Source organism: Equus przewalskii, chromosome 28, assembly GCF_037783145.1.
Source record: "Equus przewalskii isolate Varuska chromosome 28, EquPr2, whole genome shotgun sequence".
Lineage (NCBI taxonomy): Eukaryota > Metazoa > Chordata > Mammalia > Perissodactyla > Equidae > Equus > Equus przewalskii.
The window spans coordinates 6,896,858-6,967,354 of NC_091858.1; the positions used below are offsets into that span (position 1 = coordinate 6,896,858).

Below are 70,497 nucleotides of genomic sequence, written 5' to 3' on the forward strand. Positions count from 1 at the left end.
TGATTATAACAGGGTGAGAATTACCAAAGCTAATAGCCTTAGCGTGTATCCAGCACTTAGCTGGGGTGCAGCAAATGCTGCCTGTTCCCATCGTCATGACCCCTGGTCTCCGCTTTGAGCTGAGCTGTGTGACTGGGGTCTCAGTTTGCCCTAATTGGAAAATGGCCGTCTGAGGTGAGCTGGAGGCCTGTGAGAAGATGGGCGTGTAATCTGTGGGGTGAGTAACAGAACTGCCTGGTGGGAGACAAAGGGTGCCCTCCAAACTCTGGCGATGCTGCATTGCTGGTCCTCCCTTCTCTGTTGCGGGCTGGAAGCATTTGGTGCTGGGCCCTTTGGGGCAGGCTCCGAGAATCCTGGGACACAGGGTGCACGTGAGGTCAACATACTGCCAGTCTTCCCATCTGGCTGTGGCATCTGTGGGGAGGCCTGTGGTTTATTCCTGACATCTTTTTACAATAATAACACCACCCACCATGTATCACATGAACAGACCCCTAAAAAATCAATGTCTGGATTTTTTTCCCTGGGACACCTGTTCTGTTTTCTCGAAATGGAGCAGCTATCTTTGTATAAATTCCCCCCAACATTTAGGTCAAGGCCTGGCCCATCCAGGGCATGCTGTCATCAGAAACACTGTCACATCTCCCCTCTGTGGTGTCCTTGCATTCTCAGTTCTTTCTGTGGGAAATGTGCTGTCCCCACTGCCTCACAGCCAAATCTTCTCATCCTTCAAGATTCAAATGGCACCCCCTCCGAGAAGCCCTCCCTCGTTCTCCCTGTGGGTTATGGTCTCTCCTTTCCTTGTGCTCCCACGACTCTTTACCTGCACCGCTATTTTGGCATCTTTCACTTTTTCCTTTGTAGCAGAGATCCTTAAATGCATGCCTTATCTGCCCAACTATATTTTAGTTCCTTTTTGGGGGGACTTTGTCTTTTGGCTTCTGGTACCTAGCTCAGTGTCTGGCACAAAACAGACCCTTCATGCATTTTTCTGGGGAGTTAAATGACTAGAAGGAAAGTGATCGTGCTGTGCTGCTCCTAAGGAACCTCTGGAACCTGGCATTGACGAACATTCCGTGCTGCCCAGCGCCTCCTCGCACTGAGAAGTGTTAGACCTGCCTTTTGGTGGTGATTTCTGCTTTGGGGAGCCTTTGGTTCAAGTCTCTCCTGTTCTCCCGAGGTAAAGAGCTATCTCAAAGTCCCACAGTGGAGACAGGTGGGCTCTCTGTGGGCGGCATGGGGAGGATGCTGCAACGAGGATTAAAAGTCCTGGAAGCTGAACAGGCAGAGTCCGACGGGAGAGGGTTTGCCCGAGTTAAGGGCCAGGGGCAAGCTGTTCCTGGGAACTGAACAAAGAGGATGGCGGATTTGACCTCAAACAGTGGTTCAGGTCTTAGTTCACCGTTAATGGAAGAAGAACGTTTCCAGGAGCTGCGGGATTGGCACCCACACCCCCTCCCACTTCCTGCAAGCACAGAGAGAGCCCACCTTCCCAGCAGCAAGGCAGCAGGGCCCACGTAAGACAAATGTGTCTTCCTCTTTCCCCTCTTCCTCCTGCTCCAGGGTGAGGCGGAGAAAATCCCCCGAGTTACTTCAATTCCATGGATGACTGGGGAGAGCTTTAGCACAAGTAACACAGCCACCTGCCTGGACTGAGGCGTGGCCAGCCTCCCCCTCCTGCCCTCCCCTCAGGCTGCTTAAACGGGCACCATTGACCTTTGAAAGGCATGTCACTAATGCAGGTGTTAACCTTAATGCCACTCACTTGGGCCTGTCATTAGCACTCAGGCCTGTGACAGGTGTTTGTTGTGGCCCTGGCAGGAAGGTCAGCACCTTGGAGCTGCCGAGTTCCCCAACCTCAAGTCGACACTTGAGGGCTGGCAAACGGCCAGGCTCAAGTTGGCTGCAGCGTGGCCCCAGGGGTGGGCCGGGTGGGGTGGGGTCAGACGGGGCTTTGGCAGTGCCCTAGAGCTGGGAAGAGGGCTTCATGCCCCACTCTTCTCCTGGTGCCTGAGACACTCTTTCCTCTCCCGCCTCCTCCAACTAGCCCCTCCCCTGGGGGGTCACAGTGCTGACCTGGGCCTCCTGGCTGGGGGACAGCACTGGGACAGCCTGGGACACTCCGCTGCCTGCCGCAGCCCGGGAACTGCAGTGGGCCGCTGGTCTCCTGCCGGGCACTTCTGCTCTTTGGAGATGGGCCTTGGGCAGGCAGGGAGGTCCCCGGGGGCAGGCGGCTGCGCTTCCAGCCCTGACAGGGACCACGCCTCGTGGGTGCCATCCTGGCTGTGTGCCTTGTCTGTCCGGGATCCTTGACTGGACAAGCCAGGGGAAAAGCCCAGAGAGTGAGCACCTTCGGGGCAACAACCAGCAGAGGACAAGCTGTTTGTTTATCTTCTTTCCGTACCTTGGGGAGGGGCGTCCAGGAAAGTCGTGTAGCTCAACCCACCAGCACTGAGTAAGAGAGATAAAAGAGATACTGGGGTTCATTTATTTCACTGTTTCTCAAATTTTTACCAACTATTCTGTCATAAGCAATTATCCTAAGTCATTTCTGTCATAGCAGTTATGGCTTGAATTCTCTGTACCATCTTCATCCTTCATTCTTGGGATTAACAGTAACAATAATCATCGAAATAATACAACCTCCACTGCCAATGGCATTTATCGCGTATTCATCACATGCTGCGGATTTTGTATACATTCTGCTATTTCATTGTGATAACAGTGCCGTGACGTCGGTGTTGTCACCCTCGCTTTATTGATGAGGAAACGAATGCTCAGAAAGGATGTACGACTTGCTCAAGGTGGAGCCAGGGTTCGAACCCACGTCCAATAACTCCCAATGCACTTAGCCCCTCCCCTTTGCCGCTGCTGCTGAGTGTGGTTTTCAATCGACTCTGCCCTCGGGGTCAGGAGAGCCGCACAAGGTCATGGAACAGAGGCCCGGAAAAGTGGACCATCCCTGGAGTCCCATGGCTAGCTTGTGGCTGCGCTAGGACCCATCTTTACCCCGCCGACAAATGACTTGGTGTGCCCAGCACAGTGCTAGATCCTTTAGGGGGTTCCAAAAAGAATATGTCCCACACTCCAGGAGCTACCATTTGCTGGAGAAATCAAACTATCTTCATAGAGAATGTTTACTGAGATTTTACTCTGTGTCAGGCCCGTGTTTCACATTTAGCTCTCATAATTATAAGGTATGCACTGTCATTATCCCCTTTTATAGCAAGCAGAGCGAGGCCCAGAGATGTTAAGCAACTTATACAGGGCCATACAGCTGGGAAGGGGGAGATAGGACTCAAACCCACATCTGGCTGACTGCAGAGCCCTCACACTCATACTTCAAACACAGAGAAAATGACTGGAGAGCCATGTGGGCTAAGCTTTGAGGACCCGACTCTGTTACAGGACCTCAGGGAAAGAAGAAAGATGTGTGGGCAGGGGGATTTGGGGAGGGGAGCTCCTCAGAGAAGGTGGGACTTGAGAAGAGCTCTGATTGTGATTGGAGAGAGTCTGGGGACGGTGGCCTGGGTGGAAAGAACACCCTAAGTAAAGGCTGGGAATTAAGGAGGGTAAATCCAGTGGCTGTGTGTGCCTGCTTGATGGTGGAGGAGACCTTCTCTCTTTGACTCTCAGCTCTGTCATCCTTGGCTACTCTCACTGATGGGTGGATTCCAAACCTTCTTTGGGGAGTTGAGAAACTTCGGTTTCCCCATTAGGAGATGAGCATCAGTCATGGCAGCACGTGTGGCCAAGCAGAAAAGCATGTGGTTTGGAACTGGATGGAAGTCTGACCCTGTCATTTCCAAGCGTATGTCTTTGGGCGACTCTTAGCCACGCTGAGCTCAGTCTTCTCATCTGTAAAAACTGGATAAGAACAATGAGCTTATTTACCTCTGGATGTGAATTTTGACAATCTAATGAGATAAGGTTCCGGTAAAAAGCAATTTGTAAATTGCATATCTTCCTCAGTTATGGTTATTAATTAAATGTGAACGTTTGCTAGTAATCAGGTTGTGCACGCGTTTGAGTGGTTCCTGCATGTCTAAGTGGTTATGATTAGGTTTACGTCTTTAACTACAGATGTGAGTATTGAACACCAATGCATATGATGTGTGTGTGTGTGCGTGTTTGTATGTGCATGTATATTTGTCCTTCGGTCTGAGGAACAGCCCCTGGGAGGCACTACCCAGTGATAACCCCAGGAGAGACAGCCTTTTACTTTGTGACTCCACCTGCCAGGCACAGTGGCTCCCACGTGCTGTCTCGTGGCCTCGCAGTAACCCTGGGGGTCCATTGCCATGATCATTGTTTTTAACCTGTAACAGAGCCTGGATCTGAACTGAAGTGAGCTTCAGTTCACTCCCACAGCTGCTGCTGCTCTTTCCAGAAATCAGAAGGAGCCCTTGCCGGACAGATGGACACCTTCTTCCTAGGGTCACCCCGAACCTGTCTCGTTAGCACCTTCCCGCCGGCCGGCTTTGCAGGCAGCTCACTTTTCTTCCCTGGCGATCCTGTGGGTGTCTCTGGCTCACACCCTCGGCTGAGCCCACCCAGGCTCTGACGGCTCAGGGGGCTCCTGACCTTTTAGCTCCTATTGTAGACTCTTCTGTACCCCGAATCTCTTCTCAAGGGGATGGAGGTAGAGGAATGGCTTGCTCCTGTCTTCCCAGCCATTTTCTCTGGGACAACCCCCCTGGCCTGCACCCAGATTACAGGGAAGCCATCTGTAATGTGGGTGGCCCTGCCTGGCTTGGCGTTCCACTGGAGAGGAAACCCAGCAGGGGTTGGGCAGGACACTTCGAGGCCCAGTGGGAGACCCTGCTGCCATCCCCTGGGGTGGGGGGCACAGGATTCCTTCCTCACTCAGCCTCTGTGCGGTTGGTTCCATGTCCGGCTGGACTTGTGCTGTGCGCTCCCCTGCAGGACGCCAGCATCTCTTAGAGAGCTCTGGGCCTCCTGCTGAGACTCGGCTTCATATGTCTACCCTTGGGCTCAGAGGGGAGCTGCGCTGGCCTCAGGCTCTTGGTGGCCTTCGAGGAGCGTGGGGTGAGCCACCAGGCTTGTAGAAGGTTGATTGCCATTTCCTACCTGAGATTGACACCGTGATGGTCACATACCTCACACACCTCACACAGATAAATGTGCCCACAGACAGTGCCTGATAGTAGCCTGTGCACGTATATGGACGCCCTAAGAGAGCGCTGGATGTATACTGATGCATAATTTGAAGGTATAACTGATTTTACTTTGATTATGGAAATAATGTACACCTACTGAGAGAAATTTTAAAAATATACATATGTATAAAGAAGAAATAAAAATAACCCATCAGCCTACCACTGAAAGAGAGCCTGTGTTACCATTTTTTTGTAATTTTTTCCATTCTCTCTCTCACTGCCTAATATGCACATATGGCATATATGCCTGTGTGTGTGTATAACATGTATGTATATGTATTTAATGCTCTTCTGGTTATGCCGAACCAGAGGCCTAGGAGTTACTCTTCACCCTTCCCCCAACAGCCCTGCACCCTCCCACCCCTTATCACCCTCATCTCTCACCCAGTCCCTCTAATTAGGCCTCTCTCATTGTCTCCCAGTCCACTTGTCTCTAAGCTTCCATCCTCTCCCACCTGAATTACTGCAATGGCTCCAAAAAGGTCTGCCCATGTCGCACTATCCCCTCCCTTCAATATTAGCGCAGTGACTAAGCTGTTTGGCACAGACTGCCTGGCCCTGCCCCTTCCCAGCTGTGCAACCTCAGGTAAGTGACTTCTCTTCCATGAGTCTCAGCTTCCCTATCTCACAGAGCGGTGAGGATTAAAGAAGCGAATGCCGGCATGGCACTTAGACTGGCGCCTGCACGTGGCATGCGTTTGCCACCGCGCAGCCAGAGGCTCTCCTGGAAGCACGGGTCTGATCACACCACTGCTCCATGTGAATGTGGCAAAGGCTTCCTCCCCCTGCCCTCGGGGTGAGCGAGTGGGAGCAGAACCCTCACTGCAGCCTGCAAGATCCACCGGGGCGGCCTCCTCTCTCCTCTGGGTCCCATTCACCCCTCTCTCTCTCTCTGAGTGGGGCCACGCTGGCCTTCTTTCAGTCCTGGGAGCCGCTGAGCTCCCTCTTGCCGTGACGTCTCTGCATGTCCTCTTTCCGCCTGAAGACTTTCCCTCTCCATTCTCTCACCTACAGCCTGCTCCTTATCCGTGTGCTTTGTTACACATTTTTCTGTTATAAATAACTTAAATATGTCTCTGCACGTCAGTCTTCATGGGTGCCTCTGATTATGTCCTCAAAACAGACCCTGAGAAGTGGACTTTCTGGGCCAAAGATTATGAACATTTTTAAGGCTTTTCATGATTTTTACCGGATCACCTCATGGAGGAAACACATACTTCTCAATCTTCTTGCCACCTGTCCATTTCCTGGGCTTCTGCGGCATTGGGTTCGAATCTTTAATCAAGCCGTGATCACTTGTCCTTTCTGTCAGAGTTGTCTGTTTACTCCCAGTCTCCTGACCTAGACTATGAACTGTTCCAGGATGGGGCTGGGTCTAATTCGGCTTCCTAGCTCCCCAGGGACCGAGTCCGTGGCAGGGGCCTAGTGAACACATGCTGAGCTGGACTGCCTTGAACATATGAGCTGTTGTCTGTCCCTTTCCACAGCGGGATGGAAATCAGGAATCCAGATGTTTGGTAATAAATCAGTGGGTCCCAAAAATGTCTAAAAAGAGGGAAAATCCAACACTTGCTGTATACTGGCGTGTTCTCTCTCTTTTTCTCTCTTCCCCAGCCTAATGGCCGAGTGAGAGAAGAATCCAGTTTAAAAGTTGCATCTCCTCTTTCTGAGCGGAGGAATGGGCATGTCTGCAGGAGCCGCAGCTCAGGCTGGCCCTGGGCAGGGTGCGCCCCAGGCTCTGCACAGCCCGGCCTGCTCCTTCCTCTGGGGGAGGTGTTCCTAGGACCTTGCTTACTTTCCCCCAAGGGAAATGTCCTCCCTTGCCCCTGTTGTGTCCTGTCTCTCTGTGACTGGCGAGAGAAGGCAGATCAGACGGCTCTCCCTTCTGGTTTCGCTGGAGGTGTCCTGTTCTCATGACCCCCAGGGCCATCAGTGGTCCCACTGCAAGAGCCCCTTGGGGCACACGGTGCTTGGCCCTGCCGGCCCCTGCTCCTCTGCAGGAGTGGGCCACTGGACACTGCCTTGTTGTGGGCTGGACAATGAACACTTAAAACCTTCAGCTCAACCTTTGTGAAAAAGCCTCTTGGCCCCTAAGTGTTTGCCGCCTGCTAAGGAGGCGTCTCTACCCAGCAGAGAAGCACTTAAAGCTGCAGCCTAGGATGTTTGGTTTGGAAAAGCTATGAGGCTTCTGGAACAGCCCTCCTATTTTGAGATGGGGACTCAGTGATGTGGATGCCCCCAGCCCGGCCTCTCGCGGTCTCTCTGCTGTGCTCGTATGTGTGTGACACACGCTGATTCACTGTTCAAATAGCAACTTGTTTCATCAACCCCCAAACCCTACAAGGTAGGTGCTGTTATCCTTGTTTTACAGGCGGGGAATCTGAAGCTCAGAGAGGTCACGAGCTCCAGGGAGGCTGAGCCAGGAACGGAGCCAGGCAGGCAGGTTCCAGAGGCCCGGCTCCCAGCCACTGTGCTGGGCCGCTCTCCAAGAAGGGCTGAAGGCCGGCGCGGGGTCCCTGGGTCCTGGGGAGGCTCTGTGAGCCCACGGGTGTGCCTGCAGGTGTGTATGTGTGTGTGTACGCATGTGTGTGAGGGAGAAGCTTTGTCCACTTGCTGCGGAGGCCCTCAGCGCTCGGGGAGCACGAGGAGGCAGTGAGGTCTGGTCACGCGGGTGAAAGTGGACAGGCTGTAGCACTAAGCCAGAGCTGAGTTTGAGTTCTGGCTCTGCCACTTCTTAGCTGTGTGACTGTAGGCACGCCGCCGGACTTTGAGTCCTGGTTTCCTTATTGGTCAATGGAGAGGGAATCTGCCTCGTGGTGGTATTAGAGGATTACTATATTCATCCAGGTCGATGGTGATGGGCAACGCTTAGCACACAGCAGGCCCTGAAATAAATATTCTTTGTCTTCGCCTTTTCAGTGATTCCGGGCAAGCTGAGAGGTGGAGGGAGCTTCCTCCATTTTCCAGAATCTTTTCTCTCCCCAGGCACCCTGTTCTGTCACTTACCCTCCAAAAATGTCAGTGTTATTTGCACCAAAGTATTACAGGCTTCACGTATTATCTCTCCTATCAATTTTTACATTGAATAAAGGAATCGAGGAAGAGGGCAGTGCTAATCACAAAGCACGGGACCTTAAAGAGGGGGAGAGACTTCCTGGCTCCCCGAGGCCCCATGGCCCCATGTTAAGGCCGATTCTGGAAAAGCTTCTCCCTTCCCCGTCTTTGGACGTGGACTTACATGCTCTACTCAGAGCCCACACTCTCTACTTTGTCCCCAGGCGCCATCCACTTGGCTCGGGACCACGCCCTGCCTGGCTGAGCTGCCCAGGGAGCTGTCAACACGGGCGTGCGTGCTGGTATGCCGGCCTGGGGGCTTCGGGCAGGAAAGGTGCGGGAAGCAGGCAAGAATGAGCCAGGCTGGTTTGCATCCCCTGCCAGCATGGAAACCGCCCGTAAATCATGGTGTGCAGCTGAGGGTGCCCAGAACAGGGGTGAGAAGGGAATGTGGGGCCGGGCTGTCACATGGAAGGGAGCAGGCTCCGTCTCAGGTCTCAGGCCAGTGGGTGGGAGCTCCAGGCAGGCTGCTTTTAGCTCAGGGCAAAACCAAAACAAACCAAAACAAAAAAACAAGTTGAAGTTGTTTAACACTGGGAGAGTCTGCTGTAAGGTAGTGAACTCCCCGTCCTGACAGGTATTCCAGAGGCTGATGCTCACCCTCGGGTGCCGTGGGTGTAAGGACTCTTGTATGGGGAGGGAGGTGCCTCCTTCCAACCTTGAGATTCTCCAAGCCTGGGACTGGATTCCTGGTCTGTGATTTTAAAATTTGAAGGTATAAGCATTGACTTTTGTTTAATAACATGTATGTTGCACTAACCATGTGCCAACCTCTGTTCTCATTGCTTACAAACATTAACTTCTTTAATTCTCACAATACCCCTATGAGGTAGGGACTCATATTTCCGTTTTTAGCTGGGGAAACTGAGGCATAGATGGGGGACTTGCCCAAGAGCTCCCAGCTAGTCAGTCTGACTCCCAAGTCTGCTCTCCCAGCTGCTCTGCTGCTGTGGTCCTCTCTGGGGGGTCTTCAGGAGGCTGGGCTGCAGTATCTTAGTTAGGGCCTGAGTGAGGAGCATCTGGCACCGTTCGAGAGCAGGCACGCAAAGTACCCGGGATGAGCAGACCCTGAGAAGAGGCCCTTTCTGCAGGCATAGCTTATAACCTGAAGGATGTCGTGACAGGCAGGGTGGTCACCCACAAAGCAGAGCGAGGGGCCGGCCTCTCCTGAAAGGCAGGAGGCTCCCAGTGATGGAGAATCTGGAAGCTTGAAAGTCTAGGTAGGCAGGTGACCGCAGGGATTTCTGTTATTCATCACGGAACTCCAGGACCTGAGGAATAGGGAGGGGACTCTGCCAACTCCAGGGGACGCGGAATTCCACTAAGAAGGGGACTCAGGCCTGGGGACAAGGTGAAGACTGTGGCATCAGAAGCGGCAAGTGATGTCAGAAGCATTCAGGAAGAAGCTGGGAGCAGCTGCCCAGGAGAGGAGGACAAGCTTCAGAAGTCAGAGGCTGAGGTGTGATCCCCAGATTTGCTGCTTTTGCTCTTGTGTGACCAGGACAGCTTGGTTAACCTCTCTGACCTTTGGTTTCCTTATCTTAAAAGGTGGGTAATGATAATGATCTGGCATGCTGGTTAGAGAGGGGATCGAATAAAAATAAATTGCTTACCTATTGCAAATAAGAGCTGCTCACCAAATGTCCTTGCATGTCTTTTAGTCCCTCTTGCCTGGGTAGAGACTGATTCTACAGACAGGGGTGGGACTGAGCCGAAAGGTGAGTGTGTTGGGGAGGGGCTGGAGCAGGTGAGAGGCAGGAGGGCAGGAGGGGAGGGCTGGGAAGGCCAAACCTTTGAACAAACCTCCTGCCCCCACATTGGACTCATCAGGTTCATCAGTGGCTCTCCAGGACCCCTGGGTGCTAACCCTGCATCAGATCATGGGGGCGGGCTACAGAGGGGAGACACTTCCTAGGGTTTTAAGTTAATGCACTGAAAATCATCACTGGGCCAGGGAGCAGGCTGGCTCCCCATGGCGCTGGAAGGTCCACGAAGCTTACCCTCGGAGTTCCCTTCCCTGCCCAATCCCTTCTAGCATGTTCTCTCCTGTCTTCTCTGGAGTGCCCACAGGCACCCTCCATCTCCTCATCTGCAAAATGGCAGACGTAGATAAGAGGATGACTAAGGCTAATTATATACCTTTCCTGGTCTTAAAGATCAGAGGTTTTATTTTTCTGTTAATCTGGAAACTTAAAAGAACCACTTCCCAGTTAGAGGTCTGTGTTTAAGGCAGCGAGACGGACAGGATGGATCACAAATTGAGAGTCACGATAGAGCAGAAACTTGAGATCTATAGTGCTCTAGAACTGAAGACGGTGCCCCACGAACGGGGGTAATAGTTATAACGTCCCCATTTTGTAAATGAGGCTACTGAGGGCCAGAGGAGTTAGGGCACTAGTTTGAGGTCACACAGCTGGTTGATGGTAAAGTCAGGCTCCTAACCAGGCTTTTCCAGTCCCAGCTCCGATTCAAAGTAACTGTGTAAAGGCACTGCCCAGGTCTGGGCCTCCGTCTCTCCATCTGTAAGAAAGGTCGATCGTTCCTCTGGCAGTAAAGTGTTATGATCTTGTTATTTCTCTGTCCCTGGGAGTGCTGGCTGGTAAATAACTGTCTTGGGCTCCAGAGAGTTTGGAAACCACCCCACTGCCCCCTCTCATTGTTAACCACTGCTGGCAAAGGCTTGAAAATAGGCCCCAGAGGGCGGCCTCGCCAATGGTTCTGGGCTCTCCTTTCACTGTGCAGAGTGTGGGGACGTTTTCAGAATCACAGCACTTGACTGTAGAGGTCATCCTGTGTCCAGAAAGGCCTTGCTTGGTGGGTGTTTAGCCCAAGCCCTCGCCTTCAGGAGGATGGGCCAGACGACCTGATAAAGGTCCTAATCAAACTGCCTTGGCACGTCAACCTCCTTCTTATTCAGCCTCGTGGAAACAGGAGCGTCTCCAGCAGTCCCTGGGTAACAGCCTACGGTGTTTCACAGCCCTCCCAGCCAGGAAGCTGTTCTTAATGTTTAACCTTAATCCCTCCCGCTGTAATTTAAGGCCCTTTCCTCTTGTTGAGTGCAAATGGAGAGCAGCTGCTCACGCTCATCGTCTGACATCAGCTATTTCTCAAGATGACCCTGTGAGACAGGCCAGGGTCATTAGACCCAATTTGGTGCTCAGCAAATATGCATTTACTCCTGCGTGCACGGCCTGCAGGCTGGCTTGTGGGGCAGGAGGAAGAGCTGCAAGTTTCTCAGGGTGTCTCCTGACGTCTGTGTGACGCTGTGGAGCCCAGAGCGCAGAGACCTTGCCTGTGTGCCTTGCACTGTGACAGCCGAGGCCACTGTCCCAAGGGGAGTAGGTTACGGAGGCAGCTGTGACTTTGCACTTGAGGCGACCTATCTGGGGAGGTGTTCAGATGAAACTGTTTGGCTCCCCCTTTGCTCCGATGAGGCTCTGTTCAATTGCACGGCTGGAGATGTTCTCCCAGGACCTATGGATTCCCTGTGCTCCCGAGGGGTCAAGCTGAGGGCAAGAGGAAGAGCCACGAGTGTTCTGTGACCCTGTGGAGGTTGTCCTGGCCTTACGTCCTTTCTGAAAGGAGGCGGGGATGAAACATAATCCAGCAATTTACCAGCCCCGTCATTGCTAAGAACAACAGTATCAACAACAAGCACTGGGACAAGAAAACCCACAGGGCCTGCTGGGTGAAACGTGCCCTTCTCAGCTCAAATCTTATCAGGTTCTTTCCCTCTGGTCTAGCTCTGTTTAGAGAAACATGGGTAATGTGTTTGGGAGAACAGGTGAGCAAGTGTGAGAGAATTTCAGAGGCCCAGGCCAACGTCTCCACCCCTTCCAGGATTAACCTCAGCAGGCCCTCTGCATCGGTGAGCTGTGCTGCCTGTGGTTTTGGGCCCCGAATCCTGTACCCTCTCCCCGAAGGGCTAGGACTGACCCCACCCAGGGATCCAGCTTGATGAGAGGACTTTGAAGGCCGACCTGTCCCTGGGCACGCCCTCTCTGGCTCTCTTTTTCCAGGAGGCTGCATTCCCATCCTTAAACCTCCTTCTCCGGGGCTTAGGGGCGAGCTGTTCCTGATGTTTATCAGAGGCCTGGATCAAAGCTGTCCAGGTCGTAAATCTCTGTGGCTGTCAGGCCCCAGGGCAGCTGAAGAGGGTTGACAGCCCTTTGGGCCTCAAAGGAAAAAATTCGCTCTTCTCCACCCACTCCTGTCTCTGCCAAGAAGCTGTCCTCTCGGGAGCCACTGCCGCCGTTCCATTCCTCCGAGCTGCTTCTGGAGGCCGAGACACGCTTGTTTGTGTTGGGGAGAGAAAGCAGAGCCTGTGAGAGGGGAGGCGAGTGTGAGGGGTGCAGGAGCGGCCCCTCTGTGTGTGTGTGTGTGTGTGTGTTGCGTGTGTGTGTGTGTTGTGTGTGTGTGTGCTGTGTGCCTTTACTTGCGTGGTTGTAAAATGCTTCATGGACGCCTTCATAGGTGGATGGATGGGGGTGGGTGAGACAGAAACTCAGTTATGAGCACCCTCAAGAACCCTTGAACCCACCCGCCTCATTTTACAGAAGAAGAAACTGAGGCTCCAAGGATGAAGGGCTTGCTCACAGTCCCGCAACTCGGGCTCCTTAAGAAGGCCAGACCACGAAGCCATTCTCCCAACGCCCAACCAAGAGCAGAGTTTCAGGGCCTCTGGAACCATCCTCAGGATTCGAAACATCCAGAAAGGGCCCCTCAGCTTGAGGCAGCCCCTCCTCACCCTTTTCTAGCATTTGTGGAGCCAAAGCCTGCAGGTTTTTGGGTTTTCGTAGACACCCCCGGGAATGTGTGACTGACACGCATAGGAAATTCAAGGCTGGTGGGGAAAATGAAAGGAAGCCGGAGGACTCAGAAGCAGCTGGACGGAGGAGCTGGTGTGCTGGGGAGGGCGTCCCTCCCTGGACAGACTTCCTTCCCCTGGGGACGCTGGGCTGCAGGAATTCTCATACTGAGGCGTAGGAGGCCGTGACGTTCCTCTCTTTGCCTCTAGACACACAGAGGCTTTGGGGCTGACTTTTCAGTTCTCGGGAAGGGGTCAAAGCACTCTCTGGGCAAAGTCTCACCCCTGTCTTGGCTTTTCAGGGCTTCCCTGAGAGGTGGAAGTGCTGGCGAAATAACTTCACTTAACCCTTTCATCTCCTCATAAGGAACTGAGGCCCAGGGAAGGGAAGGGACTGATGGCAGAAGGGAGAGTCGTGGGCGGAGAGACCTGGGGTCTAGTGTGGGTTCCCCGGAACTCAGCCTGGGCGGGTTCACAGCACAAACGCACACAGCATTGCTGTTGATAAACTGCAGATGTGCTTATATAAACCACGTAAACATATATGGCCACGATTTTGGAAAAATGCCCACAGATAAAAGTAGCTTTAAACCTTTAACGTTTTGTAGGGGATTTAAGGCTGCTTTTATCTGTGGGATATTTTTCCAAAATTGTGGCCTCTTATGTTTAAGTCTAGTCCTTAACTCCTAGCAGCTCAGCAGGCTCTCAGATGGCTGGGGCTGACGGCTCAGCATCTGCATGTGTGAAGAGGAGGCGGAGAAGAAAAGGGGATGAAGATGTGGGATTTGGAGTCACAGCCTTGGGCTCCAGGCCAGGCTGGGCTTTGCTAGCTGTTGACCTTGGCAAATAACCTCCCAGTTTTGTCATTTGTACTTACCTCATAGGTGGTTGTACGGACAAGACAGCATCAGTCCTCAGAGCTGGGGACATACATGTACTCAATAAACGTCACTTTTGGAGACACCTTGGGATCTTGGTCTCAGTCACATTGAAAAGGACCTCATCCTTGGAGGAACCAGGAAGACCGTCCTCCCTTGGATAGGATGTGGGCATGCTGGGTCTGCTGAAAACTAGGGACACATCACCCGTGAGGTGACACGGGGCATGAGAGGGCTTGGCTCAATTAATTCAGGAGATTTATCCTGGATATTGCCAGTGTTTTGGATGGCTTTAGGGCCTTTGGTCCATCTGGGGTGGGGGCTCATCCTTGTGTTGAGCTTTAGGGCTCTGTTATGGGCTGGATTGTGTCTCCTCAAAATTCACATGCTGAAGTCCTAACCCCCAGCACCTCAGAATGTGACTGTATTTGGAGATAGGGTCTTTAAAGAAGCAATTAATTTTAAATGAGATAATTAGGGTGGGCCCTAATCTGATGCGACTAGTGTTCTTGTAAGAAGAGGAAATTTGGACACAGACGCACACAGGGAAGACCATGTGATGACAGAGGGAGAGGACGGCCCATCTACAAGCCAAGGAGTGGGGCCTCAGAAGAACCAACTGCTGATCCCTTCACCCTGGACTTCTGCCTCCAGAAGTGTGCGAAACACGTTCCAGTCGTTCAAGCCACTCTGTCTGCGGTCCCTGGTCATGGCGGCCAGGGCTGGCTAACACAGGTTCCTCTCAGTCTTCCTCCTGAGACCGGGAGGAGCAGCCATGGCTGTGCTTCTGCAGCTCCCAGGTTCCTGGTCTGGCCGACGGGAAGGAGCCACAGACCAGCGCTTCTCAGACTTCTGTGTTTGGAAATCTCTTCTAGCGGGGCCTGTGAAAGATGCAGAGTCCATGACCATACCCCCCACAAAGAGTCTCACCTAGTTATGTCTGGGGAGGCTCTCTGGGCGCTTCCTAGGTGACCCTGAAGACAAGGTCCACTCCTTGAGGGGTACTGCCTTGACGTTCGTGGGGGGTGAGTGCTGAGGGAAGCTGGCAGGTGCCACTCCTGTCATGGAGGAGGAGGCTAGCTTCTCGGTGGGGCTGGAAGCTCCTGGATCTGCCTGGACGCGTGGCCTCTCCCTGCACTCCCCTGCGCCTGCATCTTGGGGCTCCTGGCAGCCCAGCGGCCTTTCAAATTTGTGGCAGAGGGAGTAGAGACAGGCCTGGCCGCCCGGCCATGCCGGGTGAGCAAGCTTCATGGGCTTGTCGTTGGGATGGGCGTGCAGAAGTATGAGCCCCCCAGGGGCTTGCTCCTGTCGGCCTCCAGCATGACAGACGCATAAAGGTACCTTTTAAATGTGGGAAATTATAGGTGCTGCTACTTCAAAGGCCTTAGCAGCCAGAGCTCCTCTTTGATAGATGACAGTATTATTAATGGTGATTTATTGCTGGGGCCATTTTGACAACAGAAATAACCAGTTTCCCCACCTTTCTGGCCCCTTCCCCCAGACCTGGATGGGTTTCGTTTTTTTTGGCCGTGGGGCTTATCTCCTTGGACAAGGAGGCTGGGGATTCTGTTTGAGGCACACAGTGAGGTATCCGGCTTATTAACTTGTCATCACGTGTCATAAAGTTTCGTGAAATGCTGGCAGATTGTAATCCTAAACAGGGCAATTATCCTATTATTAAAGCGGCTTTCTTTCTTTTTCTCTCTTTCTTTTTCTCTCTCTCTCCCCCGCCCCCTCTCCTGGTTGGGTTTGTTCTTACCTCTGTCCTGCTTGCTCTGTTAGTCATAAGCAGGAGTTCCCTGCTTTGCAATTTTCTCAGAGTGAACCTGGCCGTGGCGAAGCAGAGCTCACTGGAAAGTCGGCTGTGGGAAGGCCAACCACCTTGCTGCTGGCTGCGGCCACCTCACCACTAGCGGGTCACCGAGTTACCCAGACAAGGAGCTGTCCCAGCCCAGGCCGCTGCAGGCAGGCAGCAGCAAAAACCAGGAGCTGGCTCCCAGGTCACTGTGGCAGTGAGGTTGGAAAGAGCAGACAGAGCTGCTGGGGGTCCTCGGGCAGTGCCTTTGCGACTTGCTTGGGTTTCTCTCCCTCTGAATTTTACCAGCTCCCTTTTGGACCTGGAACCAGAGGTGGAAAATGAAAACAGGAGGCAGGAGCGAGGTCATGGGGGCACAGAGGCGAGGGATCAGTTGATTGAAGATTGAGTCCTGGCTGCTGCTTATTTGCTGCTGTTCCTCAGCGGAGACCCGGTTTCTAAACCTACAAAATGGGGCGATGATTCCTGCCCTGTCTGCCTCACACAGGTGTAGAGAGGATCAAATTAGATAACGGGTATGAAAGAGGATGGTTAGCGGTAAATCGCTCTACAAATCTGAGGGATTATTGTAATTTCCTGTGTGCCGGTGCAGTTTTGTTTCGTGCCTAATGAGCCCCAGCTCCTGTTAGGGATATGGGGACTCAGTCTTCCGTTCTCTTTATGTTCCTCAAGGTTGTGATCGCCTTGGTTTCTAAATCTACTTGGGAGGCATTATTTGACTCCTGGTCTGAACAATGGGCATTTTCAGGCACATTCATGACAAATGGTTGTTACAAGTACAATGCGAGCTTAAGAAGACAGAACTGAATAGGCTGGAGGCCAAACCGAAATAATTGAGTTTGCCAGATCTTGAAAGCAACTTAGAGGTTATCTAATTTAATTATCCCATTTTATAGATTTGTAAACTGAGGCTCAAAGAGGTGGAACAACATTCCTAAAGTCACCAGGTAAACCACAGGCAGAGCTGGGGCTAGGATTCTTCCTCACTCCCAGTCCAGTGGTCTCCACTGGGAGAAGCACCTTAATAGCTTCTACTCTGTCATTCCCTCTCTTCCTCTGCCTTCACCCCTCTCTTCAGGTATCGTCATCAATTAGCTCTCAGGAAAGGATCTGCTAGCAGTCATTTACACCCTAGTCTAAATTTAAGTCAATATTTAGTTCTTTCAGATGTATTTGATTTGTAGCCTCATCCCTGGTTGCACAGAGCTGGGCTTTGTTCCCTGTCAGCAGACTCTCTAGCACTGATGAGAAGACAGGCAATGCATTTTTGTGCAGGGAGTCATGATTCTCACCCTCTGAAATCATGCTGGGTGCCTACTCTGCAGGGCAGCAAGGGCTGGGCCCTGCTTCCCGAATTCCTCTGCTCTGGACCAAGAACCACATGCCCACAGTCCAGAGTGTGTTTGTCAGACCTGTCAGGGAGCAGGACTGGGTAGATGGATGGAGTCAGACAGGTTTAAAAATGGAAGACCAGCAGACAGATTTAAAAAAGGAAAGTAGCCAGACAGAGGGAAAGTGGTCCCTAAACACAACACCTGCTCCTTCTGTTTGTTCTCTGATTTTTTCCCCATAGTTGGAAAACACTAGAAGGCAAACTAGCTTTAAGAACTGTCAGTTCCAAGAGCCTGGCGCGGGGGGAGCTTCTGAGCCCCCACTGAGTACAGGCCCCGTGCTGTGTGCAGGGCGCCGAGGGAGAGAGACACCATTCAATCCTGTGGAGCTCAAGCCTCGAGTCAGGGCCACGGGCCGGGGAGGGGAGGGACTCTTCCTGGAGCAGATACGCTGGCCCCCCTGCCTTTGCCCACGAAGTGAACCAGAGCGCTCTTTCAGGTCACCTGGGAACTTTGTAGGACGCGATGAGATTCAATGCTGACAAAATTACTGACGGGACTTTGCTGGTTGGGCAAAGGGGCAGAGAGGTTTGAGAGATGGTTTCAGAGGGAGACAGAGAGTGAGAGCAAGACTGAGAGAAAGGAGAGACAATGTGGGACCCAAAGTGGGCCAGAACCCCTCTGATTTTAGGCTTGGAGATTGCGATGAGGCAAGGCAGCCACGTGCCAATGTCCTGCTGGCCTTAGAGAAGTGGTCCAACCTAGTATAAGTTACTAACTAATTATGGGGTCTTGGATAGTTCACTTCCTCTCACTGTGCCTCGTCTGAAAAATAGGGGTCTAATGCCCTGCTGACCTCCTGGGCTTGTTGTGAAAAAGTAGCTACTGAGACAATAGCTAGCAGGCATCTTGCAAAAGTTGTGGAGATGGGCACAGGTTAGTTCCCACAATGACGACGCTTATTCTGGCATCTGGAACACTCAGAGAACTGGCCCCTTCTCTGAGGAAGCTCTGGGGGCAAATGCTCCTGACTCCCGGCTGCCTGGAAGGACCAGATTCCTGGTTTACAGGGCAGGGTGGACCCCTTCTTCCAAGGAGCAAGAGGGTGAAGGAGAATCCTCTGCTTTTGAGGGGTCTTCTGAGAGCCACACTCCCTCCCCTCCATCTGAGGAGGGCGCCCAGTCCCAGTTCTGTGTGGAAGCACCTTGCCAGGCCCTAGGGCCAGCCCCATGTAGCTGGGCCTCCGAGATGTCAAACCTGAAAGGCCGCTTGCCGGCTCTGTTGGCTCCGGTTCTGACAGGAACGGCAACCAGAGCCTGGAGATAAGGGAGACAGGCAGGTTGAGTTCCTTTCTTCGTTGAGTCGATAATTGCCGTGCAATAGCAGCTCTGTAATTGCTAAATAAGACCTCTTGCCCCACCGTGAAAGATTTATGGCTGAAACACCTTATCTGAACAGAGGATACTACGTGTGAGTGTACATGGGTGTGTGTCGATGGGGAGGGAGAAAACGCAGTTCCCCAAAAATTTCCAAAGGCGCTCAGTCAATTCCTACCCCTCCTCCCTTCCCTGAAGTGTTATCCAGAAGCTCTTTCTAGACTTGCCAGAACGTATCTATCTATGGATCTTCTCCAGAAGCTAGCACCACGTAGACACTTCATGAAATATTTGCCTGTGATGATGATAATGATGATGAACACTGTGGCCCGGACAAGTTTAATTTAATTCAATTCAGCAAATATTTAACAAGTGCCCATTCTTGCCCAGGGCTGGGGAAAACATTATTATTTGTTGGGGCGGGAAGGGAAAAGCATTGAGAATAGAAAGGAAGATGACATAGGCCCTTTTCTCTAGAACATTTGAGGGGCCAGGACATGTACAAACTGGCTGGGCGGGAGGGGGATGGGGGCAGGAGGAGTTGGGACAGTAACGAGGCGTGGTCCAGAGTGTAGCTTCAGGAGCCAGACCTTGGCTTGATCCTTGATCTGCCACTGACTATCTGGAGGATTCTGGGTTAGTTTCTTGTCTTTTGGGCTCCTCATTTGCTCATCTCTAAAATGGAGACGATGGTGTTCCCCAGCTCCCAAGCTGGATGTGAAGGTTAAATGATTTGGTGTCTCAGGTTGCTGAGCTCTGTGCTGGGTCGATGGCTCAGTGGACAACATTGCCAACATGGTGATAAAGATGGAGACCTGGGAGCCACTGATGGAGCCGGGCTGGAGATGACCAAGAGCCGGATGGCTGTCACCAACTCCGGGCTCCATGGATGCCGGCTATACTGTTCTTTTGCAACTAAGAAAAATTTGACATTAGTTTATTTTAATAGGTCATATGCATCCAAGTGGTTTAAAAGTTAAAAGGTGTACAGAAATATGCACAGAAAAGAAAATTTGCTGCCTTCCCTGTCCCTGAAGTCTTCTGTCCCCCTTCTCAGAGGCAGCCGTTGTCGTCACTTTCTGGGGTGTCAGCAGATAATGGTAATGATGATGAGAAAAAGAGCAAATACTCTTTTAGACTTACTGTGTGCCCAGCATTGTTCTAAGTGCTTATGTTAATTCATTTAATTCATATACATATGGATTAATTCATATTCATGTTCATATATTTATATTCATATTCATAACATATTAATTCATTTAATCCTCATGACAGTGGCTTACCAGGTAGGTCCCACTACTATCACTACTTCTCAGAACATATAATTAAACATTTTCACTCTATTTTTTCCATTGGAAACATTTATTTACATCTTCCCAATCCCAGTGAATAGGAAAGCCCTAAATGACAACACTCCTTAGGGAAGAGTATGGGCCATGGTCATTTGGGAGACTTCACAAAGGAAGGATGGGGAGAATACAGGTTGTGGTATGGAGCATCTACAGAGAACTCCACAAAGAGTCTGGTGTCTCTTACTCCATCTCCCCCACAGCACAGCCGGGGGGCGGGTAGGGATGACTGTCTCCATTTTTACAGGTGAGAATAGCAGGACTCAGAGGAGCTAAGTGACTTGCCCTAAATCTCACAACAAGTCCCAAGCTGGCATGTAACCCTCTCAGGTCTCCTGACCCTTAGCCCACACTTTTGCTGCTGCAAAATGGCGTGCTGGAGGGCATGCATAAGTAAATGTGGGGGAGTGAGAGAGAGCGAGGAGATGGTGTAGAGACTGGACTGCTGAGCAGGAGCTCATGGGCAGGGATGGGGAGCGAGAGATGGAGACGGTGTGGGTGGGCCCCATGGGGCTTCTCTTTGGCTTTGGCCTTTGGGCACAAGAAGGTCAAAGTAAAGATGCCATGCTCTAGCCTCTTGTCCTTGGGGGTCCCCAACATCAAAGCCCAATAGGGACCCAAGAGGAAGTGGGAGTGGAACTTCTATATACTCTTCTCAGATGGGCCCTGAAAGATTTGGGGCTTCCTTTGGGGGACAGAGGAGTCCTCCTTTGTTTGAAGAGGCCGCAGAGGAGGGGGCGCACTGGGGTTAGGAGTGGACAGCAGCCTAGTTTGATCTGGTGAGCCAACTGCACAGACAAATGGGATGGCCCAAGATACATGCATAGTGATTCCACAGCAAAGTCTTCCTTTCTGTAGAAATTTATTAAAACTTGCTATATGTCCCTCTGTTCTTTGAAAAAACAATTTACCCAGCCTTGGAGATACAAGCCTTGGAGTGAGCAATTCAGATTATACAATTAAGCATATCTTATCAAAAAGCGCCATAATGAGGAATGCACAGGTGCTATGCATGCCCTTTGGCAGAGCCACCAAATCTAGTCTAGAAGGCCAACAAAGGCTGCTCCAAGGAAGCCACGTTTAAGCTGGGACCTGCAGAGGGAACGATAGTGTACTGGTCAGGGGAAGAAGACTTCTAAACAGAGGGAGGCCTGGGGTGAGAAGGATCTCATTTCAGAAACTGAAGGAAGATTATCATGGCTGGAGCTAAGATGCAAGGGAGAGGGGCACAGTGCCTGGTAAGCACAGAGTAGGTGCTCAGTAATTATCTGTTGAATGGATTAATGAGATGCAGCTGGAGAGGTAGGTGGCAACTTGTCTAGGGCCTTGAAGGTCATGTTAAGGTTTTCAGATTTTGTCTGAAGGGCCATAGGGAAGTCAGTCTCTCCTCCTATAGGATTTGCTCTATTGATGTGTGCTTGGTGATTCCAATGTAGCTATGGGGTTCGAACATTTGGGTTCTCTGACTTGGGGTTTGGCCAGGCATGTATGATATAAGGATCTTGGGTAAAGCCAAGATATCCAAGTCAAGCACGTTGGGTAAGCCAGTTAAGCATGTTGGCAAGAGAGATTGAAGTGATGGGGCATGGAACCTGGGCAGGAGAGAGAAGAAAGTGAAGACGGAAGGGGGCTAATGGGAGAAAGTGGTGTATATGTGTTTATGGACTGAAGATCTTGGTGGGGCAAAGATCCAGGGGCTTTGGGAAGGACAGATGAGAAAGCAGTAAGGCTGACGGGCTGTAACTTGATGACTTCAGGGATGTTGACTTGGAAAAGAGTGGATAAAGAGGAGTGGGAGGACAGCTCAGTGCAATGAAGTCAAGGAACCGAGGGGCCAGTTTGGAAAGGGGTCATCCAAGCAGAGATCGAAGTCACCCTGGATGATGGCAGCACTTTGGGTAGAGAGAGGCTGGAATTGGGGCTAAGACTTCAATACGTTGGAGGGTAGGATGTGGATGACTGCAGGATAGTGATTGACAAGGACAATGAAGGGAAGGTGATACAGGTGTCTGTCACGGTGGGAGCAACAGAGATGCCTGAGATCCATGTCTAAGGGAACCCCATCTAGTCAGGGGCAACCCATCTGCTTCATCTGGTGCCACCTGGATAGTCATCCAGGTACCAGGGGGACAACTGGTTTGTAGGTTAAATAGCCCTGCCACATTCTTCATGGCAACAATAGCTACCACTCAGTGAAGGCCTGCTCCGTGCCGGATGCTTTAAATGTTTGTCTGCAGTCCGTGGAACGAACGGTCTTGCAGCGTAAATGAAGGGCAGGGGTTGGGGAGTCACACTGAGCTGCGTTTGAATTCTACACACTGCCTCTTACTGGCTGTGTGACCTTGGGCAGGTTTCTTCACCTCTCAGGTGAATTTCCTCGTCTGTAAAATGGGAGAAGCATACTCTCATTGGAGTCGTGGTGAGGACTAAATGAGCTAATCTACATGAAGGACTGGACACGGATATGTGCAAATAGACACAAGTTGTTGTTGCCATTATTATGTAACTGAGGAAATTGATGTTCAGAGAGGTTAAGTGATTTGCCCAAGGCCACACATCTAAGAAGTGGCAGCTCTGATTCAAACCTAATCAGTCTGACACTGCAGACTCTCACAACGGAATCCCACTGCTTTTCACACAATCCCGAGGGAAACTGAAGACAGAGGAGGTCACTGACTTGTCCTCGGTCACCTGCTAATAAGCAGTGGTGTTGGAGCCTGCGTCGCTGAGTGAGGTTTACGCCACTGACTTTTCTGTTGCGTCCTAACTCGCTTCTAACAGAATGAGGTGGGGTGTGGACCCTGGGATGGTTCCACAGGGCCTGTGGAACAGGGAGAGGGGACTCAGTTATTCAGACTCATGAGTTTCGGCTTCCAAACCTAGAGTACAGGGATGGCAGCACCTGGGACAGTGCTGCTTAGCGTGGTGGGAAGGGCACCTCGGGCTCTGAGGCCGTGTGCTCTGACCGTGCAGGCAGCAGCGGTGGCTGAGCCTCCTCTCCTCACTGGCCCCCTGGGCACCACCTCCTCCTCCAGCCTCTTCGTCCCCGGCTGTGAGGTTGTGTTGAGGGCTCAGCTTGGTCTGGGGACAGAAGCTCTGTCTCACGGGGCGAGTTGTGAGCTGCCCTTTCTCCCCATACCCCGTGGCACCTGGGAGGCTTCTGCAGCAGCCTGAGAGGTGCTCAGAGGCTCATCTGGGGGAGCAATCAGCTGGCGAACGCAGAGACGAGATGGGCTGTCTCACTTCACTCTGGGGACTTGTTGGGCCATGGCAGCTGCGAGGCAGCCCTGGGAAGAGGCTGGTGCCCTGATGCCGGCCCCGCCTCCCCCTGCTGCAGCCATGTGCGCTGGGTGATGGAGCTTTGTCAGAATGGAGACCAGAGCCTTCATCCCTGGAGGTGGTGGAGCAAAGAGAAGTTCTGGCTGGGTCCTCAGGGTTGGGAACATGTCACTTCCTGTTCCCCTTGTGGCTGTCCCGCTGCCTCCAGAAGAGGCTGGCTCCAGATCCTCGGAAGCTGACAGGCCCCTCAGCCATGCCGGTGCACGTGGATAGTTTTCCATTTCCTGTTTACATATGCCTTTTCTGGCATGAACTGTTGGTTTCTCTGTGCTTTCTCTCTTCTGTTATTTAACCCGGGCACGGGAGCCGGGGACTGAGGATGCCATGGGAACGGAAGGGAGCGCATGGAGCGGAGAAGCTGAATCTGTTTGAGCACCAGCTATGTGCCAGTGCTGGAAAAAATTTTATGAGTTCCAGAGACATTGTAAGGAGGAATCATTGTCTTAGAATCTGAAGACATTTGATCTGGAAGGGAAGTTAGAAACCACGTGGTCTATTCTCCTTCTCTTGCTGATAAGGAAGTGACTCATCTATAGTTCCAGACTGTTCTAATTCTTTTCTTCCTAGAAAAGCAATTGTCCTATAATCATCCTTTTTTATCAGCAAAAATGTTTTACAATACACCTGCCTCACTCGCCAGTGGAGGGACTGTCTCCGTGGACTCAGGGGCCATCAGAGGCCCCGGTCCAGCCTCTTCCTTTCACACCAGCCTGGGGCGGACCTGCCCTCTTCAGCACCCAACTTCCCAGCTCCCTCATGTTGCATCTGCTGCCCAAATCCTAGGACTTGTCCCTTCGGGTTTTCTCCCCTGTTGCCTCTTGGCCTCTCATCTTCCTCAGGACTCAGGGAGCTACCAGCATAAGTGTCATCCAGTCTCTGCTGAAGCGCCAGCAGGAGAGGGGCGGGAAACCCTTGCAGGTAAGGGGACTTTACCTGGTTCTATGGGATGGAGTGCATCTCCCAAAGTTCATATGTTGAAGTTCCGAGCCTTGGTACCTCAGAATGTGACTGTATGTGGAGATGGGGTCTTTAAAGAGGTCACTAAAATGAGGTCATTGCGGGGGGCCCTAACCCAGTATGACTGGTGTCCTCACGAGAGGAGGAGATTGGACACAGATGCACAGAGGGACGACCATGTGGGGACTCAGGGAGAAGACGGCCGTCTGCAAGCCAAGGAGAGAGGCCTCTGAAGAAACCGACCCTGCCCACACCTTGACCTTGGACCCCGCCTCCAGAAGGGTGAGACAATGCCTTCCTTTTGTGTAGCCCACCCAGGCCGGGGTGTGTTGCTCTGGCAGCCCTGGGGACTGACATAGCTGGGCTCTTCTCCAGCCACCTGGCTAGGGGTGGTTCCAGTGGCGAGTTCTAAGGCCAGCGAGGGGCGGGAAGCTCCCAGGCAGGCCCCAGGGGAGAAGTTTTTGGGTAACAGGAGGGCTCGTGTGGCTCCTCAAATCCCTGCCACAAGAGCCTGGGCCGTCGAAAGTGTCAACGGGAACTGGTGTGAGGGAAGCAAATTGGTGCCAGGGAGCCTGGGCTCTATGGACACGCGGTCCTTCCTGTTGTGGGATCTTGTGCAAGTTCCTCCCCTTCTCTGGGTCTCAGTTCCCTCGTCCGTGGAACGGAGAGAAGAATGCCTGCCCGACTCAGCTCGCAGGCTGCGGTGTGTGTGAAATAAGACGTGTAGTGTTTTGGCCATGTTAGTGATGAAGGAGATAGCTCTTTCTCTCTCACCTGCGGATGTGGGCGCCCATCCCTGGTCTCACTCTGCCATTGAGAGAGACCAAGGCATTCCTGGACAGAGGCCGCGTGGCCTTGTGGGATCCGGGCCTCGTGCAGAGAGCCCTGTAGAGCCGCGACACCTCCGCACGTGCGTGTCTTCTCCGTGAGGAGATGGATGGTGAATCGGGTGGACAGTAAAGCGTTTGTGCATCGGTGTCCACTTCCCCGAGTCTTAATTTTTCTAAATTAGAAGTGCAATGATGTGTCTCATGGAAAAATTAGAAAATACAGACAGAATAAAAGAATTTAAAAAGTGTATTATTTCTACCATTGTCAGCACCAAATGTATATATCCTTTCAGCCTGTTTTCTTTGCGTGTAGGTGTGTGTCTTTTCACAAAAAATGAAATCCTGTTGTACATAATGTTTTATAACCTATTTTAAAAATTAACAATGTATCCCAAACATCTTCCCATGTTGACCCCAATCCACCATCACCATCTTCCAGTTAGGCCTGCCCCACAGGCAGGTCTAGAGCCTGCAAATGTGCGGGGAGGGCAAGGCCACCTGGGAAGAGGCTTCTCTTCTCCGCCAGGGTCCTCGGGTGGGTGGTCTCCTGAGTCTCTATGGAGGCAAGTGGGGTTTGGAGAACATTGACCTTGGGGTCAGACAGGCCAGGAGTCTAAGTGCAGCTCTGCCATTTACAAGCTGTAACCGGAAAAGGAAAGGGCCCTGGGCGACCCACCTCCCATTTCCGGCCTCCGTGGAGGATTAATGGCACCGTGTAAGTAAAAGAGCTTTGTAAACTGGCAGCGATTATTAATACGAGCCCGTGGATGAACAAAGGACATTTGTTGCTTTTTCAGGAGAAAATCCAATGTCTTGAGGGTCATAAAACACCATGGAGGAATGAGTCTGGCCTGTAGGAAGAAGAGAGCTGGAGAAAGAAAAATCATATTTTAGTTTTGAGAAACGATTTGGACTTTGAGAACAGACTTCTTGGTAAATGAAGAGGTGGGGAAGCTGGATTTAGAAGGAGAGAAGAAAAAGATTAATTTTTAGGAACCTAAAATAAGGTTCCTAATAAACAGTAACAGTTGTGACGATGATGGTGATGATGATGGTAGCTAACACACAGAGCTTACGTGCCAGACGCTGTGCTAGACGCACAGTCAGATCAGACGCTTTACTTCCAAGTAGTAACTCAGTGACTCCTCTGAACATCCCTCTGAGGTCAATGCAATCATCATTCCCATTTTGTAGATGAGGACACCGAGGCACAGAAAGATTAAGTAACTTGCCCTGGTCACACAGTGGTAAGTGGAGGAGCAAGGATCTGAGCCCAGGGCCACGTGTTTCCTTAGACAGCACACACCTGGGACCAGGTAGGTCGGGTCGCAGGGGAGAGCGCTCCAGACAGATGGCATTTGAAGGCGCCCATGTTGTCTCTTTGTCGCTGTCTATTTGGTGACAGTTCGCAGTGACTGAGTAGCTTCACTTCCACTGAAGGAGGCGAGCCAGAGAGCGTTTTGGCCTGTGCTGACTTGGGAAGTGGAGAGATCAGGAAGTAAGGGAGGAGGCGCCCCTGTTCGTTATTTCTCCAGAGCCCTAGGGAGGTGACAAGTGGGAGAGAGCTGCCCGCGAGGCTGCTGAGCCGGGACGTTCTTGCCCATCGGCCTCCACCAGGAGGAAGTGAGGTCAGTAAGACGGTCCTCAGTGGTTTAAGAGGGCTTCTGGGGCCGAAAGTTGGGTCCTACTGCGGGCGGGCCTTGGGTTGGTGTCTCTTGGCTCACCTGGGAGCCGGCTTCTCCATCCTCCTCATCCGTCCTCTCCTGGCCCTGCACCTTCCCTCCCAGGCACAGCTCGGTGTGGGCAGCCATAGTAGGACGGAGAGGGTCATCTCTCTGTGGGGGTGGGGGGACCCCTGGGGTTACCCTGAGGCCCTGGAGAAGTTTGGAGGAAAGTCTGGGTTCCTTCCCTTGCAGGATCAATGTCGGGGGGCAAGTGGGACAGCCACTGTCAGGGGATTCCTGTCGCTGTTTGGACCCACGCTGGAGAGGCTGACAAGTAAGGACTGGTTCCTGCTGACGGCAGTCAGGCAGGGCCACTCAGAGTGTGCATGTCTGTCAGAATCACCTGGGCGTGCTGGGCAAAGACCGGGTCCTGAGATGCGCCCCCCCACCTCTGAGAACGCTACGTGGAGGTGCTGGTCTCCCGCAATCGGCTGATGGTTGGTGGATAACCGGGCCCAGGAGGCCGCACTGTGGGGAAGCAGCCTGTCAGAAGGTGCTGGAAGGCAGAGGGAGGCCTTAGCGTCGTGAAGCCAGCGAGTGGCTGAGTGGTTGTGGGGAATGGATTTGCTGATTTAGTCAACACTGTGCTGTGTGCTGTGCTGGGTGCCAGGGACCGAGGTCACCAGCACACAGTCAGTGCCTGTGTGCCGAGGGCTCAAGGTGCGATGCAGCAGACGGCGGGGAAACAGATCAACGATTGTCCCACACGCTGAGTGCGAGAGGCCCAGGGAGGGTGCCGGGGACACGTGGAGGAAGTTGGACGGGCTCTGAATGGGAGAATCCTCACAGACAGCTCTGCCCCTTCCTAATGCCGATCCCTTTTCAGGGAACTGTTCCTTCCCTGTATGTTTTACAACCTAATTTTTAAACCAACAGTGTATCACAAACATCTTTCCATGTTGACCCAAATTCATCTCCATCACTACTTTTTTTTTTTTTTCTTTGGTGAGGAAGATAGGCCCTGAGCTAACATCTGTGCCAGTCTTCCTCTATTTTGCATGTGGGACACTGCCACAGTGTGGCTTGATGAGTGGTGTAGGTCTGCGCCAGGGATCTGAACCTGTGAACTGGGGCTGCAGAAGCAGAGTGTGCACACTTCACCACCACGCCATGAAGCTAGCCTTACCATCACTATTTTTTAGGACTTTGTTCAGGGGCAGTTCTAGAGACCCTGAAATGTGTGAGAAGGGGGAGGGTGCCTGGGAAGTGGCTTCTACTCTCTGCACACATGCACACACACAGCACACACACTTATAAAACTTAGGTACTTTATGGCTCAATGTATATCGTTTACAGAAATTTAATTTGGAAATTTTCAAACATACACAAAATTAGAGAGAAAAGCCTAGTGAACCCCCACATACTTGTCTTCCAGCATCTGCAATTCTCAACATTTGCCAATTTTGCTTCTTCCGTCTCCCCAGTGTATCATAAAAACCAGTCACGAATCCCTGCATTTCATCAGCGCTTCAGAATGCATCATCTCACTCCATCCCACAGCAATCCTGTCGAATTGCTCAGAGCGGTTATTATTATCTCCATTTCATAAAGAGAAAACCAAGGCTCAGAGAGGTTAAGGAAGTTTTCCAAGGTCGCACAGCTAGTGAGTGGCAGAGCCAGACAACCCAGGCCTTTTCATGCCTAATCAGGTTCTTTCGCACTGGACCATTCCAACTGTATTTTGGGACGCAGGCAGGGCTTGGTAGGGACGAGGGGGCACAGCTCTGCTAGGGGGTCCCTGAGACTCTCAGCCTACCAGGTTGCCCACTCTGAGGCCTTCCTTTTAACCCCTTTGCTTGTCTCGCCCTGCTGCCCTGCTGGTTGGAGGGGCTGGGGCAGGGGAAGGCAAATTAAGTTTTCCCAGGTTTTTTCATCGGTGGCTTCCTTGGATCATGGCTGCAGGATGTTTATAAAACTCAGAATCAATTCGAGGCGCAGAGATTTTCAATCAGGGAGGCAGATTGCACGGATAGGGTCACAAGGCCTGTCGCCAGCGAGGATCACCGCATCTGATGTATTAATCTGAGCTGTCAGAACCAATATGCGTAACCGAGGCGTGGAGGAACGGGCCTTTATCTGAAAAAGTGTGGGAAAAGAGAAAAAGGGGGAGAAATACCACCCCATGAGAGACGCACGTTTTGCAGATTCCTGTAGAACCAGCCTGTGGCCAGCGTGCCCTCTGCTTTGGGGGAGATGGAAGCCCAGGAGGACTGGAGCCTTCTCAGTGGGGATGCTGAGTGCGTTGCAGCGACCAGGGGCCCCTCGCCCTGTATGTAAACGTCACCCAGCTTCAGGCTTTACTCTAACACCCGCTCTCTGTCCCTTTCCCCCTCCCACACTATGGAGTTCCAAAACTCCCTTGCCCGCAAAGGAGGCTGATCTGAGCCGTGGCAGGAAGTACGTTTGTTATTGAGAGCCCTTTTGTATTTAGCGTGTGAAGGTCTGTGGCTGGACTCACCAGGAATCCTGCCCCTTCCAAGGGTCCCACACAGCCCGCTTCGCATCCAGCACCCTTTCCAGCTCTTTCCTGCCCTCCCCCTCCCAGTGCTCCTGGTTGTCCCTCTCCATCCTGGCACTCTGCACCCCCAGGTCCATTCAGCCTGCTTTGGACAATCCTGTCATCCCTTCTAGACCCCAAGCTTCCCTTGCTGAGATCTGGATGTGGATGTTCTTAAATGGACCCCCGTGAACACGGTGTGTCAGGTCGGGGTGGGTCCTGGGCAGGCAGGGTGCACACTCATTCCCATGGACTCCACCTTGTCGGGTTCCACATGTAAAGCAGGGTGGACCCAGAAAAGCCCAGTGGTATCCGTGTTTCTCTTACCAAATGATCATGAAAATATGGGAACCCCCGTGACATGGTGGCCAACATCGTGGCTCCATGCCTGGAAGGGCTGGTGACTGGGCTAGTGAGCTGTGTCACGTAAAGGAAGGGTTACTCCCCATTCAGTGGAAATAAAATTGATGCTTGCGAAAGGAGGCACAGTGCTAGGGTTTGTGGAGGTAGAGCGATGCTGAGAGGCAGACAGTATCCTTCTATTGACACAAGAGCACATGGAGACCCAGAAGTCTCGGTAACTTGCAGGTTGCTTACGTCCATGGTAAGAGGCAGGAGTGGGATTCGGACATCTGTCTGTGCGATTCCAAAGCTCACAGCTGCCCCGGGGAGTCTCGGTATTGCCTGCCCCTTCAGGGTAGATGATAGGGTTTTTTTCTGGGCAGCGGTGCGGGCAGCCCTCCCTTTGGGACATATAAGTTGACCCTATAATCTGCTTGTTTGAGGACACACTCTCTGCCCCATCCTAAAACCAGTGTAGGACCTGGTTTTAAACATTCAAGTTTTTTTCTTCTCAAAACATTTTGTGCTGTGAGAAGGATATGGAAAATAGCTCCTGAAAAACTCCTGCTTGAGTTGTGTGGAAGAACCCTGGGTGCTCTTGCAATGAGGGAGACTGAAGTTTTGAAGAGACAGTAAGTGGGGGGCAGCAGCTGTCGACCCCCAGCCTGTTCCAGTCCCTTCTCTGCGTGCAGGGTCTGTCTGTCTGTCTGTCTGGGGGAAGCTGAATAAAGATTTAGCCACTGCTTCTCTCTCTTCTCACCTGACCAGCTCCTGGGGTCTATTGTAAAGAATGCCTTTTTAGTCAGTTTCTCTCTCTAGGCAGAAAAGGATGGGTGACATTTACAAGAGCTGCACTCTCCTGAGGATCAGTATTTCCCTCAACCTGCAATGTACAAGTCAAAACAAATAATAGAGAGAGAGAGGGAGGAAGGGAGAAGTGGGAGGGAGGGAGGGAGGGAGAGGAAAGTATGTTCGCAAGAATATTCTTTGGAGTGATAGCTAAAGGATATGAAGTTTCTTCTTGAGATGATGAAAGTGTTCTAAAATTGACTGTGTGATGGTTGCACATATCTGTGAATCTACTAAAAAGCTGAATTTTATACTTGAAATGGGTGAAATGTATGGTGTGTGAATTATATCTCAATACAGCTGTTAAATGCGAGGGCGCGCGGGGGAAGCCTACTCTTCATACCAGGGCCTGTCCTCGGACTTGAACTTGGAAGGGCATGAGTGTTCAATCTCTACCGGTGTTGGTCCCAGGAGTGGGGGTCCCAAGAAGGCAGTGAAGAGGCCTGAAAAGAGGCTCCATCTCTAAATGCAGCTACATCCCAAGTCCAGGGGCCTACGGTTGCGTTAGATATTAGTGGCAGCCTGGTTCATGGGCTGTTACTGCAGGAAGGGATGTTAGAGTCACGAGGTCCAATCCTCGCTTCTCGGATGCAGAAACTACGGCCCCGGGAGGGGACTGACTTGTCCGCAGAACACAGCTAGTTAGAGTCAGATCTGGGACCACGGCCCGTCTGCTGATGCTCATTCTAATGTCCTTCCCTTTTCCTTCCACAAAGAAGGACTGAAATACATGCTGGGGATCTACGCATAAACAGTCCGTCCTTCTGGAGAGTACAGTGTGGTGGGGGCTGGGTGGGGGCGGTGGTTAACAGGCTGTTCCATCACAGCTTGAGGCGTTTCGATAGGGGGAACAGAGGAGGCTGTGGGCAGGCCTGAGGAGGGACAATACACCTGGAAGGGAGTGTGTGTGTGTGTGTGTGTGGTGGCAGAGGTCAAGTGTGGCTCCCAGAAGGAAGTCACTTCCCATCTGAGATCTGCCTGATGACTAGAAACCAGCTGCAGATGGGGCTAGGAGGGGGAGGGGGAGAGGGCCCCCAGCAGAGCCCAAAGGAGAGGGGTCCGCTGGAACATTTGCGGCATTGAGGAGAGTTCAGTATGATTACGGAAGACTCTATTTGGGGAGTGAGCAGAGAAGGTGGAGGAATGAGACTGAAGAGATCTCTGCTGGGTTCTGCAGGACCTTCTAAAACTCCCTAAGGTGTTTGGGCTTTATCTCGAGGTTAACAGGCAGCCACTGACGAGTTTTCTGCAAGTTACTGTGGCATCCAAATTGTGCCAAGGGAGCTCTGCTCTGCTCCAATGCCCTCAAAGTTCTTGGGTGAGCTTCATAACAGCTCTGTCGCTTTTTTTTTTTGGTGAGGAAAATTGGCCCTGAGCTAACATCTGTGCCAGTCTTACTCTATTTTGTATATAGGATGCCACCAGAACATGGCTTGATGAGTGGTGCATACATCCACCCCCAGGATCTGAACCTGTGAACCCCGGGCCACTGAAGCGGAATGTGTGAACTTAACCACTACGGCACCCGGCCAGCCTCCATAACGGCTCTCTTTTGTTGAGTGTGTATACTGCATGCCTGGTTCTGGGTCGAACTGAGGAACTCATTTAATCTCCACAACAAAGCAATAAAATATTTACCATGATTATTCACATTTTACAGATGTTGATAGCTGACACTTATTTAGCGCTATGTGGCAGGCATGTTCTCAGGACTTTACATATCTCGACAAACGTGCTCCTCATGGAAATCCTGTCTGGTAGGTACTATTAGCTATTATTACCTCTATGTTATAAACTGGGAGACTGAGGCACAAGAAAGATAGATTGCTTGTCCGAAGTCACGCTCGCCAGCCACAGACCCAGGCTTCACCCTCAGTCAGCCCCTCCAGAGTGGCTCTTAGCCACTGCACCGGCTGGCTCAGGTGGCAGTACTGCAGGTCATCCGTGTCGCCTGCTCCATTTCTCTGAGCTCCATAATAGAAGAAAACCAAAAGAAAGGTGTAAAATTTAGAGAAAAACGAAAAATTTTCCCCTTATTGTTAACTTCCTTTCCCTCCTCCAACTAAACCAAGAAACGAACAACCCTCCTAGACGCAAGCCGGGAACCTCCTGGTCCAGGAAAGAGGGCGGGGCAGCAAGCAGGAAGCTGGAAGTCACACAGGAAGGGTAGAGCTCACGTCTGTGGGAGGATGGTGTGTGCAGAATTCTAAAATGGTCCCCATGGCATTCATGCCCTGGTGTTACTGTTGTGACTATGTTACAGCACTTGGCAAAAGAGCTCTTGCAGATGTAATTAAGGTTACTAATCAGATGACCTTAAAATTGGGAGATTATCCACACGGGCCTCACTCAGTTATGTCAGCCCTTTACAAGCCAAGAATTTCCTCCAGCTGGTGGCAGAAAAGGACACAAAGCGATCGAAGGATGAGAGGGATCTGATGTGGGGAGTACTCCATTGCTGAGATAGAGGCGGCCTTGGGAACAACCTGAGAGTTCAAGGCCTCTCAGAGTGGAGAGCAGTCCCTGGCCAATGACCAAGAGAGAAACAGAGGCTTTAGTCCTACATCTAGACATCTAAGTTCTGCCAACAACAGGAATGAGTTTGGAAGATGATGCCCAACTCCAGATGAGAACGCAGCTAGCTGACACCTCGATTTCAGACCTCTGAGACCCAGAGCAGAGGACGCAGCCACACCCTCCCGGATGTCTGACGCACAGCACTGTGAGATAAGAAATGGGTGTTGCTGTAAAGTGCTAAGTTGGCCGTAACTTGTTACACTGCCATAGAAAATGAATACAGATTTTCGTGCTTGCAAGTGGGGTGTTGCTGTAATAAATAGGTAGAATCAAGCAGTGAAGGAATTTTAAGAAGCATCATAGAAAACGCCTAGCTTGTCTTGACCAGACTATTGGTGGAATTCCGGGGCTGGTGAGGGCTCCTGGGAACCTGTAATTAGGACATATTGGAATGAGGATTGCCCAATGGTGGCTTTTTTTTTTTTTTTTTTTACTTTTTTCCTTCCTTCTGCACTTGATAGTTGGAATTCTTCTTTCCCTCATCAACTGTTTGGTTAACTTGACATAGAGTTCATACAGGAAAGCCAGTGTGTTTGACTTTTCCCCTTATTTATCAGTTTTCAAGGAAGTTTTTATGCCATTATTCCAATCAAAGGGCTAAAGTCCAGAGAATGGATAGGTCACAGAGCCAAGATGTGACCCTGCGCTGTCTGATGGTCCAGCTTGTGACTCAAACACTGCACCTCATTGCCTCTTAGAGAGAAGGAAGATGGTCACGAGATAATGTTAGGTTAGTCAGGTAGATTATCCAAATATATCTCTATGAATCTCTGGATATATTTATAGACACGTAGAAAAAGATGGCAGGAAATACACCACTTTTTACAGCGGTTACCCTTGAAAAGCTTAAAAACTAAAAGCACCCAGAGCACTTGGGTTTCTTTGTTTCTAGTCCTTTCTTAAAGGCTGCTGAGAACCTATAAAAGGTACTGAGTTTCTCATGCTTGCTGTGTGACCAAACAGGGCATGTTTCTTATTTTATAAAGGTCTTTGCCGACCGTGTTCTTGAAAGCTGGCAGGTGTCACGTGGGGGAGCTTGGAAGCGTCTTTCCTTAGGGAGAAGTGGGGTGTGTCACCATCCCTCACTTCAACGTTTCCTGTCCTTTCTGTGGCTACTGTACGCTGTGGTTTGGCTGGGAAGAGTGCAGGCTCTGGAGTCCGATTGTTCAGGCTCACGTCTCTGCTTAGCCGCTTCCTTGCTGTGTGACCTTGGACACGTTACTTAACCACTTCGTGCTCCAGTTTACTCATCTCTGAAGTGGGGAGAGTCAGAGTACTCACCTCGTAGGGTTTTGGAGGGTTCAATGAGTTATTGTAAGATGCTGGGCTTAAAAAGTACTCAACACATGTTAGTCATGCCTGTGCAAGAGGCCCTAGGAGAATCATTGGCTCTCGATAGTTTTGCAGTTACCAGAATGTAAGGGAGGATGTCGTCCCCAGGTGCCGCGAGGATTACAGCCAAGCCCAGGCTCTCCTTCCTTGACACACATTTTCCCCCCGTCCAATTTACCTTGGCACAAAAGGATAATTCACTGGTGCGTCCACATCCTGGTCCTGGACATAAATCGTCCCTACTTGTGCACGTGGTGACAGCTTCCAGGTCTCCTGGACTTTCTTCCCTGAGATTCCCATCGATGCTGTCTACACAAAGAGAGACTCTGGTGTGCCTGCCTTTCTCTGAAGCCATCTTTCTTGGGAGGAGAGCGGGTAGGGGTGAGGGGTGAGGGGCCTGAAGAGGAGGGGGGTGGGAGAAAGACCATCCCGGGCAGCATGTGACAGCAGCCTGGCCTAGAAATACCAGGCCAGCTACCTCCCAACAAGGCTGGCCCCGCACCAGGCCCGCGCTGCCTGGCCGTGGGGGGAAGGCCGGTCTAGGACGAAGCTGGTCCCAGCCCTGGGGAGCCGGTGAATGGTTATTTGTGAAGCTAGTTCTTGGTTTGATTTTCTCCTCAAGTACCACATTTTCTTTCTCTTTTACCACACAAGTGCAGGCTGCTTGGCGAGTTCTGACCAGTCCCACCCTACTAACTCATCCGATTGACTTGCATAAACAGCTCTCTTGTGGGTCCGGCTGAAGCCCAGATTCTCAGTTGGGATCCCAGGAGTGAGGGCAATCATTCTATTTCATTCACAAATGTTTGGACTTTGGGTCAGAAGCTTCTGTGGAAAGGAGCAAAAGAGAAAATGACTCTCAATGAAATGTTCTTCAATTTTGGACACCACTCAAGGAGTATTAGGAATGTGGGTGAAGTTTTCTCATTCGCTCATTTCATTCTCTTATTTGTTCATTCACAGGAGAAATATTTATTGATTCTTTTAAATAGTGCTTTTCAAACTCTTTTTTTTTTTTTTTTTTTAGCAGCAGAAGCCCTATTTAACAAAATCTTCATGAAATCCATTCTATAAGGGTCTGAAGTTCAGAGAGATTCAGTGACTTGCCGGAGGCGTCCATGCTGGTTAATGGGGGTGCTGGGTAGTATCCAGATATTCTTAATTTCTAACCGTTGGGTCAATATGCCCTGGTTATTTGGACCATTTATAGAGAAGTACAGGCAGTCCTAAACTTACAAATGAGTCCTGTTCCAAAAGTTCATCTGAAAGTCAGTTGTCTGGAACTTGGAATATATTTTCCTATAGATCAGAGGTACACATGGTGGCTGGGTTCCCAGACCAGCCCACAAAAGCCCATTTACCCCACAATGTGTTGGAATTACAGAGCGAACCGTCCTCTGTTAGCTTTGTGCTATCCCGGTGTTGCAGACCTTGTGGGCTTCCTGCCGGTGGGGCAGGGAGACGACACGTGTGAGGACTCGGCCGTCAGTCAGTCCCACCCACATGAAGGATGGGAAGGACTGGCCTGTGAGCAAAAGTGGCCTTTGCCTATTTAGAAGGGATGCCGCCAGTTTTCTTTGGTCCCGATAGAATGTAAACGCTGTGAAGGAAGGAGTTTTTATTTATTTTGTTTCCTGCCAACTCCCCAGCACATAGTGGCTCATAGCAAGTGCTTGATAAATTATAGTTGAATGAATAGAATAAATGCACTGAAGTTTCACAGATTTCTCAAGGAAGAGCCCCTCAGACCCTCGCTTAGAATCTAGTTAGTATCATTTAGCCAATTCCAGCAAGCCTGGTTATTTTGTTTCCAAGCCCACTCTATTTAGAAACAGCAAAGTAAAGGCTGATAGAGACAGATCACAGACGGCAGTGAGAGGTGACCGACTTCAAGGGAGGAGACAGAAAAACGATAAAAAGCTGACACAGGAACTCTGAAAGCAAAACAGCCTGAATCATTTAGCTCAGGAACGTGGGAGTCATTATTGTAAAATAAACACTAATTAATGCTCTATAGTTTATCACTCCTCTTTAAGGATGGAGGAAAGCGTGTGTGGAAATTGTGGAAAGCTTAGTAGAAAGTTATGTTTCTCAAAGAAATCAACTCCTCTGCTCTCTGGAGAACGATTCTAGATTACAGAGGGAGGGCACTTCAAGTTCTGCGTACTTGAGCGGCCTAGCATGTAATATCAGAAAACATAAGGCGCTATGCTTCAGTTACTGGATGGGTTACTGTGGGCTTTTGTGGGACTCTCAGCCTTTTTCTTCTTCTTTTTTTTTTTTTTTTTTACTACAAATGTAAGCGAATAACAAATAGGGAATTTCACCTTTAAAGCAAAAAAGGAACAAAAAGTAGCATCTTAGCTGCTGTGGACAGCAGTACCTCACAGACGGCTCACAGCAGCTGTCCAGCAGCCCAGAAGCAGGGAGGAGAGGGAGGCGGTGGTCATTATCTCTGCGGAGTGTACATCTTTGGGGGAATTTGCTTGAAGGCAGCGTGTGGGCTTCAGAGTACGACAGAGCTGCACTCAGATGTAGGCTCTTCCCCTCGCTGGCTGTGTTACCTTGGACAAGTCATTAACCACTCTGAGCCTTAGTTTTCTTTGCCTCTAAAAGGTGATGCCTTCTTTATTGAGTGTTGTGAGGTTTAACTGAAATAGTGTATTTAAAGGGCTAGTATGGTGGTGTTACAGAAAAGATATTTAACAAATGTAATTCCTTCTCTTTCTATTTCCGGGAGATGGCAGGTTGAGTTTGAGCTCAGCAAGGGTGGGGTGTGTGTGTGTGTGTTGCTGTGAGTGTGGCTTGATCATTCAATAACTCTTCTCTGCAGCAATTTGCCTTATTTCCTGCCTTGCTTCATGTCTGGATAGGCAGCTGCGCAAATGGGTATAGTCTAATATCGCTTTGCAAATTTTTGTAAGTATTTGGCCACTCCGGTTTGGGTGACGATCTGAGGTTGAGAACCAGTGAGACAGCATCATTTCCACGGACAAATGTGCTTGGCCTGGAGAGACGGAAGTGAAACATACCCCTCTGCACCTCCTGCCCCCTTGCCTGTGACCATGATATCTCCGAGGGCGATGGCCTGCAGGAGTCAAGATAGTCTGTGAACAGACCTCTCCTTGCTCAAGCGTTCTACTTTGTTGCTTGGGGATGCAGCCTAAAAGTTTCATACTGAGGTTTCATAAACTTTCATAATTTTGTGAGTATGACAGTTGCAGTGAAATGTTATTGTGAGCTGCCCAGATCCCCCTTGGGCACAAAGGCACTAATTCCCCAGCTGCTGGAAGTGTTGTTGCTGAGGGCACTTCACTTTGTCCCTCTCCAGGCAATGCCCTCAGCTGAAGGGAGCTGCCTCACCCAAGGCTGTGTCCCCTCTTCAGTGGCAGCCCACGTCCAATGACTGGGCAATGTGGTATATATAGAGCTGGTCCTCTTGTCTCAGTTTGGGACCCCTCTGGAGGCATCCCAGCTCCAGAGCTCTCTGTGCGATTGGCTAAGGCCTCTGTTGTAGCTGCATTGCAGCTGAACTTCACCTTCTGCCCAATCCTGCTTCCTTCACACCCTCTCAAGGACACTTCCCAATGCACCACCTGCAGGCAAATCTCCATCTCCAAGTCTGTTTCTGGAGGAGAGGGACCCACAACACTGGTATGGGAAGAGGTGCTAGGAAGCACATGTCAAAGTGAGATCTTGGAGCTGGGTCATCCGCCAGCCGACTGGCAATGAGAACCCTGTCTCTGCTGGTGGGCGACATGCTAATCGAACCTGGCGTGCTGTAGCAGCTCAGCCGTTAAATCTTTCACTGGGGTGAGCTGAGATGGGACACTGGTGAAGGAAGGGTACCGGCAGGTGTAATATCTCAGGTGTTGGAGAGGTTTGGGGCAGGAGTAATTACAAGGACTAAGGAAACGTAGCTGTATTGATGCGCTGGAGAAAGACAATGAAAGGCTGAGGGTAATTAATCACTGACTTAACACCAAGGACCTCCTTGGAAGCATAAAAAGAGAATCTTATTACTTGAAGCTGGAGGAGAGGAAAAGGTGAGGCTTAGGCCTAGGACTTTGTGATAAGGGCAGCAGAGCTCCAGAGAAGGCTGAATTCTTAACCCCAGCAAGTCTGTCATGCCGAAATCAGGGCCTCAGGGTTGGGGATAGGGACATCTGGGTTGATTCACTAAAAATATTGAATCCTCAGATTCCCCCGACCCCTCTGGGCCTGCAGAAGCAACCCATTCCTTCCTGTCAGAGGCTAACGCTTCTCCCTGGCTTGACAACAGTGCGGAGGCCTCTGCCTTGCAAGAGAATGAATGTGTGTCCCCTTAGGAGTCAGCCGTTCCTCCCTTCCTGGCCACCAGCCCGATAACCGGGGATAAGTCATGACATAATCTGGTCAGAGAAGGGCTGGGCTGGCTAAGGGAAGAAAGAGCGTATACCCCAAAGGAGCTGTTGACTTAGCCAACACGTGCTTTTAGGAGCTGGGAGACTGTGTATGGAATTGCATTCTGAAGGGGCTGGATCAAGAGTGGCAAAATATAAGGGAATGAGAGGGTTGGTTTTTTTTTTTTTTTTTTTTTTTGCTATAGGAGCACTCTCCTCTTATTCAGGGTTTCATCACATGACAGGGACCCTGGAAGATAGTGCTAGCACGCTGCTAGGATGACTCTTGCAAGCTTGGAGAAAGTGGGACCCATTAATTGAAGGGGAGGTCAGGTCTTCAGAAGAAAGGACCCTGTAATGCCACAGCAAATATAAAATGGCAATAATTTCTTCAGTTCTTCCCCAAAGGTACATATGGTCATTCCCTGGGGAAAAAGGAATATCCAGATTTGTCAAGGACTTTTGGACACAGAATCTGTGTTGATATTGACACCCAGAATACCGAAGCATCAATATGGTCCCTCTGGCTAAGTGTGACTAACAGTGGGTCCATTGGGTCTTTAGACCCACCCGCTGGTCATTTCTCTGGTCCCTGAAGGTATAATTGGAATATTGGCTCCTTAGCATGTTAGGTAAGAGCTATTGGAATAGGAATGGCCAAGTGGCCTCTGAATCTTCCCCTACTTGTTGGCCAAAATAGTAAATAAAAACCAATATTGCATCTTGGAGGAAGGGAAATGTCATAAATTTGTGCTATTCTCAAAGACCTACGGATGCCTGGTAGTTATCTCCATCATATCCTCATTTAACCCACCAATTTGGCCTCTGCAAAAACCAGATGGGCCCTGGAGGATGACAGTGGACTACCACAAAGTCAACCAAAAGGGAACCCCAATTGCAATTGTTTTGCTAGGTGTAGCATCTCTGCTAGACAGATTAGTATGGCCTCCTGTACATGGTATGTGGCCATTGATCTGGGGAATGCATTTTTTTCCTTACCTATGAAAAGATCAAAGCAGTTCACATTCACATGAGATGGGCAACAGTACACATTTATGTCTTGGCCCAGGGCTACATTAACTCTTCTGCCTTCTATCATAATAAAGTCTGAAGGGACCTGGACCATCTGGACATTCCACTATGACACATTCTATCACACTCCACTATGATATTCTGGTCCACTAGATTGATGACATTTTGATGATCATACTAGAGATTAACAAGAAATGGCAAGAATATTGGGGGCATTGGTAAGACGTACACTATAGACAGTGGGAGATAAACCCTACAAATATTCAGGAGGCTGCCATATCTGAGAAGTTTTTAGGAGTCCAGTGGTCTGGGGCATGTTGGGATATTCCTTTCAAAGTAAAGGACAAATTATTACATCTCTCTCATCTTCTACCTGGTGAGCCTCTTTGGGTTCTTGTGATAGTATGTTTCATGCTTGGGAATACAGCTTTAATCCATTTACCTAGTGACCTGGAAGGCTTTCAGCTCAGTGGAGCCCATAGCCTGAAATGGGTCTGCAGAAGGTCCATGGTGCAAGAATCCCTGCTTCCTGGGCCGTATGACCTGATGGTCTTCATGATGTTAGAGGTATTTATGAAGGGAAAAGTTGTCATTCTTCTTATAGGATAGTCACAATGTAGACCCATAGGGTTCTGGACCAAGACCATGCTATGTTCACCACTTAAAAAATAGCTTTTGGCATGCCACTGGGCCCTGGGACAGACAAAGCCTGGCCATCAGGAGGTTGGTTCTGTCAGACCCACCAAGGCAGAGGTCAGAGAGGCCAACAGCAATCCAAAATAAGATGGGAGTGGGACATCTGGGTGTGGGCACAGGCAGTGCCAGGGTATAAAAATAAGCTGCTTGAGCAGGTGGCTCAGACTCCCATGTCATCTGCTATTGTTGCTCTGGTGACCTTCCCTCTGCTCACACCTGTGGCTGCATGGGGCCAGAAGGTTCTCTTATGACCGGTGGACAGAGGAGGAAAAAGCTGAGCTTGGCTCATGGATGGGTTAACTTAGTAGGTGTGTGAAAGCCAAACCCAGATGGCAGCTGAACTGCAGTGCCACTCAGGAGAAAGCCTGAGAGACAGCAGCCAGGAGTAATCCTGCGAATGGGCGGACCTCTGGGCAGGACACCTGGTGATTCACTCTGTGGGGAAAGAGGAGTGGCCTGAGGTAAGAATATCTATGACGTTGGGGCAGCAGTGAATGGCTTGGCTGGTTGGCCACACACCTGGAAGGAGAAATATTAGAAGATGACGGTCAAGCAGTCCTGCGGAAGAGATGTGCGGATAGACCTGTGGGAGTGGACACGAAGCATGATCTTTGTACCACGTGTTAAAGCCCATTAGGGGGTGTCCACCATGGGAGAAGCACTTACCCAGGTTGACAGAATCACTCAGTCAGTTGATCCTTTCTTATCAGCTCCTCCCTGGACCTCACTCCCCTTGCTAGCACAAGCACAATGAGGGCATAAATTGAGAAGCCTTGGTGGCAAAGATGGAGGCTATGCATGGCCCACCAGCATGGGGTGCCACTCACCAAGGCTAATCTAGCTACTGCTGTTCCTGAAGGTCCATACTGATAGCAAAGGATTCCAACATTGAGCCTCTGTCCCTGCAGGAGACCAACCAGATACTTGGTGGCAAGTTGATTATATTGGACTTCTTCTGTCCTGAAAGGGGCAGTGATTCATCCTTGCTGGCATTGACATATTCTAGTAATCAGTTTCACTCTTTTGCCCATGAGATCTCACCTAATATCACTATCTGAAGGCTTGCAGAGTCTGAGTCACCAAGATGGTACCCCGTATAATATGGCATTGGGCCAAGGGACTCACTTTACAGTAATGGAGGCGTGGCAGTTGGCATGTGACCATAATATCAATTGGTCTTATTTCATACAACGCAGAAATTGCTGGCCCGATAAAGAGATGGAGGCGTAGCTTTGGATGGCAGAGCTGAGGTGCCAGTGGAGCTGATACCCTGTGGGGATAAGGTACCTCTTCTGGGATGCAGTCTGCACTCTAAGTTAATGACCATTATGTAGTGCACATCTCCAACGGGCAGAATATATTGGGCCAGGAACCGAAGTGTGAAAATAGAAGGGACCTTGCTCACCGTCACTCCTTGTGACCCATTTGGGGAATTTCGACTTCCAATCCTCACAACTCAAGGCTTTCTGGAGCTAGAGGTATTGATTCTTAGAGAGGGAGTGCTTCTGGAAAACAAAGCAAAAGTCCCATTAAGCTCCACCTGCGGCTACTGCCTGGTCACTTCTGACTCCTTATGCCAAGAGACAAGAAGGCCAGGACGGGAATTGTCACCCTGTCAGGTGTAGTTGACCTTAGTCATCAGCAGAGTCAAGGCTGCTGCTACACAGTGGGGGCAGGGAAGGACATGACACCGGAGGTTCTCTTGGTATTTCCCTGTTCGATTTTGATGGTAAATGGACAAGTATAGCAGCCATATCCTGAGAAGGGCATGGTGACCAGTGTCTTGGACTCCTCAAAGATGAGGGTCTGAGTCACCCCACCAATAAGCCACCTGAACTGGTAGAAGTGCTAATGGAGGGTGAGGGACTATATGAATGGGTGGTAAGGAGGGCCATGATACATATCAGTCGCAGCCCTGAGACTAGTTCTAGTCTTGGGGCTCTAGTTTGATTTCCCTCGGAAAGGAGACCAACCAGAATCCCGGAGGAGCTGTTCCTGGATGGCATGAACCTACACTATGCAAGTGAATCCTAGGGCATAATGGGTGGACTGTAGTGGATACTATGGTACCCATTCTGGCTGAGGAACTCTCTGCCTCCAGCTGCTGGTTTGTTCACTGTTGATGGCTCATAGTGTGTCTCACTCTCCAGAGATTGCCCTCTGCAGAAGTATTCTGCTTCACTCCAGGTTATGGCCCCTCCTCAGGGGGAGCTTGCATCCAATGTCTGGTGGATGCAGGGGTACAAAGTCCTGGACTCCTTACTTCAGTGCAGGACATTGCTGAAGGCCATCCCAGCTTCAGAGTTCCTGTATCACTGTATCACTGTAACTGTATCACTGCTCAACTCCTCCCTCTGCCCCATCCTGCTGCCTTCTCTCCATCACAGGTGTTGATCTCAAGAACACACCTTAATCAACCGCACACACAGTCCTCTGTCTCAGGCTGTATCCTGGGGAGCCTAGTCTGTGATAGGGATGTTTATAAACTGACTTTTTACCTGGAACAGTGCTACCTGTGTTAGGATAGACTAACTGCTATAACATACAATGCCAAAATCTTGGTGGCTTAACACAAAAACAGAGTATTTCTCACTAATGAAAAATCTGATGGGGTTGGTTGGCTCCTCTGAGCCCTTGAAGATGGTTGGCACCATCTTCACCACCTGACCTCCATGGTCTCCTTGGAGGGGTCTCTGTCCAGGGAGCACACGGGATACTTAACCACATGGGGCCTGGACATGACACAGCCCTTTTGTTCACGTTCCACTGCTGAGAGTAGTCACATGAACGGCTGTAGATGGACGGATGGTGGGTAGGTGTGGGAGTTGAAAACTCTACCCTGAGCAGCCACTCCCCAGAAACAACACCACACTATGTCAAGGGGGGCATGAACATTTAGGGGTCAGTAGTCATCTCTACCACACCATCCTAAACAAAGTTGGGAAATAAGCGAGGTTTGTCTTGACTTCATCTAATGCACTCCTCTACAGCCTCCCAATTCTGTGACTCTTACCCCTTCCAGGCCTTGACCTCTGATTGGTCTTTGAAGATTTGCTCCCAGCAAGAAGTTAATGACTATCTAAGGCATTAGCTGATAACCAGACTATCAGCTTAATACTCAGCCCTTTCTAGGAGTCTCAATTCTCCCCCTTCCCAACTTCAGCAGACCCTTCCCCAACTCTGTCTTTGCCAATGCAGTCACCCCTGCCTGGAGCATCATTATCTTTGGCTGTGAAAGGATAGCTCTTCTTATTCTTTAAGATCCAGCTTAGAAGTCACTCTCCCTGTTCCTGACCCTCTGTGCATATTTACATTACAGCCTCTATCACCCTGTAGTGGAAAGAACCGTTTGCCTGTGAGTCTTCTTTTCTGGGGGCCAACATGGTATTTACTCATGAGGATGTAAATGCCATAAGAATAGAAGCTCCATGGGGTCAGGCATTCTTTTTTGCTGCTCTGCCCCCAGGGCCTAGGACAGAGCTTGGATCAGAGTAGGCACTTGGTCAGCATTTGCTGAATGAACAATCCTTGTAAACTTTTTGCTGTGGCACAGAGCCTAGCATGGAGCAGGCACTCAGTTGTGGAAGGATGACGATTGGAAGGTCAGAAATATTTGCAATCTTGAGTAATCCTTTGCTAGTGGTAGAGTTTCAAATATTATATTTTAGGGGTAGTTTTGATACTGGAAAGTCCTTCTAGGTCTTGCTGAAATTATTCTACCCAGATGCACATGTATACCCACACGTGCATGCACACACACTCCTTCATTCCCAAGCCCTCCCTCCAAATCCTTTTTGAAGATGGAGGCCCAAAGAAACTAGTTCTTGTAAAACTAGTTCTTGTAAAACCATTTCCTTATTTGTCTACCCTAAGAGGATAAACCCTGTTGAGATGAGCTGTTGGAGTCTGTGCCTCCATCTCACCCTCCCAAGCCCCAGGCCCCCACCTCCAGGGCTGGCTCATCATCAGACGGAATTGTTCCCACAAAGGCACAAAACCTGAGACTTAAATTGGATTTGCCTGTGGCTTTGTGCTGTTCGTGTCCTCCCTCCTTTGTTTTTGATTTATCGTTTTAATCAGTCATAGTCAATCATTCCTTCTCTGTCTTGCTCACCATAAACACAACCCCTTGCCAAAAAATTATGACTGTATTAAATGATTTTATTACAGTAAACTGCAGATTGTACAGTGTAAACACAGGTGCTGCTCAAACTCCACACCCTCCAGCTCTGTCCAGACCAGTATGGGTGCTGTGGAGAGAGGGAGCCTTCTGGGCCGTGAGAGAGGGAGCTACCTCTGGGGGTCTGAGAACAGAAGGTCATTTGGTTCAACCCTTCAGCGTAGAAATAAACAAATGGAGGTCCGGGAGGCAAAGCCACTGGTCTCAGGTCAGAGATGCCCGATGGTCATGGCCAGGATCAGATCTGGGGTCATTTGATGTCTAAGATTTCTTCCATGACACTTCTCTCTCCTCTCCTTTCCCATGTTCATTTTAGGCTCATTTCACTGTAGTACAGATGCTAGAGGAAGAATCTGAATATTGTAATTTGTCCAAAGCTATATATACACTTCGGGTCTTAATCATTGCGTCCCCCGGTTGGGGTAAATGTGGAACGCAGGATGAAGGGCAGGTAGGTCTTCCCACCTCCCATCCTGGCATGGGAGTGGTGGGGACTTCCTGTTTTCTAGGCTGGCTGCCTCGGGTATTGTTCTGGGGACAGGAATGGGGAAGTCCCGGGAGGCAGACACAATAAAAGGAGGCTTTTCCTGGGATGAGGCCCTGGTGAAGCTGCCCAGCCCAGTGCCTGCTCCTCAGTGAAGAGGGGAGCTTTTCCTGTGTGGGCCTGGCCACTCTGGAAGGCTCGGGAATCCTGTGTTTCCAAGGCAGCCCGCCCAAGGGCTGATGGAGTCATGAAGTTGAGTTTCTTTTGGTGCAGTTACGGACTCAAGAAGAGTAAGAAGCACTGTGTGGGTCATTTCACCAGGGGAATCAGCCCAAGTATTTTTCATCACTAACCATGAAAAAGGCATTTGCAAACAGGTAATTTATTAGGCAGAGGGGCACTCTTGGAGGAGTGGATTCTATAGACACGACTATTTGGGACAAACCATTGATGATGTCACTTCTCCACTGGGACATTTCTTAGCCTAAGCTTTCCAGTCCTTCGGGAATCAGCATGCACACATGCGCGCGCACACACACACACATGCACACACATACAATATTCATATAACATATCTTCATGTATAGTTTAGTCTTAACGTTGGCTGTTTTCCCCCCTTCATGTTTGTTTCCTGGTTTTGGCACATCTGGGCCTCTGTAGTAAACAGATCCAATATTTACCAAGCAGCTCCAAAGGTTACATTTGCTTCCAAAAGTTTTTATTCCTCCTTCATTTGGGTAAGTTTCAGCTCACAAGAGAAGCTGTTTTTGCTGAGCTCGGGCTGCACGAGAGAGGCAGGAACACAGGCCCATCTGTTGGAGATTGGAACATAAATAGCCCCCTTTAAAAATAAATCTCCGCTTTTAACTCTGCAGATAAAAATATCTGAATAAAGGACAATTCTTAATCTCCACCTTCTCCCCTCCTTGACTCAAGCGTTTCTAAGTGGCGTTTTTCCCCTTCTCCTTTTACAGGTTTCATTTTGGCTTTGATTCCGGCGAGTTTACTGACAGATTACTTCATTTTAACTAGATGGCTTTTCTGTCTAGTGGGAGGCATATTTCTAAGTATCATATTTATCAAAAGAGCTCTGCAAAACAAGGGCCAGAATTACTCTTTTGATGGTTCCCCCTCTAACTACAACCACAATAAATTTTGTGAGAAAGAATGCTCACCTGGGGACCTTTTATGTTAAAGCCGAGAACCGGGGTTCAGACATTGTCACTTTCAAGCCTCCACCAGTTGGGCTGTTTTCCCCCCTCCACCCCTCTCCCCGGGCAGAAATCTCACATCTGGTCTCACTTGCAAGGCTGGTCCTGGGATCCCAGGGGCTCCATATTTTTCCCCCTATAACTTTAAATCAGAGGAGCATTTCAGTAAATCACAGGGAACACTTATTTATTGGACATAGTTTTGGGTCTCTTAAAGCATGGAAAATAAATTTAATGGAGCGTTTGGAGCATTTCTCCAATCTTTTGAGGGATTACTTGGGGAATTTGTCAACTGTGCCAAGCCCAGCAGCCTGATCCGGAGAGATGGGAAGGAAATGATGGGAGAATCTTCTCAGAGGGCCCAGGTGGATCCTAAATCACCCCAAGAAAGATTAATAGAAGGGGCCCAGTTGCCAGCAAGGTTGATTGGCAGCATCGCCGTTTATTTAATAAACTATCATTTCAGCTGGAGGGTGACTTTAATCTGAATTACATTTTGTTTTTGTCATCCACTCTTGCCAAGTAATTTATGGAATACTGTAGCGTGCTTCTTAACCTCAAACAGAGAAGGAGGGAGGCGAAGATGGGGGCCGGGGGAAGGAACAAAGAGAGAAAGTAAGTGAAAAGAAGGAAGAAGGCAGCTCGGGAAGACTTGGTGACAACTTTGAGGTGGGTGGAGGAGCAGGCCGGAGCGGGACAGGTGGAGGAGGCAAGGATCCCGGCTCTCAGACCGGGGCAAGGGACACAGTGATTGGAACGCCGTGTTCCTGGGGTGTGGTGTGTGTTTTGGGGCTGTGGGATCATGTTTGGGAATGGAGTGTCTTGTGGAAAACTTAAAGGAACTGATTGTTCATAATCAAGGGGTTAGGGCTTGATTATGGAGTTGGAATTTCCCGAATGGAGCAGAACTGATGAGCGCGTGGAGAAGGGCCTCTGGGGGAAAGGCAGTCCCCCCGGTAGGGTGGGCCAGCTTCATTCTTGGTGCCCTTGGGTAGGAAAGGAGGTAGATGGGGCTGGCCTTCTTCTCTGAGGGGAGTCAGTCAAGAGGAGGGTTTTTGGACTTTATGACCCTGGGGCCTTGACTTTGGAGTGAAGGGGTGTTTCTTCAGGAGAGGAAGGTGGGAGGCTGGCTGCTGATGTAACCTGCAGTGGGACGCCCGCTTCTCCTTCAGCTGGGAGCTGTTGGAAGAACAAAGGGCTGTTCATGAGGGCAGACAGGCCCTGTTTTTGGAGGCAGAGTAACAATGACATTCTTGTGGTCATTATTGTACGAGCTGCAATAGCAACCACGCCCTTCCCCTGAAGTGTTTTGGGTCTTTACCTTCTGACTTGTCCTCATCTCAGTCTCTGCTAAGAAGGAAAGGGCCTGGAATTCTTGTTTTTTAGGCTAAAATGGGTAAAGTGAGGCACAAGGTTGGAATGTAAAAAGGAGCAAAGGTTGATGGAGATGCTCAAGCCACAGAGATGCAGCAGGAGAACAAGGACTCAGAGGAGGTCCCCTTTCCAGCTTTCATGCCTTTGGGATCCCCACGGGCTGGAGAAAATTCTGCTCCAGATGCCAGTTTTCTTGGAGTTTCTCTGCTGTCTTGGGTAGAGAGGCTTTCTCCCTAATTTTCCATCCTCAGATATGAACTCTTACTATCCTGAGATTGTCTCCCTCTTCTTGGCTTCTTTATTCTTTGCTTTGTCAGCCTGCTCATAGCAGTCCTTGCCCGGGACCTGGTGCACAGCCATGGTTGTGGGAACTCCCAGGGACCACTGAGGAGGTGACTAAAGGAATGGGGAGGGTTGATGGGGAAGCAGGATGACCTGAGTAGCAGGGGAACCCTGTGACAGTCGCTACTCTCCCAAGACTCAAAATTGGGATCTCTGTCTGCCCCCAGCCCTTTGGGGTAAATTTAGATGAGTTGTTAGGCGTGGGTATGGAGCTTAGAAAATTATAGGACCAGGGTCACTGGTCAGCAAGGGCTGAAGCGCTGACCTTCATGTGACTTCTCACTGGCTTTGTGTGCATGTTCTCCGGATCACTTTAGATCTGGCTCCAGCCAGGTTTTCAGCCTTGATTTCTCCCCCTCCTCCCCATCTCCAAACTCTGGCCCCCCTCATGGTCCCGGGAACACACTGGACTTAAGTTGCCCTTCTCCCTTTTCCTTTAGTTGCCCTTCTCTTCCTGCCCATCCATCCAGTTCTACACACACGTCCAGGTTGAGATCAAGTTCATTTTCTCCTAGAACGTGTCCCTGGCTACTTTGCACTCTCTGACAGCTTCCAGTCGCCACTGCACTCTTTACCATGAAATTAGACTGTTTCATCTTGCTCCTACTGATTCACCGTTTCTCTGAACAGTCCCACCTCCTCACTGGTAAATGAGGGGTTAGATGGATGACCTCTAAGGCTCTTTGCAGTTATAACATTCTAGGATCCTATGTCTGTTTGTCTTATCTCCTCATCTGGACTGCAAAGTCTTCAAAAGCAGGGACAACGTCTTTTCCTGGTACTGACTCCCGCAATATTCTAGCCCAGGGCTGAGCTGTGAGAGGATCCATAAGTACTTTTGTTTCCCTGATCTTTTTTGTCCTTTTTCCTACTGGAAATGGGAGGAATGAGGAGTGGCTTCGATGCCCTGGAAGCCTGGTCTTGTAGTCTGGCCTGAAGAGAAATTGTTCCCCAATTTGTGGATATGGTAAAAATTGCCATGACATCTCGACTCTCAATGTATTCTGTTGCAGTGAATTTACACTGGGGAGCTCTGCCCAGCACAGAGAGACATCTTATTAAAGGGGGCCAGGGAACCCCCATGCAGCATACACATTTTGTGGTGAAGTAGAAAGACGTGCTCGGCTTGGTTCATGCCTTGGTTTGGCCACTTACTACCTACAAGACTTGGGCAAGTCACATGGCCTGTGTGAGTCTCCCTTGCTCCCCTCTGAAACGGCAATGGCAATTCCTGCCCTGTTGTGGGAATAAAAGGATGCGACATGAAAATCTGTAAATTATAAAGCTAATAGTGGGAGGTGTGCAGTGGCCAGGAGGAAGAAGTTTGGTTACTTAACATCTCAACGTAAAAGTCAAAAAGTTAAAATGTAACAACAAAGCATAAAAAGAGAGCATAGAAGGGCTCGCCCTCTCCCGCTTTCATTATTGCACAAAGAACCACTTCTCTTCTCTGGATAATATGCTGTAGAGATGCCCCCTGCCTCTCTGCACAAAATTAAAAAGAGACAGAAAGAAATGGAAGGAAAAGAAAGCCCAGGAGTCAGGAGGAACATCCTGATACCTCTGAAAGTTGACTCTGAGGAGAGAGGAAAACGAGCAAACAGAAGCTGTCACTCACTGGCAGCCTGATTCCTGGGGGAATAATCTCTGTGAAGAAAAACTGAGATCTGAACGTGGCCTGGAGCTGGTGCGGAGACCACGGCGGCGTCCGGTGTAACCGGAGGCCCTGGGACGGAGCCTTCCTGCCCACTCTTGGGGGGGTTGGCGGCTCCGAGGGGGTCCTGCTGTTGTGCAGACTGTGCTGCTGCCCCCTGTGTGGGTGCTGCTCCCTGTTGCTCAGCATCCCAGCAGCTCTGGTGACCGGGCATGAGTGGGTATGTACGGTGGTGCCAGGCCTCACGCCACAGAAACCGACTAGAACCCTTGCCACCCCCAGCCTCTCTCGCACACTCATGCCCCTCTTTCTCTTAGCCTCTCCCAACTTCCTCTCTCTTCCCACATCCATCCGCCTTGCCTGTCACTTTTCACCCCATGAATCAGAAATCAGAGGGCCCCCTGAAGCTGGCAATTGCTGCCCCAGCCTTCTAGAAACCTGTTTGTGTGCAAACAGACAAAGGCAGCCCCCACCCCCACCCCATCACGACTTTCCAAGACGATGATTGAGTTTTTCCCCGGTTCTGCTTGATATTTCTGCCAAAGCAAGAAAAATCCTCGTTGAAGTCTAGCAGGAAATCCAATAAAAATTCTTCAAAAGATGGGCTTGACATTGAAAAACAGCAAAATTATAAAATAGGCCTTAGAAGAGAGAGAGGAGAGTTATTATATCTGGCACCAAGCAAAAGCCCCGAGACCCCGTCCAAATGAGCCATCACAGATTGAAAGTGTTTAGCTTCCCGTTGATTAAATATGGAGAAGGACCGAGGGCCTGCCAAGCCTCGGGGATCCAAAGTTTGTTTTCAGTCAGAATGTGTTTTCAGTCAATGGAAAAAATGGTCGGCCTGTGCTGGGCTGTGTAACCGAGAAGCCCCAGGTTCGGGGTGAGTAATGGCTGTGAAGCAGAAAACCACGAGGGTTGTTAATCACCCCTCCCAGGGCCCTGTAATTTAACTCAGCGACTCGTTCCACTGGGAAAGCACTCCCCATCCCCTTTCTTCCTTCTCCCTCTGTTCATTTTGCTCAAGGGGGATAGACGAGTCCCTCTGACGCTCATCTCTCTATTTCAGTTGTTAAAACTCCTCACCCCTAAGACATCTCTCTCCCCAGTCATGTCCCCATTGCCCGCTGCTCTGAACTTCTGGGGAGAACAGAGAGAGAAGACACATTCACATCGATGGGGTTCTTTCAGGGAACCCTCTTTGTCCTGGGAGCTTCCTGGAATGGAAGCCTGAAAAATCTCTTCCTTCATCATTGCCTTTCCAGGGTAGGCTGTTTTTCAGAGGTGTTCACTGACATTGTTTAAACAGGGTTATCTTACTCCAGACTTACAGTTTTCTTGTTTCCTGGGCTCTCATCTGCCCCACTGCATTCCTGTACAATTAAGAGTGTAGGGAGTCTGTTTTTGGATGTCATTAAAGCTTCCATGAGCGAGGCTCAGAGAGAGAGAGAGAAAGATCTAGAATGTATGGCATGTGGAGCTGGAACTCTGAGGTGAGCCAACCCTCGTTTCCTGTCAGATGAAAACACTTACTCTACTTTTCCGATTCCAGTCTTCCAGCCTGTGGGCAGCCTCAGGGGAGCGGGGATGCTGGCCATTTCTGACTTCCTTGCTGTGCTCCCCCTGCATGGTGCCTGGGGCCTTCATTCGCACTGTGGGTTCCACCAGCCCGCCTCTCCGGATAACTGCTTTTCATGGGTCCCACTGCACTGAAATCTGTTTAAAATTGCAGGGGACAGGCCCAGCTGAGCATTCCTTTGGTCTGCCGTTTGTTTCAAAATGGTGGTTGGCCTGAGCCGCAGCTCAATCTCAAAGACCAGGCGGCTTGATACCTTTGGGTTAAGCACCCAAATTTGGTTGCAGGAAGTCACTCAAACCAAATATTCTTTGAGGACTAGGCAAATAAACTAAAGAAAATGAGTACATAAATGGCTTTAAAATGATGACCTGTGAAACGCTCAGTGGTTTAGTGGAAACAGATTCTTTCGTAAGGACAGCAAGTCTTGGGCAGCTGAGCTGTGGAGGACATGAGCCCAGTCAGCAAATACCACAAGTGACCAATGATGAAGGAGCAAGAAGGAGACAGCTCCATGGGGTCCAGTCGTCCCAAATGGCAGCGAGAGAAGTTCTGGGAAAGGAGAAAGTTAAATCAAAAGCTGTGGAGAGGGTGTAGTGTGTGCGTGTGTTTGTGTGTGTGTGTGAAAGAGGAAAGAGGAGATGCTCCGATGTCACCACTCTTGGGAGGGAGATCAAGGAGGTGATTATAAGAGGAAGAAAGAGGACAAAACAGAGCCAAAGTCGGTCCTCATGTACAACCCTCCGCCTTCGCATCATTATAATCCTCCTCCTCACCATAGCCACCATTTACTGAGTAAATACGATGTGCCAGCACTGTGCAAAAGCTTTATATGTTGTCTAACATAGTCCTTCCAACAACTCCCCGGGACATGCTTTATCTTCTTTCTTCACAATAAGGAAGCTGAGATTCCGCGTCTGGAAGAGCACAAAGGTTGGAAGTGGCAGAGTCAGGATTTGAACCCAGGTCTGTGTAGCTTCACACCCTGAACCCCTAAAGGTAGTCGGCAGGCAGGCTGTCGTAGGCAGTGATTCCGGGGGCCCAGACATTTGGAGCGAACCCAGGAGGGTCCACATCAAAGATTCCACTTCACCGAGGGGAAGAAAACCAGTAGCCCCATCAGGTGGGCAATCTGCATACCAAAGAGCCCGGGGGGCGGGGTGGGGGGCTGCTGAGTGCCGGGTGGGCAGCAGCAAGCCCAGGTTGGAAGGGTCAGTGGCAGGTCACTGTCACCATCAATCACCCACAAGCCTTTTGTCTATAGGGGTGAGCAGGAGGGGCCTGGGCTGGGCACCAAGCCGAGCGGGTGAACCAACAGAATTTAAGGGACTCTGCTGGTGGGAGGAGATGGGAGGGAGTGTTTAGAATTTTAAGGGGAATCTTTATGGTTTGGGGAATACTCTGGTGGGTGAAAATGTTCTGTTCCTCTGTCCAGGAGCTGTGCTGATGAACATTCTGATAACAAACTAGTTTATCCCGATGTTGTCACCTCCAGGACTAGGTTTTGTATATATCTGTCCATCCATTTTCGAATGCCTCCTTGACCTGCATCACCACAGTTCCAGAAGTTACCAAGAAACGCATTATTATATGTGCATTCAGAGAAACTTACAGTTGAAAAAAATACATACATGAAACATGTATATATATAATATATGATATATATGTATACACGTGTATATAATAATATGTATACGTGAAGTTTAATAGTAGTAAATATACATATACGAGCCAGCCCTGGCGGTCTAGTGGTTAACATTCGGTGCTCTCACCGCTGCAGTCCGGGTTTGTTTCCTGGTTACGGAACCACACCACCGGTCTGTTGGTTGTCACACTATGGTGGCTGCGTGTTGCTGAAAGCTATGCCACCGGGATTTCCAATATCAGCAGTGTCACCTATGGTGGACAGGTTTCAACGGAGCTTCCAGACTGAGACAAACTAGGAAGAAGGACCTGGCCACCCGCTTCCAGAAAAGTTGGCCATGAAAACAGCAGAGCATCGTCTAACACAGCACTGGAAGGTGAGGGGATGGCATGAAAAGAGGGTTCTCCTGACGTACCCAGAGGTGCTGGGAGTTGGAATAGCCTTGATGGCAATAGTAACAAATATATACACGTATGTTATGTGCCAGGCACTGTTTTAAGTATGCGTATATATTAGAAGGACTCCTAACAATGACTGGCTGAGGTAGGAACTCCTATTATCTCGTCTTTTCATATGAAGAAACTGAGGCACAAGCACGTGAAGTGACTTGCTCAGGAGGCCGGTGGAGCAAGGATTCAACTCTAGGCTGTGTGGAGAAGGCAGGGAGATGCTGACACCTTCAAGAACAGGATGAGGAACGAAGTGAGCAGGCATAACTCAGACTCATGGCTGCGGGAGGTCAGGGAGGGCGGGCAGGGCCATGTGGGCAGGAAGCTCTGGGGAGAGCGTAGACTTGGACAAATTGTAGGATGGGGCCGTCCAGAGCAGAGGCTGGGGTGAGACTGACCGTAGGATTTTCCTGGGAAAGAGTGAGTCTGAGTACAGAGCAGGGGGCGCTCAGGGGGCAGTGAACACATAGGCCAGTGGGCAGGCCTTGAATGCCAGGCAAAGAATTTGGTCCGTTCCCTCTGAGGAGGTGGGGCTCCCTGGCGCCTTTGGAGCCTGGAGCTGGCACCGTGTGAAGAACTAGGAGACCTGAATTGGAGGCCTGGCTCTGCCTTTAGGCATCTTGCTCAAGGTCACTCAGCTAATTCGTCTCTCTGGATTCCAGCTATGTCATTTTTTAAATAAAAGGATTAGGCTAGATGAACCCCTCTGGCTATAAAGTCTGTGGTAAAACCAGAAGAATCTGGCAGTGTTTTTGAGGAGGAATAGGGCTGAGAGAAACTGGAGGTGGTGAAAACTTGGAGTGAGAGAATGTAGAACCAGAAGGGATCTTAGAGACCTTCCCCTCCCTGTTTTACAAGTGGGGAAACTGAGGCACAGGAAGGGTAAGTGGTTTTCCCAAGCCACACAGCCCATTACTGTTGAGCTGAGGTGAGCGTGCTGGCTCTGCCCAGTGGTCTAATCTGCCTGTCCTGCCCCCGCCAGGAGGAGCTCTGAGGGGACTGGGCTTGGAGCAGGGAGGGAGGGGGCGGGGCAGGGCTAAGCCTGGGAAGGCCATCGGCCTTCATTCTGAGCCCATTTTATCACCACTGGCAGGGTGACTGTCCCCAAAGGAGCATAGCTCAATAGAGCTCCCGATCCTGGGTTCCAGTCCCGGCTCTGCCATGGCAAGGCCCCCCACTCTTTGGGGGTAGTCTTCTATGCCTTTCTGTAAAATGGCAGGGCAGTCCCTGCTCTTGGATGTCAGCTGAGGCCACAATGGCCTGAGGGCCACCAACAGGGAGAATTGAATCTGAGGTGGGACCAGGGCCAGCGTCCACTGTGGAGGCAGACCTGCAGGCCTGGGCTCCCTTTTGCTTCTCGGGGCCCAGAGCCCTGTTCCTCGTCCGTCCTGTGGTGTGGCAAAGGTTCTGGCTGGAGCTCCGGGGCCGGGTGCAGGTGGTGAGGCTGTGGAGGGCTGCCTGATCCCCTGACACTTGAATGAACTCCCTCCCAGGTTCTTATTAGCGCTCATGTCAAAGGAGTCTGGTAAAAGTTAACAGGCCTCCCTGCCTTGAGGAGATCAGAGGGACAACTGGAGCTTACTGGGGTCAGGCGGAGGTCACTGAAACCTGCTTGATAGGGCAGTCACTGGAGCTAACCCAGGTTTATGGGCCTGTGCCACCCCCTCCCCTGATCTGGAACCCAGGGCTTCTTCCAGGGTGGCTGACCTGAGCCCTCCTTCATCCAAAGGCCCCTTGGAAGGTGGCCTGGGCCTTCTTGTGGGGGCCTCCTCCCTGTTGGCCCTATACCTTCCCTAGGCCTGTGCATGGCGGGGAGGGAAAGGGACGCAGCCAGGAGAGCGCAGGACGGTTCTGGGGATGAGATGCCTGGCTGATCTGGGCCTGGGCGAGGCCTGGGCAGGTGTGACCCTGGTCGCTGACCCCTGGTGACCCAGAGGGGGAGGAGGTGAGGGTCGGGATTTGGGGAGGCTGTTGGCTAACATTTACCAGGACCTTTGAAGATGTAAATGCTTCCCCAGGCCCTGCTAGGATTGATGGGGTCAGAGTTCACAGGCATGGTTGCCTGCTTCTCCAAGTGGGCTGGAAATCTTGCAGACAGATGAGTTAGGGTCCCATGTGATGGGACTTTCCCCAAGGGCGGAGGGCTCATGCGAAATGCTATTTCTGGGGCTCTCCTGGATCAGGCCCAGTGACTTGAAGGCCTTAGGAGGGGCTGACGGAAGCTGTCTTTCTCAAGTGCTCCCATTTCTCTCGGGTGTGTTTTCCAGGGTGTGTCTGATCACACACTATCAGTCACTGGAAGATCCAGGAGACAGCCTCCGTCTCCTGCCTCTCCCTGATTTGTGCTTTTTATTGTACAAATACTAGATTGCTTAAGATTTCCTGTTCATATCAGGCTCTTTCACACCTGGTACCCATCCTGTGCTAGCGCCTCTGCAGGCATGTTCTTCCCATCTTCTCAGCGTGGCTAACTCCTATTCACCCTTTAGCATCACCTCCTCCAGGAAGCCTTCCAGAATGGAATCTGCCCCTCTGCTCTGTTCTCCTGTAGAATTTAATGACTCATTCAATCAACCAATGTTAAGGTGATACATACCAGGCCCTGTTCCATTGGGAATGCATCAGTGCATAAAACAGACCCAAATCCTTCCTTCAGAGAACTTACATTCTAGAGGGCAATGATAGCAAGCAATTACACAACCCTATTTCAAATGCTTTGCATGTATTAACAAATGTAATCCTCAGAACATCCCTATGAATTAGGTCGATTAGTATTCAGATTTCATATAGGAGTTTACACATCCAATAACGGGCACATTTAATTTAATTTAATCCTTACGGCAGCCTTATGAGCTAGATGTTACTTTCCTCATTTTACAGATGAGGAGACCAAGACTTAGAGGAGTTAAGTGTGTCCAAGTTCATCCAGCCAGTAAGTAGTAGGACGAAGCAGGGTGGCTCTAAGCCTGTGAAGGACCAATTGCCTCCCTGTAAGAATAGTACTCCGCATTTCTGCATTGAAGCAGTTTCTCTGTCCATTTAAATGATCTGCTCATCTTCTCCATCATCTTGGGAGCTCCCCCACGCAGTGACCTTCGCTTATTTATCTGTATCCTTTGAACTCCCCTTGTGTTAGGTACTTAATCAGCTTCTAACGAATACCTGTCTGTTAATTGATTGACAGCTGTAGGTGGGTGGAGACAAGAATAAAGCAGCTAATATTTATTGCACATACTCTATGCTGGGCTGTGCGTTGGTCCTTGCTAAGCATGAGCTCTTCCAGTCCTTACAGTGTCGTATAAATTAGCTGTGACTGCTCCGAGGCTGGCAGCTAGTATGTGCTAAAGATGGCACTTGAATCACAGGTTTCTCTGACTACAAAACTCCCTGTCCTTTCCTCTAGGCCACAGGAGGCTGCTCAAAGGAAAGGGGGCCCCTCCGAAGGCAGCGAGCTGAGCCTCCTGGCTCCTGCTATTTCAGTCCCCACCTGGCAGGAGGCCTTAGAAACACGAAGAGGCTGGGCCTGTGGGGCTCGCGCCTGCATCCACGACAGGTTGCAAGGCATCTGGAGAAGTTGAGGCTTTCCTTCCAAGATTATTCCCACCTACTCAGCTGTTTGAAGTAATTAAAGGGAGTGACTGGGCACATCAAAGGTGTTCAATGAACTTTTACTGATTGTTGTGGAATCATTCACTGTTGTAGAGAAACAGCTGGATTCAGACTAAACTGGCTGATGCTGCGGGCGTTTTCTGTGCAAGGAGGAGGATTACGGCAGAATAGACTTCAGTCTTCAGGCCCGGAGCAGAAATGGGAGAGTTCCTGCTCTACGTACGTTTGGTTTCTTTGTTCTGACATCTGTTTTTGTGTTTTTTTTGCTTTCCCAATTATGAGGGGCAAACAGACTTGAGTCTTCTGATTCGTCTGCTCATAGGGCTTAGCAGACTGGCCAGCTGGGTGTCTGTATGGGGCGAGCGGGATGCAAGAGATGGACTCAGGTCACATGGCTGTCAGGGGACCAGAGCGTGTGTCTGGGGCCTCCCAGGTTCTCCCTCCTGCTATCGGGTCTCCTTAGCTTCTGGAGCCCCGTCTCTCACAGTAGACAGCCATGTCAGATTCCCCCACTCCCTTTGGTTAATCCCCTATTTTGCTTGACTAAGAGTCAAAATGTGGGACTGCACCCAAACGAACTAAGCTCACTAAATCACTGGCAGGTAATTTGATAGACGAGTTGGCCAGCACCCACTGTGGGAATTAAGCAAAGCCTGAGCTGCGGAGACAGTAGGAAACAACCTTGAGTGACTGGTGAAGAGCGGCCTCATTTCACCCGGAGACAGGCCCAGCCCCAGCTCCACAACTCCGAGTGGAAGGCTGGTGTGTGCCAGGTGGACTGCTGACATTTCTCTCTCAGCCTCTTCCTCCAAAAGGCAGGACCAACAGACCCTGGGTCCTTGCCCTGCCTCACCTGGAGCTGGGGTATCTAACTGTTGAGAAGGGAGTGACTGTAACTGTGTCCCCACCAGCCTAGGTCTTATTTCCTTGAGCCCTCCGGTAAGAACACCAGCAAAGGATCTCGTTGGTTGAGTTCACTTGTTTGTTGAGCTAACTCAGAGGGAACAAGGGTCTTTCAACAGATGGGAGTGGTGTTGTACAAATGGGTGTTTTATGGGCCATGTGCAGAAACTGACTGCTTGTGGAAGGCTGCGCCAATCTGCAAAGGGGCCAGTTGCAAAGGAGAAACTTCTAGGTCCTTTCATCATGATGGGGATTGTTAACTCTGACTTCAGATAAGCAGAACAAACAAACCTCAGCCCACGTGGGGACTGGTTCTGCCCCCATTCTTTGCTTTTCTAAGCCATCAAAGCCAAGTTCCTAAAGCCTGACTGTCTCACGGTACTTTCTGATGGTTTCTTTGTTTTGTTTATTGTGCTTATGACAAGTGCTAACAGACCGCTTTCAAAGTGTGTTGATATTTCGGTTGTTTTTGAATGGCCCTTCTGTTTTTCTGCATCTGGACAGCATTAGAGTCTGGCCCCAGGGAACCACTGGGTTCCTATAAAAGTGTACCAGGTCCCCTTTTGCAGCAAACACTGGCCATGGCAAGATCAGACACTCCATCTGGGCAGGAACAAACACCCCAAACCAGAGCAGAATCATGAGACAGTTGTTAGCAGAAGGGAAGAAGGCCCAGGCTGGGAAGGGCCAGCGAGCCCTGCCAGCTGGACCCGGGGTGTTCTTTCTGTCCAAGGGCATATTGGGATTTTCCCATGGGAGGACTCCATCTAGCAGAGGGCCGGGCACAGGGCGATGCCACTAAGTGCTGGTCGTGGATAGGTTCCCTCTCTCTTTGTCTTCTCCCAGGGTGCCTGCTCAACCACCAGTGACCAGATAGGGGGCTCTGGGCATTAGACAAGAAACAAGAGCTGGAAGAGAGAGAAGAGCCTGGAGCCTGGGGCTGACCCGAAGAGGCAGGGCAGCCCCAGGGCGGCCTGCACTGCAGCTCCCGACCTGCTTCCCTTCACGGCTCTCTTTGGGGATCTTTTGGGAACAGAGTGGGGTGGCACTGTCCTCATAAGATTGATGTTTGTTTTTCTGGCCTTTCCCTTTCTACTTCTCCTGATCTGCCCCATCCCCACGCCTGCCACATACTGCCTTAGAACCAGCTTCCTCCATGAGAGAGAATCTCGGGGTACAGACCAGGTGCAGAGGGAATGAGTTACCCATACAGTCGCGCTTGGTAAGTTCAGCACAGACTCTCATTCATTTCTTCAAGGCTTCTGGGTTTTCCTCCTTTTGAGCTGGCTGAGATTGTAGCCCACGTAACTTACCAGCTTGTCGATGGTTCTCTCTGGTTTGGTTTCAGGAGTGGCAGGGCCCCTTTCCGACTGATCTCCAGGGAAGGCTGTGGCTCAGCTTGAGAAGGCCCTGCCTCTACCCCTATATTTAGCAGGGCCCTGGAACTCGCTCTCAGAGTCAAATGGGGTAGAGATTGAGAGGGCCGACAGTGAGCTCTGATGCCTCAGTGCTGCAGCTGGAGGGGATCCAGGCCTTCCAGATGAGGGAAAAGTGAGCTCTGCCGGCTGGTCCTCAAACAGAACCACAGGAGGCCTGTAGACCTACGGTTAGTGAGTTCATGCGTATAAATACGTTGGGGTGGGGTCAGGGGCTGCACGATGGGATTGGCTGGTGATTGCTGGTCTCTACCCACTAGGCCTCAAAGTTCTTGACTTATTTATGGTGACCCTCCCTAACATTTCCTTCCAGGTACACACTACCTTGTTAAACATTCCCATTTAAGCCACCTGTCCTACCCTGGATCTTTTTCCTTGAAGTTTTAGCATCCTTAGAATTGTATGTTACTGCACTGACTTAAGCCCACCTGGGACATCTGATAAAGTGTCACCATTTTGTTTCTCCAGGACAAGAACTGCATTGGTTGTTGGTTCCAGCAAGGAGACAAAGACAGACTCCGGGTCCAGGGCCCGGCACACCCAGACAGGCCGGGCTGATTGGCCTCTGAGAAGCTGAAAGGCATGAATATTCTATAAGAAGAACATTTCCTGTTTTCCAATGTGATTCTCTAAATGGGGGAGATAGAGAACTGTGGTGTTCTGTCTGTCACACAGTCGGTGTGTGTGTGCGCACGAGTGTGTGTGAATGCTTGTCATTTTGAAAAATTTCAAATTTTATGTAGCAGTTTCTTTCTCACCAGGGTCCCCTGCTTGTGTGAAACTTTAATTTTATAGCTTTGGCTGTTAATTCATCATGGGGACCACCATCAATAAATACTTATTGAGCTTTCACTGAGCGCAGCATGTTGAAATAAGAACTATATATTCAACTCAAGAGGAGTCAATAGCAGATGGGGGTAGATTTGGGGAGGAGTGGAAGAAACAATCATTAAGGTCTCCTCCAACCCTGAGATTTTATGACTTTATAACTAAAGCGATAGGGTCCACTTACACATTAGGCAGTCGGCAGCTCAGACAAGAGAATGGGGCTACAGGAGATGTATGGGTCATCACAAAGGTAGTCACCTTCAGAAAACCCACCCAATGCTGCCAGCACATGTCTTCAAGCCTTATGTCCATTTTGGGATTCAGGGCTGCAAAGGGATGGAGTGAATCTTCTTGGCTTTTCCCATGGTGCCCAGTAAAAGTAAATATTTGCTGACTGATGGTTGCCGTTTGATTTTGGAATTTAAAAGGAGCACAGACCTTGGGGAAGTTTGGAGCCTGTTGATGCTTTGGCAGGAAAGGACCAAGTATCCTATTTTGCAGGCTTCTCAGAGGCAGCCTGGTGGGAGTCCCCACTTGGTGGGAACCCTGGAGTGGCGTGGGCTGGGAGCAAGGCTGCCAGAGGGAGGGCTGCGTGCCTCTCATGGAGCCTATAATCAGACCAGAAACAGCCTGCCTGCCACAGCAGTGACTCAGGCCTCCTGGGGGGTTTTCTTCAACATCATGAAGATGAACATGACTCTGAGAATTCCCTTCAGACCTGGGCTTTGTGCTAGTTTTCTCCATATTTATGGGAAGATGAGCAGACCACGGTGGGAGCCTCTGGAGCAGAGTCTGTGGGTGTGCTCAGGAGAGAGGCCTGGGCTCTAGTTGGAGTGGTGAAAAGGTAAGATCTGAGCCTTAAGGGGTCAAGACATCCCTGTTGTCAGGTGGGTAGCCCATCATTATTATTATTATCATTACTATTCCCTTTGTACAAAAGAGATGCTGAAACAGAGAGCATTAGTGGTTATGTGCCCAAGGGAACACTATCAGAACAGGAACGTATGCAGAGTGGAGGTAAATGGGAGAGGTGGAGTCCAGCCCGGCTGCCTCTAGGTCATGGTTTTTCCGCTGCCATGGGGGGTGGGGCAGGCATACAGCAGAGCCGAGAGTCCCTCTTCCTCAAAAAAGGTGATGTTCAGTGTCTGACAAGCTCCTTTGGCCCTGAGGTTAAACTGGTGGCATTAGGGCTGAAGAGTGCTGATAGAGAAGCAAGCAACTGGGAGTATTGCCTGGTTCCACATCTACTGCTCATTTGGCTGTGGGCTGCTTACCTGCCCTCTCCCAGCCTCAGTTTCCCTATCTGTAAAGTGAAGACAATAGTGGTAATGATCTCGTAGGACTGTTGGGGGCATGAAACGCAATAATACTTATGGGGAGATTTGCATCATGCCTGGAACGCAAATTAGCGATGAGTAACTATTAGGTCCCATTCCAGGGAGGCGGTCTAGTGGTTAAGGATGCAGGCTCAGAGCCTGCCTGCCTGAGCCCTGAGAGGTTAAGTGACCTGCCAGGACACACAGCTGGGGAGCAGCACAGTCATGGTGAGTTCCCGAGTCCAGCACTCTGCCCAGACCTCTCCACACTGGGTTCTTTGATCCCGGGACAGGGATGGGGCTCTCCCGGCACCAGTGCTGGTCCAGAGGTGCCTATTTTGGGGCTTGGGGCAATGTGACTTCCTAGTCTGCCTCAACAGCCACCTGGTGAGGGGCACAGCACGGAGGGATTCCAAGGGGCTGCTCCGTGAGTTCTCCTGAGGTGGCTCTGGGGTGAGCCTGAGCACTGCCCTGTCTACCCCCAACCCAGCGGGGGCAGCTGCCTCCAGGCAGAGCGGAAACCACAGGCGCAGGCAGGGTGGGGGTGCCCCGGCGCCCTGGGGATCTCAGCACGGCTTTCTGGGAAGCCTCTGTTGGTGCCTGATTCCCCCATAAAGCCATTATGTACCGGGGGAATTAATCAGGCTGTTAGGTAAGCATCACGGCACTTTTATGGCAGCTTTGAAGCTAATCTGTCACTAATGCCTGCTGGATTATCATGATTTCTTGCAGTCGTGATTCATTAACTCGGGGCCTCATAGTAATTCTATTAAACATCTTCCATCACCGTTTGCCCCAACACGTCCCCACTCTCTGTTCTATTGTGCCGCTGCAGTGGCGTGACTGGCAACCTGTGTGGTCTCCAAAAAGAAGCCCCAATGAGACGGACAGGTCCCCCTCCAGCTAGAAACCACCCAATGATGTGTCCATTCCCTGCCCGAGCCCGGAGCACGTCTCGTCCCCATTCCAGCTGGGCTTTCAGTTGATTTTTGCTTTTCTGGCAGAGGAGGCCCCAGGGCTTTTCCCAAAACGCCCATCGCTGCCTTCAAGCAGACAGCCTGCACAGAGGCGAAGGTGGGGCATACAGAATGGTGAGTGTCAGAGTGAGGCCAGCACCCCACAACCCACAGGCGACAGTCGGACCAGAGGGGCCTTCCTGCACCAGAAGTGGGTTTGGGGCCGACAGAGAAATAGGAACACTGCTAAAGAAGTCTGGTCACACACGCCCCTTTTTGCCTTCTTACTCAAGGCCAGTCAAACTCACGGGCTAGGAGGCAGGCGGAGGGGCCTGGAAGCGGTGGTGGCACACCATTGACTGCTGGGCCTGCCAGCATTAATAAAATTCCTTGGTGAGGTTTTTCAGAAAGAAATGCTTCTAGTAGGCTGGCTGTTCTCTGCAAAAGGTCAGCTTCGGGGCACGGCTTGACTGATGGGCTGCGAGCAGGCCAGAAAAAGAAAGCTGGGAGAAAGGGGCTGCGGGGGTGGGCTGAGAGGAAGCCAGCGGAGGACTGGAGCGCAGGCTCTGTCCTGGTGCCGGCGTCTTGCCCCTCGATCTGCACCATCAATCAAGCCGAGGCCCTGATATCTCAACAATTTGTAATGCCTCCTACCCCTCCGACCTGCCCGAGCATGCACCAGCGCTGACCTTCTCGCCCTCACGCAGGCCTCTGCTGCCGCCCCGCTGACGGATGGCCCTCCTCCCGTGGGCGCGCCTCCCACAGCTGGGGAAACACAGGCAGGTAGAGGGGGTCAACCCCGGGGCAGCCAGAGTGCCCTAGTCACCCAGGCCAAGGGACCCTGTGTTCCCAGCAGCAGCAGGTGATGCCGGGGATAGAGAAATAGAACCGAGAGAGAGGAAAAAGGAGAAAATTCCAACTCTATAAGGAAGAGAGGAAAAAAACCCCCCACTCAAACCAAAAACCCTCTATGCATCCTGAGGTCTTCCAAGACTTCTAAAAATCTCTAACGTGGCGCGATGTCTTCTGTGCAGCTACCACACTGCCTGCTCCACTCCATCTGTGTTTTCTCACGCCTGTGCGCTTTAAGAACCGCTGAAATGGAAAACAAGTTAAAAAATACATAGATGTATATATAGTGAGACGGAGAAAGAGAGGACAGTACTCTGTAGCCTGTACTCGCATTTTTTTTTTTTGCGCCAGTATTTGTTGTAGGAGAAAGTGTATAAAAACAATCCTCAGACAACTGGAGTAAATATCCTTGACACATCAGCTGAGGGGAAGTCGGGATCCAATGCTCCCATCCTTCCTCCTTCTGGGCAGAACTGGTAGGAAGAGAAGGGATCTCTGCCCGTTTCCCAGCGTCTAGGTGGTGCTCCCTGTGTCTCATTCATGGGTGGAACGGGTTCTTCTGGTGGGGCTTGAAAACTGTACTAAGGTGGGGACTGGCCAGCTGGCCCAATGTGCCGGGTGCGCTCAGTTCCCTCTGAGGACTTGAAGGCCTTATGAAAACAGGAAGTGAAGAGTAGTCCAGACATGGCTGTGTGTGTGTGTGTGATGCTGGAGAGGCCTGTGTCTGCTGCAGAGAGGGTCAGGTGAGAATTCAGTTCAGCATGGGTGAGCTCATCCTTGGCCTTGAGGGTGGGGAAACCTGCTCTCCGACCCCCCAGCGGCCTGGCACCCCTGCAGCCTGGGCCAGACGCCCGGGCAACTTCCTCTTAGAACTTTCAGAGGCTAAAAAGGAGGGTCCAGGAGCCATGGATTTTCGAAGGAGTTGAACAGAGAGAACAGAGTGGGAGGGGTGCCAGGGAGATGGAAGGGTGGTGTTGGCAAAGCAAGGAAGTGGAGGGAAACAGAAATTGAGAGGCGGGGGAAGGAGAGAGGAGGGAGAGGAAAAGAGCCCTGAGAGAAAGATGGGAGAGAGCGCGATGGTCACGGGACAGGAGTCAGCAGGGACGAGAGAGGGAGAGGAAATTTAATGAGGGCAACTTGAAGGCCAGCTTTAACCAACAGCTGGCGGGGGGCCGGGTTTGATCTCCTTGTGAGTCAGGCAGTTTGATTAACCGTGGCCTGTGGAGGAGGATGGACACCTGGCCCTGCTGCTGAGCTCTTTGATCTCCCGGATTTCTCAGGGCCTGTGGGAGGGCAGTTGCAGGCGTGTGCGCACTCCCAGGGCCCTGGACGGCCTCGCTGGGGGCTCCCTGAAGGAAGCGGCCCTCAGAGAGGCTGGGAGGATCCGAAAGCTGGGGGTGGGGTGTGGGCGAGTCGGAAATACAAAGGACAGGGCTGGAGTTGTGTGGCCTTGTGAACACAGCCCCAAGAGGAAGGCCTGCTGAAGGAATGTGGAATGGAGGAGGCCTTTGAAGGGAAAGGTACCCCCATAATCTCGGGGGTGATTCTGTGGTGAGGCTTCCCCCGCCCTCTCTCTCTACGAGCGGATAGCTGAACTGTTAGGGAGAACCAGGCAGAGGAGAGAGCCGTTGGCACCAAATTGTGTCGCGTTGCTTGTGGCCACAGGGCTGGCTAGTTTCATCAAGGACGCAGCTCTTCTGGGGTGTGCAGAGAAGGGAGGTGTAGGGCTCCCTGGAACTGGCTCCATTTTATGCATGTTGGATGGAAATGGATTTGAGAAAAGAAAGTGACATATTGCCAAAAAAAAAAAAAACCTCTCGAGAAGAAGGAAAAAAGGAACTAAAACCTTAATGCCCTTAAAAAAGAAAACCAGAAAAAAAAGTCATATATTATATCTTTGGACTAAATCCATTGGTGTTCTGCCAATTTCAAATAATAGTGTAACTCGATTAAGAAACTTTACAGGATTTAAAGTTGCCGGCTTTCCTGACTCCTCTCTCAGACTTCTCTGTAAGTCACTGTCGACACCAGGCTAATTTGTTCCCGATTCCTTAATCTTCTGCAAGTTGGTGATGACGTGTATCACTTGGTAGCCATTTTTGAAATGCTCATGATTTCTTTTGCTCACGACTTCCACCAAGAATTTTAGGGTGACTTAAAACTTTACCCTGAAGATGTCCTTCTATGGAAATACTTTGTGTGTGTGTGTATATATGTGCATAAACTCTTCAAGTTGTATGTACCTCTGAACTCCTTTTGGACTGGCAAACTCCTGCTCGTAGCTGCCTTAAGTCTCAGATAGGGACACTCCCCAGGAGCACGAGAATGTCTCCCTAGCGTTCGGCTAGCACCCAGGACATTGACGATTAGGGCTCTGGTGACTAGCATCACAGGGAGCTCCAGAAGTGGAGGAGGACACGTTTTCTGGCAGGATTAGCATTTCGACAGGATGATTAGTGTGGTTTGGAAGGCAGCTGTGGGCAGTGCACAGGGCACTGGCTTTGCGTCTGAAGGCCCAGCTCTATGACTCGGTCACTGGCTGTGTGACCTTGAGCCTGCCACTTCAGATCCCTGGAGCTTCAGTTTCCTCATCTATAAAATGGGATAAGGAAAAATACTTGCCTCACGGGCTTGTTGTGAGGATTAAGTGTATTAGTATATGTGAAAACACCCTGTAAATGATGAAGGCTTCAATTAACAGCAGGCATTAGAATTACTGCTTATATTACAGAAACCCGGGTTTTTTTAAACATGTGTGTTGACAGCAGGGATGTTTCAATTTCAAACAGGGTTTGCTCATGGAGGGCATTAGAAAATAGGATTCCGTGTTACCTGCTTCCCTCCCCCCCACCGCCCGGGGCACCTGCTCTCCTATAATTATTATTTACTAATAAGTATGTTCCATTCATAAATGTCCCATTAAATCCAGCTGAAATCCTTCACCCGGCTTTTCTAGATACGAGTAGGCAGGAGCCGCTGGCCCTGGGGGTGGCAGGGCCATTGGTCTGTGGGCCGCCGCCCCTGGCCTTTCCAGGGAGGGCACGGCCAGTTTGACCTGTAGGTCTCCACCGTGTGGTGGCAGCTCCCTCAAATCTGGGCTCTTTCCACTTCAGCCTGATTTGCTTGTTGTGAGAAGCACATTGCATCCTGGAACCTGGGCTTCCTGGGGCTTCCTGGCTGCTCTTCCCTCCTTGTTAGTGGTCCTTAGATATGGTGACACTGCTACCATTGACAGGCCAAATGTGTGGTGCCTGGTGCTCAGGCTGTGGTTCAGATGCTGGCTCTGACATGGGACCTATGGGACGGGGGACAAGCCATCGCTAAAGTGGAGAGGGCAGTGCTCACCGTTCGAGGCTTGTGGCGAGGATAAAGAAGGTCTCTAAAACTCCCAGTCAGTGTCTGGCACGTGGGATGTGCTCAATAACTGATTATTCTTGTAGACCAGTGGTCCCAACCCTGGCTCTACATTGAAATGACCAGGGATAGTTAAAACTCCAAAGCCTGGACCCCACTTCTAGAAATTGATTTAATTGGTCTAGAGTTAAATCGCAGCATCAATACCCAGGTGATTCTAACATGTGGCCAGGGTTAAGAAATCCCAGTGCTTCTCGAATTTGGTGTTCATACAGATCACCTGGGGAATCTCGTTAACATGCAGATTCTGAGTCAGTAGGTGTGTGGCAGTGGGAATTGTGCATTCCTAATCAGCATGCTGGTGGCTGTGCAAGGACCTCACTTTGCATAGTAAACTCTATCCTTTCCTAGCCCTTACAGCTCAGCGCACCTGGCCATGGCCATGGATGGGAGACCTGGAAGCAGGTGGAGGTGAACACAGGAAGGAACCTGAGAGGCGACTCTAGAGTCTTGCTTCAAGGGCGTTCCTGCCAGGTATCAATCCTGGAATGTGCAGTCCTCGCCAACACACACACACAGGCCTCCTGAATCCAGTCTTGAATACCCATATAAATAGCAACCAGAAGATGTTTTCCAGTATTTCACTATCTTTCTGGGTTTCCTGGTTTATTCTCTGAAGACCACCAAATGAGTAAAAACATTTGCTACAGAACATTAAGGGCCCAGGCCATGAGTTTAAATACCTATTTATAATACTCAACTGGAAAAATAATCCCTAACCTGGACTTGTAAATTGTCAGTCCCAAGACCCTTATGTGGCCACATGAAATCCCCATGGGTGAGTGTGATAATACAGCAGCAAGTCCTAGTGAGGCTGCAAGTGAGCCGCTACTAATACCGCCTCATGGAACACGGGGTGCGCCTGTGAGAGGGAGGTGGACCTGACCATGGACGTGACCGTTCCCCACAATGACAGGCATGTGTATAAGCTACTGCCTTCTCTCGATACAGTTGCAGGCATGTGGGGACAGGCACTTTTGCAGAAGATAACGGCAGAGTGAGTTTTCCATTGGGTAGTATCATGATTATACCATATTTCATGAATTTATGGAATAGAAAAAGGAATAACCAGAATATATAGTTGATGAAGACTCTTCATGAAAGAATGAACTTTGGACAATTGAGAGTCGTCTGCAGTCAGACTATCAGCTCAGACCCAGGAAGGGCTGAGTCTGACAAGCAATGGCATAGGTCTAGGTGTGTCAGCTTGGGGCCACCTGGGGTGGCATGCATGATCTGATCAGCAGAGGATGAGCAATTAGGATCTCCATGGAAGAAGAAAGCCCCGACCTGAGCTGTGTTGGAGGATTTCACTAGTCATTCAAGGAAAAGAAATTTGCCATATGGCTGAGGGGTTGGTAGTTGACACCAGAACCCCATGGTAGCCACGCCTGTATTTTCAGTTGGACTGTTCAACTAGGCTTAAATTAATTGTTCACTAAAAAGTATAGGGTGTTTCTCTAGTGTAGATTAGGATCTTCTCTCTCAGTCTCTTTTTATTGTTTTCGTAAAGCCGGGTGTTGTTGGAGACAGACGGCAGGATAAGATGAAGTCAGGTGCCAATCACTGTTGAGATCCTGGTGTATTGGGCAGTCAAGGAAGCTGCCCTTCCACTGAAAGATTCCTGCACATAGCTTATTCTTGCCCTGAGGTACCACCCATTCCCAGAAAATGGAAGGATGAGCCCCATTCAAGCTTTGGGGCTTGCCTGGGCACACCTGCCTCCGAGAGGTCTGGGGCCTGTTTGCATGCAGAAATCGACATGTGCCATTCTGGAAGTCTTATTTTATTGCTCCTTTCCCGTCCAATAGTCCCCCTCCTCTACCACCTCCTCTTTCACTCCCCTGGAATCCTAGTCCCAGATGTGACTTTCTCTGTTTCCTTTGGCTGGGAATTTGCCATTTTCCCATAACCCAGTTGGGTTGCCTGTTAGAGAAACCAAAAAACTCCAACTTTCTGGGAAGACATCTAATTAAATTCCCAAAGAGGGAAGAGGAAAGCCCCCTCTGAAACAGACAGATAGATAATACATAAGACATAGTCATCCCAGCAGAGAAAGAGCCTATGATAAGCTTGGTGAACGGTAACATGGTGTTCTGTTTCTTAATGTCCTGTGCAAAGAAGCTGGCCCTGGGTTTAAAATAGCCCTCTGGTAAAAGCAACTATTTAAAGAGTATTGGGGTCTGAGAAATGCAAAACAAAGTGTTGTTGATTAAAAACACATGGTTTGTTCTTGAGACGCGAGTAGCCAGCAAAATCAAATGTGACAGTGTTTTGGCTTTTTCTATCCCACAAGACATGACGGTGATTTATTAGAGTGATGTCAGCTGTGGTTAAAAAAAGTTTTCTGTGTTGTCTTAATAAAAAGAGGCTTTACCTTGGAGCTGTCAAACTCTCTCTCTTCTCTGGCTTGAGGCCGTGGCTGCTAGGCCCTTGGCCCTCCTGCAGGGGCTTCTCCCCAAGGGGCAAACCCCTGCCTTGGGGAAGTTCACGAGGTCACAGGACACTGAGTTCTTGATGGAGATGCAGGATGGCCTCGAGGGGGCGCTTGCTTTGCTGAGCTTGTGCAGAGGGCAGATGCTGCCCCCAGCTTGGATTTGGAGCATGGTCTGACCCGGTGGGGTGGTGGGGCCTTTGGTTGGAAGGAAGCTCATGGAAGCGAAGAGACCCTAGCCCATGGCCTTCCCCAGGTAACCTGGACAGAGGCTTGATAACCAGCAGGGTAGATAATCTGCTGGAAATAGTGAGAAATGGGGCTGTTAGCTGAACATGAGGAGAATTTCTTAGTTGAAGCTCTTTGGATATAAGGAAGAGAAACCCCTTAGACAAATTCGAGTAAACAGGATTTATTGAAAGGACACAACAGCCCATCTCACAGACACCTAAGAAGAGACAGGCCATCCGGAGAACGAGGTGGGCAGCCGGGACTGAAGCGGCCTCCTCTGCCTTCCCTGGAGCCATGCGGTCGCTGATCTCTCTGTTTCTGTTCCTTCGCCTCTCGGGTTTCCCTGGGGAGATTCTTCCTCTTTGCTTCTTCACGGCTTTGGCTTGCATCAGCTGTGCCCTGATGCTGCATGACCCCATTTTTGTTAAGTACCATCATCCTTCTCCATTTAGTGTCATTGTCTCAATTCCAAATTCCTGAGAGAAAATCCAGGTGGCGTAACTTCAGTCAGATGTCTATCTCTGGTCCAGGGGGCAGCAGCCAGGGAGCTGGGGCCGGGGTGGTGTGGTTTGAGAGGAGCCACTCTGAGGGCACGGCTAGGAGGGGCTCGGCTACAGAAGGCAGTCGAAGAAAGCAAGTACAGGTGTGTGCTTTTGAATTAAACATCAGGGACTTGCTGAGAGTGAGAATTTGATGCTGCTGTTTCTGAATGCCTTCCCTCATTATATTCCACAGGAAGGGTAACCATTGTGATGGGAAGATGAAATCCTAGCAGATATCTTTAATGTTTTCCTGGGGATACACCCAGGAAGTGAGAAGATGACATTATTTTTAAATTAATATATGGAATTTTATTTCTAAGTACGGAAGACAACATAAATGACTATAGAAAACTCGGAAAACAGAAACACAGAGATAGACGTAAAGAGCAGCCGTAATTCTAGATAACTGATGTTAACATACTGGTGTATTTCCTTCTATTCTTTTTTCTTTAAGTAGTAGCCTGAGGCTGCATGAACAATCTGGGCTTAAGATCTATCTTTTGACTCTAATTATACGTCTTCAGACACTAAGACTTTAGGATTGCTTTAAATTTATTCTCATCATTTTCCGAGAGCACGCAGGGTTTCCCCCTTTGCTTTCTCCCTTTTTCTGTGTGTGGCAGCTCACATAGAATCAATATTTGCTAGCGTCC

General features: G+C 50.4%; 3 long non-coding RNA genes across 6 annotated transcripts; 2 read left to right on the plus strand and 1 right to left on the minus strand.

Annotated features, from left to right (window-relative positions):
* The first annotated feature begins 7,227 nt into the window (after nucleotides 1-7,227).
* Nucleotides 7,228-60,123, plus strand: LOC103553117 (uncharacterized). Of its 3 annotated transcripts, none has more exons than XR_011534116.1 (5): nucleotides 7,228-7,524; nucleotides 57,026-57,151; nucleotides 58,682-59,057; nucleotides 59,184-59,441; nucleotides 59,740-60,123. It is a non-coding gene; the product is annotated as an uncharacterized lncRNA (long non-coding RNA). The 3 variants fall into 3 exon arrangements; XR_545400.2 differs by lacking the exon at nucleotides 7,228-7,524 and adding an exon at nucleotides 52,616-53,250; XR_011534117.1 differs by lacking the exons at nucleotides 7,228-7,524; nucleotides 59,184-59,441 and adding an exon at nucleotides 53,038-53,250.
* Nucleotides 8,428-15,890, minus strand: LOC139080013 (uncharacterized). The gene is made up of 3 exons (XR_011534118.1): nucleotides 15,739-15,890; nucleotides 13,979-14,860; nucleotides 8,428-12,616 (listed from the first exon to the last, which is right to left on the minus strand). It is a non-coding gene; the product is annotated as an uncharacterized lncRNA (long non-coding RNA).
* LOC103553115 (uncharacterized) lies at nucleotides 8,715-32,046 on the plus strand. 2 transcript variants are annotated; one of them, XR_011534114.1, is made up of 6 exons: nucleotides 8,715-9,009; nucleotides 24,030-24,108; nucleotides 24,267-24,429; nucleotides 26,513-26,605; nucleotides 26,894-26,975; nucleotides 31,804-32,046. It is a non-coding gene; the product is annotated as an uncharacterized lncRNA (long non-coding RNA). The 2 variants fall into 2 exon arrangements; XR_011534115.1 differs by lacking the exon at nucleotides 8,715-9,009 and adding an exon at nucleotides 9,019-9,842.
* Nucleotides 60,124-70,497: the final 10,374 nt, after the last annotated feature.